General features: G+C 36.6%; 1 protein-coding gene across 1 annotated transcript; it reads right to left on the bottom strand.

Annotated features, from left to right (window-relative positions):
- Nucleotides 1–33,881: 33,881 nt before the first annotated feature.
- On the bottom strand, nucleotides 33,882–43,120 carry SUCNR1 (succinate receptor 1). Its single transcript, XM_025914030.2, has 2 exons — nucleotides 42,901–43,120; nucleotides 33,882–37,929 (listed from the first exon to the last, which is right to left on the bottom strand). The coding sequence occupies exons 1-2, from the start codon at nucleotides 43,006–43,008 to the stop codon at nucleotides 36,976–36,978; spliced, it is 1,062 nt and encodes a 353-aa protein (XP_025769815.1). The 5' UTR covers nucleotides 43,009–43,120; the 3' UTR covers nucleotides 33,882–36,975.
- Nucleotides 43,121–72,089: the final 28,969 nt, after the last annotated feature.

Below are 72,089 nucleotides of genomic sequence, written 5' to 3'. Positions count from 1 at the left end.
GAGTGGATGAAGGCCGGAAACAAAGGAGGGGTGCTTGATTGCTGGTCAGTGAGAGCACAGAGTTCTAATACCAGAGACTGGTAGCTGGGTGATGCCATTTTCACCTCTCCCATGCATGTGCATACACTTGTACTTGGGCCACAATGATCCACCCCAGAAAGATAAGCAGCTCCATCTCGTGGAGAATGGAGCCATTACACCAAGCCCTAACCATGCTCTAGAGGAACACTACAAGTTTCTCCAACTGCTTAGTTCACAGACTATAAAGTGCTTCATGGTTTGACTTCTAGGGGAAACTGGATGTAATTTCAATCGTATTTCATTCTTTTTGCCGGTCCATCTGCTCAATTTTCTTTTCTTTTCTTATTCTTGAATGCAAAAAGAGAAAACATTTATGTTTCCCCCTTTAAAAAAAAAACATTTTTCTTTAATTTTTTCTACTCTATTCTTCCTTTTTTCATAATTTTTTTATTCTGTTTTACTTTCATCATTTCATTTTATTCTATTTTATTGTATTCATTTTTTAAAATTTTCAAACGTTTTCCCTTTTTTCTTTTCTTTTCTTTCCCTTTTTCTTCTATTCTATCAAGCTATTTCAACAACCAGACCAAAACAAACTAAAGATCTAGCATCCTTTGCTTGATTTTTTTGTGTTGTTTTTAATTTTAATTTTTTATTTTATTGTTTTTCTTCCTCCAAAATGATGAAATGAAGGAATTCACTCCAGAAGAAAGAACAGGAAGAAATGACAGCCAGGAACTTAGCCAACACAGATACAAGCAAGATGTCTGAACCAGAATTTAGAGTCATGATAATAACAATACTAGCTGGGGTTGAGAAAAGCATAGAATCCTATTCTGCCAAGATAAAAGAAGTAAAATCTAGTCAGGACAAAATTAAAAATGCTAAAGCTGAGATGCAATCTTGAATGGATGAAGCAGAGCAGTAAATCAGTGATATAGAGGACAAACTTATGCAGAATAATGAAGCAGAAAAAAGAGGGAAACTAAGGCAAAAGAGCATGATATAAGAATGTGAAAATTCATTAGAAATTTTATTAAAAAGGAATAACATCTGAATCATGGGATCCCAGAAGATGAAGAGAGAGAAAAAGGGGTAGAAGGTTAAGTGAGCAAATTATAGCAGAAAAGTTTCCTAACTTGGGGAAAGACACAGACATCAAAATCCAGGAAGCACAGAGAACTCCCACTAGATTCAACAAAAATCGCCCATCAACAAGGTATATCATAGTCAAATTCACAAAATACTCACGCAAGGAAAGAATTATGAAAGCAGCAAGGGAAAAAAGTCCTTAACCTACAAGGGCAGACAGATCAGGTTTGCAGCAAACCTATCCATAGAAACTCGGCAGGCCAGAAAGGAGTGGCAGGTTATATTCAATGTGCTGAATTGGAAAAACATGCAGCCAAGAATTCTTTATCAAGCAAGGCTGTCATTCAAAATAGAAGGAGAGATAAAAAGTTTCCCAGACAAACAAAAATTAAAGGAGTTTGTGACCACTAAACCAGCCCTGAAATAAATTTTAAGGGGGACTCTCTGAGGGGAGAAAAGATGAAATGAAACAAAAAACACCAAAAGCAACAAAGACTAGAAAGGACCAGAGACCATCACCAGAAACTCCAACTCTACAAGCATCATAATGGCAATAAATTCATATCTTTCAGTACTCACTCTGAATGTCAATGGACTAAATGTTCCAATCAAAAGACATAGAGTAACAGAATGGAAAAGAAAATAAGATCCATCTATATGCTGTTCACAAGAGACACATTTAAGATCTAAAGACACCTTCAGACTGAAAGTAAGGGGATTGGGAACCAGGTATGATGCTAATGGTCACCAGAAGAAAGCCAGAGTAGCCATACTTATATCAGAAAATCTAGATTTTAAAATAAAGATTGTAACAAGAGATGAAGAAAGGCATTATATCATAATTAAGGGGTCTATCCACCAAGAAGATCTAACAATTATAAACATCTATGCCCCCAATATGAAAGTACCCAAATATATAAATCAATTAATCACATACATAAAGAAACTCACTGATAATAATACCATAATAGTAGAGGACTTCAAGACCCCACTTACAGCAATGGACAGACCATCTAAGCAGAAAATAAACAAGGAAATAATAGCTTTGAATGACACACTGGAACAGATGGACTCAACAGATATATTCAGAACATGTCATATTAAAGCAGTGGAATATACATTCTTCTCCAGTGCACATGGAACATTCTCCAGAATAGACCACATACTGGGACACAAATCAGCCCACAGCAAGTACAAAAAGATCAAGATCATACAATGCATATTTTGAGACCACAATGCTGTGAAGCTTGAAACTAACCACAAGAAAAAATTTGGAAAGGTAACAAATACTTGGATATTAAAGAACATCTTACTAAAGAATGAATGGGCTAACCAAGAAGTTAAAGAGGAAATTAAAAAGCATATGGAAGCCAATGAAAATGATAACACCACAACCCAAAACCTCTGGGATGCAGCAAAGGTGGTCATAAGAGGAAAGTATATAGCAATCCAGAATCCAGGCCGCCTAAAGAAGGAAGAAAGGTCTCAGATACACAACCTAAACTTACACCTTAAAGAGCTGGAAAAATAACAGCAAATAAAACCCAAAACCAGCAGAAGACAGGAAATAATAAAGATTAGAGCAGAAATTAATGCTATTGAAACAACAACAACAACAACAAAAACAGTAGAACAGATCAATGAAACCAGAAGCTAGTTCTTCGAAAGAATTAACAAAATTGATACACCCCTAGCCGGTTTGATCAAAAGGAAAAAGGAAAGGGCCCAAATAAATAAAATCACAAATGAAAGAGAAGAGATCATAACCAACACTGCAGAAATGCAAATAATAATAGAGAATATTATGAGCAATTATACACCAATAAAATGGGAAATCTGGAAGAAATGGACAAATTCCTAGAAACATATAAACTACCAAAACTGAAAGAAGAAGAAATAGAAAATCTGAACAGACCCATAACCAGTAAAGAAATCAAATCAGTAATCAAAAATCTCCCGAAAAATAAGAGTCCAGGGCTGCTTGGCTTCCCTGGGGAAGTCTACCAAACAATTAAAGAAGAGTTAACATCTATTCTTTTGAAGATGTTCCAAAAAATAGAAATGAAAGGAAAACTTCCAAACTCATTCTATGAAGCCCACAATACCTTGATTCTAAAACCAAAGACCTCACTAAAAAGGGGAACTACAGACCAATTTCCCTGATGAAAATGGATGCAAAAATCCTCAACAAGATACTAGCCAACTGGATATAACAGTAGATTAAAAGAATTATTCACCACAACCAAGTGGGATTTATACCTGGGATACAGGACTGGTTCAATATCCACAAAACAATCAATGTGATACATTACATCAATAAAAGAAAGGATAAGAATTGCATGATCCTCTCAATAGTTGCTGAGAAAGCATTTAACAAAATACAGCATCATTTATTGATAAAAACCCTCAAGAAAATAGGGTTAGAAGGATCATATCTCAAGATCATAAAAGCCTTATATGAAAGACCCACCACTAATATCATCCTCAATGAGGAAAAACTGAGAGCTTTCCCCCTAAGGTCAGGAACACAGCAGCGTTGTCCATTCTTGCCATTGTTATTCAACATAGTATTGGAAGTCCTAGCCTCAGCAATTAGACAACACAAAGGAACAAAAGGCCTCCAAATCAGCAAGAGGAAGTCAAACTTCCACTCTTCCCAGACGACATGATACTCTATATGGAAAACCCAAAAGATACCACAAAAAAACTGCTAGAACTGACCCATGAATTCAGCAAAGTCGCAGGATATAAAATCAATGCACAGAAATCGGTTGCATTTCTATACACCACTAAAGAAGCAACAGAAAGAGAAATCAAGGAATCGATCCCATTTACAATTGAACCAAAAACCATAAAATTCCTAGAAATAACCCGAAAGAGATGAAAAGCTATACACTTAAAACTATAGACAATATATCAAAGAAATTGAAGAAGACACAAAAAAGTGGAAAAATATTCCATGCTCCTGTATTGAAAGAACAAATACTGTTAAAATGTCAGTACTACCCACAGCAATCTACTTATTCAATGCAATCCCTATCAAAATAACACCAGCATTCTTCATGGAGCTAGAACAAATAATCCCAAAATTTTTATGGAATCAGAAAAGACCCCGAATAGCAAAAGCAATCTTGAACAAGAAAACCAAAGCAGGAGGCATCACAATCCCAGACTTCAAGCTATACTACAAAGCAGTAGTCATTAAGACAGTATGGTACTGGCACAAGAAGAGACACTCAGATCAATGGAACACAATAGAGACCCCAAAATGGACCCACAAACGTATGGCCAACTAATGTTTGACAAAGCAGGAAAGAATATCCAATGGAATAAAGACAGCCTCTTCAACAAGTGGTACTGGGAAAACTGGACAGTGACATACAGAAGAATGAACCTGGACCACTTTTTTTACACCATACACAAAAATGTACTCACAACGGATGAAAGACCTAAACACAAAACAGGAAGGCATCAAAATCCTAGAGGAGAAAGAAGGCAAAAAAACTTCTTTGACCTTGGCTGCAGCAACTTCATGTCTCTGGAAACCAAAGGAAAAATGAACTATGGGGACCTCATCAAGATAAAAAGCTTCTGCACAGCAAAGGAAACAGTCAGCAAAACTAAAAGTCAACCAACATAATGGGAGTAGATATTTGCAAATGACATATAAGATAAAGGGTTAGTATTCAAAATCTATAAAGAACTCAGAACTCAAAAAACAAATAATGCATTGAAGAAATGGGCAAAAGATGTGAATAGATAATTTTCCAAAGAAGACATCCAGATGGCTAACAGACACATGAAAAAATGCTCAACACCACTCATCATTATGGAAATGCAAATCAAAACCAAAATGATATACCACCTCACACCAGTAAGAATGGCTATCGCTAACAACTCAGGCAACAACAGATGTTGGCAAAGATGTGGAGAAAGGGGAACCCTCTTACACTGCTGGTGGGAATGCAAACTGGTGGAGCTACTCTGGAAAACAGTATGGAGGTTCCTCAAAAAATTAAAAATAGAACTACCCTACTACCCAGCAATTGTACTACTAGGTATGTATCCAAGGGATACAGATGTGCTGTTTTGAAGGGGCACATGCACCCCAATGTTTATAGCAGCACTGTCAACAATAGCCAAAGTATGGAAAGGGCCCAAATGTCCACTGACAGATGAATTGATAAAGATATGGTATGTGTATGTGTATATATATATATATATATATATACACACACTCCATCAATCCAAAAGAATGTTGCCATTGGCAACAATGTGGATAGATCTAGAGGGAATTATGCTAAGCAAAATAAGTCAGTCAGAGAAAGACGAATATCTTATGATTTCACTCATATGTGGAATTTAAGATAAAAAGCAGATGAACATAAGGGAAGGGAAGCAAAAATAATATAAAAACAGTGAGGGGAACAAAAAGATAAAAGCCTCTTAAGAGGCAGAGAACAAACTGAGGGTTGCTGGAGGGGCTGGGTTGGTGGCATGGGCTAAATGGGCAAGGGGCATTAAGTAAGACACTTGATGGGATGAGCACTGGGTGCTATACATAGGGGATAAATCACTGGAATCTATTTGTGAAATCATTATTGCACTATATGCTAACTAACTTGGATGTAAATTATAAATAAATAATAAATGGAGAGGGAAGATGGCGGCGTAGGAGGACGCTGGGCTCACCGCGCGTCCTGCTGATCACTTAGATTCCACCTACACCTGCCTAAATAACCCAGAAAACCGCCAGAGGATTAGCAGAACGGAGTCGCCGGAGCCAAGCGCAGACGAGAGGCCCATGGAAGAGGGTAGGAAGGGCGGCCAGGCGGTGCACCCTCCACGGACTGGCGGGAGGGAGCCGGGGCGGAGGGGCGGCTCGCCGGCCAAGCAGAGCCCCCGAGTCTGGCTTGCAAAAAGCGGAGGGGCCTAACGGACTGTGTTCCGACAGCAAGCGCGACTTAGCAGCTGGGAGGTCGTAAGTTAACAGCTCTGCTCAGAAAGCGGGAAGGCTGGAGGACAAAGGGAAGGAGAGCTGCTGAGCCCCCTGACGACAGAGCTCAGTTTGGTGGGGAACAAAGGCGCTCGCCAGCGCCATCTCCCCCGCCCATCCCCCAGCCAAAATCCCAAAGAGAACCAGTTCCTGCCAGGGAACTTGCTCGCTCGGCGCAAACACCCAACTCTGCGCTTCTGCGGAGCCAAACCTCCGGCAGCGGATCTGACTCCCTCCTGCTGCCACAGGGCCCCTCCTGAAGTGGATCACCTAAGGAGAAGCAAGCTAAGCCTGCCCCTCCTGCCCCTGTGCACCTTGCCTACCCACCCCAGCTAAGACGCAGATCCCCAGCATCACAAGCCTGGCAGTGTGCAAGTAGCCCAGACAGGCCACCCCACCCCACAGTGAATCCCGCCCCTAAGAGAGGGGAAGAGAAGGCACACACCAATCTGACTGTGGACACAGCGGTGGGCTGGGGGCAGACATCAGGTCTGACTGCGGCTCCGCCCACCAACTCCAGTTATACACTACAGCACAGGGGAAGTGCCCTGCAGGTCCTCACCACGCCAGGGACTATCCAAAATGACCAAGCGGAAGAATTCCCCTCAGAAGAATCTCCAGGAAATAACAACAGCTAATGAGCTGATCAAAAAGGATTTAAATAATATAACAGAAAGTGAATTTAGAATAATAGTCATAAAATTAATCGCTGGGCTTGAAAACAGTATAGCGGACAGCAGAGAATCTCTTGCTACAGAGATCAAGGGACTAAGGAACAGTCACGAGGAGCTGAAAAACGCTTTAAATGAAATGCATAACAAAATGGAAACCACCACGGCTTGGATTGGAGAGGCAGAGGAGAGAATAGGTGAACTAGAAGATAAAGTTATGGAAAAAGAGGAAGCTGAGAAAAAGAGAGATAAAAAAATCCAGGAGTATGAGGGGAAAATTAGAGAACTAAGTGATACACTAAAAAGAAATAATCTACACATAATTGGTATCCCAGAGGAGGAAGAGAGAGGGAAAGGTGCTGAAGGGGTACTTGAAGAAATAATAGCTGAGAACTTCCCCAAAGTGGGGAAGGAAAAAGGCATTGAAATCCAAGAGGCACAGAGAACTCCCTTCAGACGTAACTTGAATCGATCTTCTGCACGACATATCATAGTGAAACTGGCAAAATACAAGGATAAAGAGAAAATTCTGAAAGCAGCAAGGGCTAAACGTGCCCTCACATATAAAGGGAGACCTATAAGACTCGTGACTGATCTCTCTTTTGAAACTTGGCAGGCCAGAAAGAATTGGCACGAGATTTTCAGTGTGCTAGACAGAAAAAATATGCAGCCGAGAATCCTTTCTCCAGCAAGTCTGTCATTTAGAATAGAAGGAGAGATAAAGGTCTTCCCAAACAAACAAAAACTGAAGGAATTTGTCACCACTAAACCAGCCCTCCAAGAGATCCTAAGGGGGACCCTGTGAGACAAAGTACCAGAGACATCACTACAAGCATAAAACATACAGACATCACAATGACTCTAAACCCATATCTTTCTATAATAACACTGAATGTAAATGGATTAAATGCGCCCACCAAAAGACATAGGGTATCAGAATGGATAAAAAAACAAGACCCATCTATTTGCTGTCTACAAGAGACTCATTTTAGACCTGAGGACACCTTTAGATTGAGAGTGAGGGGATGGAGAACTATTTATCATGCTACTGGAAGCCAAAAGAAAGCTGGAGTAGCCATACTTATATCAGACAAAGTAGACTTTAAATTAAAGGCTGTAACAAGAGATGAAGAAGGACATTATATAATAGTGACAGGGTCTATCCATCAGGAAGAGCTAACAATTATAAATGTCTATGCGCCGAATACCGGAGCGCCCAAATATATAAAACAATTACTCATAAACATAAGCAACCTTATTGAGAAGAATGTGGTAATTGCAGGGGACTTTAACACCCCACTTACAGAAATGGATAGATCATCTAGACACACGGTCAATAAAGAAACAAGGGCCCTGAATGACACATTGGATCAGATGGACTTGACAGATATATTTAGAACTCTGCATCCCAAAGCAACAGAATATACTTTCTTCTCGAGTGCACGTGGAACATTCTCCAAGATAGATCATATACTGGGTCACAAAACAGCCCTTCATAAGTTTACAAGAATTGAAATCATACCATGCATACTTTCAGACCACAATGCTATGAAGCTTGAAATCAACCACAGGAAAAAGTCTGGAAAACCTCCAAAAGCATGGAGGTTAAAGAACACCCTACTAACGAATGAGTGGGTCAACCAGGCAATTAGAGAAGAAATTAAAAAATATATGGAAACAAACGAAAATGAAAATACAACAATCCAAACGCTTTGGGATGCAGCGAAGGCAGTCCTGAGAGGAAAATACATTGCAATCCAGGCCTATCTCAAGAAACAAGAAAAATCCCAAATACAAAATCTAACAGCACACCTAAAGGAACTAGAAGCAGAACAGCAAAGGCAGCCTAAACCCAGCAGAAGAAGAGAAATAATAAAGATCAGAGCAGAAATAAACAATATAGAATCTAAAAAAACTGTAGAGCAGATCAACGAAACCAAGAGTTGGTTTTTTGAAAAAATAAACAAAATTGACAAACCTCTAGCCAGGCTTCTCAAAAAGAAAAGGGACATGACCCAAATAGATAAAATCATGAATGAAAATGGAATTATTACAACCAATCCCTCAGAGATACAAACAATTATCAGGGAATACTATGAAAAATTATATGCCAACAAATTGGACAGCCTGGAAGAAATGGACAAATTCCTGAACACCCACACTGTTCCAAAACTCAATCAGGAGGAAATAGAAAGCTTGAACAGACCCATCACCAGCGAAGAAATTGAATCGGTTATCAAAAATCTCCCAACAAATAAGAGTCCAGGACAGATGGCTTCCCAGGGGAGTTCTACCAGACATTTAAAGCAGAGATAATACCTATCCTTCTCAAGCTATTCCAAGAAATAGAAAGGGAAGGAAAACTTCCAGACTCATTCTATGAAGCCAGTATTACTTTGATTCCTAAACCAGACAGAGACCCAGTAAAAAAAGAGAACTACAGGCCAATATCCCTGATGAATATGGATGCAAAAATTCTCAATAAGATACTAGCAAATCGAATTCAACGGCATATAAAAAGAATTATTCACCATGATCAAGTGGGATTCATTCCTGGGATGCAGGGCTGGTTCAACATTCGCAAATCAATCAATGTGATACATCACATTAACAAAAAAAAAAGAGAAGAACCATATGATCCTGTCAATCGATGCAGAAAAGGCCTTTGACAAAATCCAGCACCCTTTCTTAATAAAAACCCTTGAGAAAGTCGGGATAGAAGGAACATACTTAAAGATCATAAAAGCCATTTATGAAAAGCCCACAGCTAACATCATCCTCAACGGGGAAAAACTGAGAGCTTTTTCCCTGAGATCAGGAACACGACAGGGATGCCCACTCTCACCTCTGTTGTTTAACATAGTGCTGGAAGTTCTAGCATCAGCAATCAGACAACAAAAGGAAATCAAAGGCATCAAAATTGGCAAAGATGAAGTCAAGCTTTCGCTTTTTGCAGATGACATGATATTATACGTGGAAAATCCGATAGACTCGACCAAATGTCTGCTAGAACTGATACATGAATTCAGCAAAGTTGCAGGGTACAAAATCAATGTACAGAAATCAGTTGCATTCTTATACACTAACAATGAAGCAACAGAAAGACAAATAAAGAAACTGATCCCATTCACAATGGCACCAAGAAGCATAAAATACCTAGGAATAAATCTAACCAAAGATGTAAAGGATCTGTATGCTGAAAACTATAGAAAGCTTATGAAGGTAATTGAAGAAGATTTAAAGAAATGGAAAGACATTCCCTGCTCATGGATTGGAAGAATAAATATTGTCAAAATGTCAATACTACCCAAAGCTATCTACACATTCAATGCAATCCCAATCAAAATTGCACCAGCATTCTTCTCGAAACTAGAACAAGCAATCCTAAAATTCATATGGAACCACAAAAGGCCCCGAATAGCCAAAGTAATTTTGAAGAAGAAGACCAAAGCAGGAGGCATCACAATCCCAGACTTTAGCCTCTACTACAAAGCTGTCATCATCAAGACAGCATGGTATTGGCAGAAAAACAGACACATAGACCAATGGAATAGAATAGAAACCCCAGAACTAGACCCACAAACGTATGGCCAACTCATCTTTGACAAAGCAGGAAAGAACATCCAATGGAAAAAAGACAGTCTCTTTAACAAATGGTGCTGGGAGAACTGGACAGCAACATGCAGAAGGTTGAAACTAGACCACTTTCTCACACCATTCACAAAAATAAACTCAAAATGGATAAAGGACCTGAATGTGAGACAGGAAACCATCAAAACCTTAGAGGAGAAAGCAGGAAAAGACCTCTCTGACCTCAGCCGTAGCAATCTCTTACTCGACACATCCCCAAAGGCAAGGGAATTAAAAGCAAAAGTGAATTGCTGGGACCTTATGAAGATAAAAAGCTTCTGCACAGCAAAGGAAACAACCAACAAAACTAAAAGGCAACCAACGGAATGGGAAAAGATATTTGCAAATGACATATCGGACAAAGGGCTAGTATCCAAAATCTATAAAGAGCTCACCAAACTCCACACCCGAAAAGCAAATAACCCAGTGAAGAAATGGGCAGAAAACATGAATAGACACTTCTCTAAAGAAGACATCCGGATGGCCAACAGGCACATGAAAAGATGTTCAGCGTCGCTCCTTATCAGGGAAATACAAATCAAAACCACACTCAGGTATCACCTCACGCCAGTAAGAGTGGCCAAAATGAACAAATCAGGAGACTATAGATGCTGGAGAGGATGTGGAGAAACGGGAACCCTCTTGCACTGTTGGTGGGAATGCAAATTGGTGCAGCCGCTCTGGAAAGCAGTGTGGAGGTTCCTCAGAAAATTAAAAATAGACCTACCCTATGACCCAGCAATAGCACTGCTAGGAATTTATCCAAGGGACACAGGAGTACTGATGCATAGGGGCACTTGTACCCCAATGTTCATAGCAGCACTCTCAACAATAGCCAAATTATGGAAAGAGCCTAAATGTCCATCAACTGATGAATGGATAAAGAAATTGTGGTTTATATACACAATGGAATACTACGTGGCAATGAGAAAGAATGAAATATGGCCTTTTGTAGCAATGTGGATGGAACTGGAGAGTGTGATGCTAAGTGAAATAAGCCATACAGAGAAAGACAGATACCATATGGTTTCACTCTTATGTGGATCCTGAGAAACTTAACAGGAACCCATGGGGGAGGGGAAGGAAAAAAAAAAAAAAGAGGTTAGAGTGGGAGAGAGCCAAAGCATAAGAGACTGTTGAGAACTGAGAACAAACTAAGGGTTGATGGGGGGTGGGAGGGAGGAGAGGGTGGGTGATGGGTATTGAGGAGGGCACCTTTTGGGATGAGCACTGGGTGTTGTATGGAAACCAATTTGACAATAAATTTCATATATAAAAAAATAAATAAATAAATAATAAATAAATAAATAAATAAATAAATAAATAAAATAGAAATATACTGGGTGGAAGCTAGCAGATAGGACAAAATTTCCCTTGATAAGAAATCATGTCTGTTATATAATTAACAGAGGCCAAGGCATAGCAGAACTAACACTATTTAGGGCCTTCTAATAGCCATTCTTTAACAATGGAACCACTGTCTCTGCCAGAAAGCTTATGGCGTACTAACATAAAGATACATTGATCAGATTTAGTTCATTAGTATATTACAGTCAATATCTATTTTTAATCTTTCTAGAGATCTCAAGACTTATTTGGATTCCCAAAGTTAGTTCTGTGATGGTTACAGGGTCTTTAGTATGGTCTGATGGCTTTTCAACCATACTTAAAAGGTGAAGTGTCTCATAATTATGTTCTATACTGTACCCCTCTCCAACAACCAATTCCCACTCTAGAGAGTAACACATTCCTATCAGATGGCTTTCCTATTATTCTCTCCTTCTATTGCATGCATTCTAAGGAGTAACTGAAATCAAAATTGTCTACACTTCAGGATTCTATCATTTGGAAACACAAGCTAAGCTATGTTGAAAATGACTTCTTGGATCTTCAGACATCTGTCAGTCTTATGATCATGTGGGTAAGTATAGCTGTGTTCTGTAATTAGAACATATTATCACAATAATTAATATTCACTTTTTAGTATTAAAATTTTAGACCAATTTAGGTTGGTCAGGGAGATGGAGTTTTGTGGGTTTTGCCTATTTAGAAGTTTCTCTGGAAGCAGATTCTCTAGTCACAGTAATTTAGCAGATGTATTAAGGGTGAGTGGGGCAGAGTGGAAAAAGACAATTTCATGCCTACTATAACTTCAAAATAGAATTCTCTAATGTGTAAACATCAAGAAAAGAAGGGAAGCACTCAGAAACTAGGATATCTAAAAGAGAGTAGATCTTCAATAAATTATATTTTGGTGTAAATTCTTTGGTTAATTTTTTGGCATAAGTCTTCTTCAGTGTGAATTCTGTACTAGTCTCTCTTGTTCATTTCACAAGTTAAGTAAAATTAATAGAAGCATACTAATTAGATTAGATAAAAAGCAAAATGGAAATGAAAGTTTTTTACAGTAGTTAACATTTGCATAACCAGTTACAAGAGTGACCCTACTAAGTGAAAGGATTTTATTTTATATTTTAAAGATCAATACATCCTAGTTAAAGAAACAGACTAGTAAGGAAAACATACTTTAGGGCAATTTTCATGTTTTCCCAAATTGCAGCTCAAGTTTCAGGGCTCAGGCCAGTAGATACATATTGTCTCCATATTCTGAAGATAAATACTAGATTTATCCATGCTGAATTTGATGAAAGCTGGTAAAACCAGTCCTCTACCAGCTTTTATCGTTAGAACACTAGAATGGTTTCTCATAAAATCTGAATGTACTTTCTTCCTCTGGGAAAATGGAAGAAATAAGATAGAAATAACTCTATAACCTCTTAATAAGTTTCTCCATTTTGCCTAAGGTACTTTTATAAGCCTCTGTTACTTGCAACAGAAGGATCCCAGACTAAAATATGAAGTACCATAGTCTTAAATGGATCTTCAGGCAACCACATCATTTTCTTTTTTCTAAGTCAGTTTCTAATGGAAGTAAGGAGGGAACACCTGAGGTAATGAGAACAGCGAACAGCTTCTGGAAGTTTATAAAAGGACATTTTAAGGTCAAAACGTGGGGAAAACACAAGGTTCAGATGATAACTCAGTAACCCTGACAGCAAACAAAATAAAAACTGCCATCTCAGCCATACTGACAGCAGGAACATTCTAAAAAAGTTGGTAAAATGAGGGCATGTCTCACTTTTTATCATGTATCATTGCTTTATTTATCTTTATTTATCTGTATAAATATTTATAAATAAATAAAAATTTATAAATAAATAAAATATAAATAAATATTTATCATGTATTATTGCTTTATTTATCTGTATACTAGTTTACATATATTATCTTCCTTATGAGACAATGCGGCTCTGAGGACCTGGTTCCTAATTCATCTCTGTATTTGCCCATCAATCAGCATGAGGTCTGTTATTTAGTATTTAGTATGTGTTTAACAGATATGTGTTAATTGAGTAAATATGATGGGGGAATAAGACTAACTTGACTCCTTTTTAAAATTCTGATATTCAGGGATAGCTTATTTGAAAACAAAGGAAATATGCCTTAAAAGAAGAGGCTCTCCTAGGTGGCACCTTACAGCTAGCATAGTGCTTCTCAGTCACAACTAATTTGTCTCCCAGGGCATATGTGGCAATACCTGGAGACATTTGTGTTTGTCACAAATGACGGCGGGGATGCTACTACTATCTAGTGGGTAGAGGCCAATGATTCTGCTAAATATGCCAGAACAGTCCCACTCCCCCAACCTTTTGTAATTCTACAAAAAGGAATTATCTGGTCCAAACTATCAATAGTGCCAAGGTTGAGAAATACTGCACTGAAGTTTTCTCTGATCAAAGACTCCTTCTTGCTGACTGGAGCAGAAAGAACGCCTTCGGGTTTCAGTTGCTAATACTAACAGCTGGTGCCAGAGATATTATTTGTCCTACTACAGCAATTCTTCCCTTATCTTTTTTAGTAATAAAACATCATGAGTTTTAGCTGGGCCCTTGGCTACCAAGAAAAAACTATATTTCTCATCTTATAGCCAAGATTGAGGATGAGATTAAGTTCTAGACAATGGAAAGGAGTGGAAGCAATGTGTGCTTCCTTCTTTAAAAGGAAAGCTTTTGTACTCTCCATTCTTTCCTTCCTGCAAGGTATAACATAGACGGGGAAGATGTGAATGATATTTGTCCACATAGATGTGGGTAAAATCACAAGAAATGCAGAGCAATGGGGTAATAGAAACCTGTGTCTCTGAATGACCTCATGGAGCAGTCACCTACCTGTCTTGTCCTGTTTCTGCCAGACTGTCACCTGAGCAAAAAAAGTTAATTTCTTTGGACCGCAGGGTTGTTTGGGTCCTTTGTGATAGCAACTGAGGTTTTACCCTAATGCAAAATAGATATAGTTTTATTGTTCTGGTTGATGGCTTGGAGTAGCACTATAGGAGACAGAAAGCTACACTCACATGGTTCAGAATACCGTCGACAAGAGTAGTAAAAACTGATAAATACATGATATTGGCAGACAGTGGGAAGAAGACCACATCTCAAAAGAGACCATATTTTCTGTGTGCAGTGACTTTTGTAGCAGTCTGCTAACCCATAGATGATACAAACTGTAGGACATGGTTGGACATGGTGATTTTTTAATTGTAGAATTTAGAATGTATACTGATTTTGTTTTCTTTTCCTGTATTGATGTTGCTTTTATTTTTTTTATTTTTTTTTTTAATTTTTTTTTTTCAACGTTTATTTTTTTTTTTATTTTTGGGACAGAGAGAGACAGAGCATGAACGGGGGAGGGGCAGAGAGAGAGGGAGACACAGAATCGGAAACAGGCTCCAGGCTCTGAGCCATCAGCCCAGAGCCCGACGCGGGGCTCGGACTCACGGACCGCGAGATCGTGACCTGGCTGAAGTCGGACGCTTAACCGACTGCGCCACCCAGGCGCCCCTTGATGTTGCTTTTAATTTCTTTGTTTATTAGCTTAGGAATTTTGATAGGATATATGGCCATCTAGTAGAAAAAAAATTTCCCAGTTTTCTATTTATAGGAAAGAGATGGCCATTTGACTCACTGAAAGGAATAGAGATCTTAGGAATAATGCAGATGTTGTATTTAGTGATTTGAGGAATGGTGAAAATGATAACGTTTTAAGCAGCTACCAAGTACCTGGTGGTCTGCTTTCTTCTCATTGTTATGGGATACAATTTGGAGAAAAATAACCATTTTTTTCTCCTACACTTTCTGGCTGCTGCCTCAATTTCTACCCACCAAGTAAGTGGCTTTCAGTCTCTCAGAGAAGGTCATATGCAGCTGAGAAAGAGGAAATCAATTGAGTTCCTCAAGAGATATGTTAAAACTCCTATGAGTCAGGCATTTTGAAAGCCAACACCTTATAAAAGCCAAGTTTTTTGAGATCACAGAGGACTTTTTAGGCAACAAAAGGCTAAGCCCCTGGAGATTGCTGACCATGAAATCTTGAGAATAAAGTTGGGGAGAAATGCATGTTGAGATAAGAGTGTTTTCCCACACAAAAGAAGATGAAATTTAACCTGTAAGTGGGATAAGTATTGTTGGAGAGGAAGAGGCTAGAGTTTGGAAGCTGAAGGTGACTGAGATGGTATATTGTGCCCCACCCTCAGCTTAGCCAAGCTCTGGGTGGGGTAAATGAAGACCATAGATGGATTTGGTAGGGGTTTGCAATCAGAGGAGGCAAGTTTTCTATGAAGGCTGAGGGAGTGCAACTCTCAAAGTTAAGTCCCCTGAATGTACATGTTTCCAGACAACATCATTGTTGCCTAGTGATAGAAGAGTAGAATCAGAGATGTGTCATTAGAGATGGTCACAGATATCCTATCCTAAGTTTCTCACAGTTTGGACTAGTGCAGAAGAGTGTTAAAATTTTTCTGTATCCTTGAAAAGGGGACAAGAGAGCTGATTGGGACTTTGTACAGACCTTATAGGTAGGATAAGATGGATAGGAAGTGACCTTTGACATGGCAGAGGAAAAGTAGAGGGGGGTGAAGATGCTATGATTGTGGGTATAAGTGGGCTAGAGTTTGATGAACAATATAGCAGTAGACCCAGCATAGGACTGAGGAAAAGAAGTAGACACATTAGTCCTGTATACGTCAATGTGTATTGAATCCCTTCAAAAAAAAAAAAAAATTATGTCATCCCCTCAAGAAAAGAGAAGAGCATGAAAACAATCTGGAATTGACTATTTACCCAAAGAAATGGAGAAAACTCTCATAGGCCTTCTACATAAATACACAGTAACCTCCACTGGATGGAGGTGAGAAATCTTTCAAAGATCCACACATCATGGAGATGTTTTCAAGAAATGGATTCTGAGCAAAGACAATAGTTTCCAAATTCTAGAAAAGTATAGGAAAGTCTTAAGAATGAACTAAAGTAAATAGTATTTGAAGAGAGCATAGAGGAATAAATGTGGTAGAGTGAATATGTGATAGAATGATTGATATCTGAAACTTTCTACCACCTTTTCAAACGGTCTCAATGTCCCAATAATGGAATCTAGGCATTTATTGCTATAGAAGGGGAATAGATAGAGTTGAAAACAAATTGTCAGTTGGTTCCTACACATGGCTTAAAAAATCCTTATTGCATAAATAAGAATATTGAAAGCCAAGGCTTACTATTGTAAGTGCCAGGGTTATGAGAAATAAAGTTTAATTAAGGAGCAAATTTTGAAAATGCAAAGACTACCAAGCTTTCAGATTAGCAACCCCAAGAGGAAGAAGGCATGATGATTTACGGGCAGTTTTCTCAGTCAAAAGAGACAGAGATTCAATCTGTCAATAGGAGAAGGAGATTCATAGGACACAGGACTAGACTTTAGAGGTTTGTGTGTGTCTGGGAATGGGAGGTTTCAGCGCCCCTCCCCACCTCCATTGATCCTAGAGCTCTATGCAGTAAAGCCAAGCAGAATCAGTGCCACTAGCTTGACATGAACCACGTACTCTCGGTGGCCAGGCTCACAAAACTAACCACAGTTTAGGTAGAGAGTCAGGTAGCACACTCAGTAAAAATATTAAGACACCTATAAGGAAGGTTTAACCATGAAGTTTTCAAATGTAAAGCAAAAACCAAAACAGAAACAAAATAACAAAAAGATACCAGTGTACCTTCTTACAGAATTTACAAAAAATGAAAAATTGGCCTGATTTTCTTTGGATTTAAAAAAATAAATAAATATGTTCAAATATTCTCTATCTGCATACCATTCAATGATCTTAAAAACAGACAATGCTTGTCTTAGCATAGATGTGAATCCTTAGGCAATAGGGCAAAGAAAAGAGATTAGATCTCAAGAGCCAGGCTGTGAAGCCCATGTCAGGGTCTGGGCTTCTGGCTGGGCTTCTGGCTAAATCATTTGCCAGGCCTTGTCTGGGTCTATGGTGGGCCTGTGAGTAGGTCTTGGGCTAGGCCTGGGTCTGGGCCTGGGTCTAGGTCCAGATCTTAGGCTAGACTTGAAGTCTGAAGCCATGGCTGAGACAAAGCCTAATCCTAAATCTGGGTTTGAGATTATGCCTAGTTCTGGATTAGCTCTGGGCCTACATGTAAGACTGAGCCTAGGGCTGGGGCGGGAGTATGGTCTGTTCCTGAGAGGGTTCTGGGTGGGAGGCTGGACCTGAGGCTGGGGCTGACGCTGCAAATTTTTATCTATAAGAGGAAGTTTCTGTTACAGCTGCAGAGGCCTTGTTTGTGATTAAGTCAGTAGATATCAGGAGTCATATCTAGACTTCTCTGATCAGGTCACTGAATTTATCTCAGTGACTGAGAATTTCTCATGGAAAAGCAAAGTCTTTCAGACTCAGTCTTCCATTTAAATCCTGAAATCTTGATAACTGAATTAGAATAACACTTCATCAAGAGGAGAATACAAGTGAAGGCATAGCTAGCTTTAGTTATGGCAAAGAGCCTTTTTATTTTTTTATTTTTTTAATTTATTTAAATTCAAGTTAATTAACATACAGTATAGTATTGGTTTCAGGAGTAGAACCCAGTGATTCATCACTTACATATAATACTTAGTGTTCATCCCAACAAGTGCCCTCCTTAATGCCCATCACCAATTTAGCCCATCTCCCCCACCTCCCCTCCAGCAACCCTCAGTTTTTTTTTCTGTATTTAAGAGTTTCTTATGGTTTGCCTCCCTCTCTGTTTTATCTCAGTTTTTCTTCCGTTCCCCTCTGTTCATCTGATTTTTTTTAATTCCACATATGAGTGAAATCTTATGATATTCATCTTTCTCTTATTTCCCTTAGCATAATACCTTCTGGTTCCATCCATGTTGTTGCAAATGGCCAGATTTCACTTTTTTGATCATTGAGTAATATTCCACTGTATATATATATATATATATATATATATGCACCACATCTTTTTTTATCCATTCATCAGTCAATGTGCATTTGGGCTCTTTCCATAATTTGGCTATTGCTGATAGTGCTATGATAAACATTGAGGTGCATGTGCCCCTTAGAATCAGCATTTTTGATTCCTTCGGATAAATACCCAGTAGTGCAATTACTGGGTCATAGGGTAGTTCTATTTTTAATATTCTGAGGAACCTCCATATTGTTTTCCACAGTGTCTATGCCAGTTTGCATTCCATCAGCAATGCAAGAGGGTTCCTCTTTCTCCACATCCTCGCCAACATCTGTTATTTCCTGAGTTGTTAATTTCAGCCATTCTGGCAGGTGTGAGGTGGTATCTCATTGTGGTTGCAATTTATATTATTCTGGTGAGTGATGTTGAGCATTTTTTTCACTTGTCTGTTAGCCATCTGGATGTCTTCTTTGGAAAAGCATCTATTCGTTTTTGCGGTGTTTAGTTTGATAAGTTCTTTACACATTTTGGATATTAACCCTTTATCTGATATGTCATTTGCAAATATCTTCTCTGTTATGACGAAGAGTCTTAACAATTGTTTGGCAGTGAGAAGGCACTCAGGTTCATTAGTTCTTTTAAATCCTAAACTATTTTCAGTTATTCATAGTTTATGTTTTAAAGTGATCATTTATATCTTAATCAAACATGTTGCTTTTGGTTGTTATTGATATTGGTTTTGGAACTAAATGATTATTACAGTAACTGTCATTTCTAACATTATGTGGGTCTGTGATTCTATAAAAATGTCAGAGATACGTTAAGAACCACTCATTCAATTCCAGCTCTGCCTTTAACTTGATTTTGAACATGTTGGTTTCTCTTAAAACCTCCCTCGTAGCATCACAGCATTGCTTCCTGGAGTTGTGAGAAGTCTGTCAGCTGATACAAAGTACAAAATCAACAAGCCATACTCTTTGAGTATCCATTCCCTTCATTCATAGGTGTCATCCATCCGCTACCAGGACTCACTATTGAAATTCTTCTCCTAGGGAACACAAGCTACTTTAAGCAACTCAGTGGTTTGAGTTGAACAAAACTGGTTGTGAATAATCTAGAGACTGTAGAACACCCCATGATAAATTGCTGAAGTACAAGCTACTGTCTCAACTTGTACTTCTTTTCCTTCTTCTGCTTTGATCTTGGTTAGAGAAAATAACCATTATTGAGTTTCTATGATTTGTCTGACACTTGAAACTCATTTACTCACTTAATTTTCAGAATGGCCTGCAAAGAAGTGTTGTGATTCCTACTTAGCATGAGGAATATGAGCCTGAGAGAGATTAAATCACTTGCCTTTGGCTACGTAGGCTGGGAATTAAAGTTAACACCCTTAGACCCTATATATATAGGACTTCCTATTCTCTGATTCCTGGGGTGCTTATTATAGAAATGACAGTGCTCCCTGACTCATAATTAAGTTCTTGCCTTTGGTTTCTGATCCGTATTAGGTTTCCTGACCCTCATTTCCCCTTCAATATTGTGACCTAACCTTTATCTGGAATCTGAGCCTCAGTCTGTGATTCACCATTAACTATTCTCTTGTGCGGTTCCTACAAGTGGAATTTTTAAGGTATGTAAGCATTGAATTAGTTTTGTTAAACTGAATAAAGGAAAACTCATTTAAAATGGAGTTGGAAGGCCGGAAACGAAACCTCTACCTCTCTTGCTCTTCAACTGCTGACTCCAACAGGATAAGACTATCCTTTGCATTTCCAAAGAGAACAAGCCTATCTTACTATTCCAGCAAGAAGAAGGAAGAATTTTTCCTTGCTGGACAAAAGCACAGCCAATAAGAAAATGCCACAACTTAGCGAATGAAACACAATTACTATTCTGAACTCTTGCTTTCCTTTAGTGGACTTTTTTTTTTTCAAAGCAGCCCCTCCCAACTTCCTCCTTTTCTCTATAAAATAATGTTCTTCTCCTTAGATCTCCTGACTTGCCTATGGTTAGTCATAGCTTGCATGTCCCCAATTACAAGTCCTTTGCTGTGCCTAAACAAACCCATCTTGCTGGTAAAATAACTAGCTGTTTTAAGGTTGATAGTTTGGACTTACATAATGATGTAGAAATTAAGATATATGATATATAAACTAACAAAAAGAAATATAACAATTCTTGATTTTCACAAGACAGTGTGTGTGTGTGTCTGTGTGGTGTGTGTGTGTGTGTGTGTGTTATTCAAGACAAATTACAAATCCCAAGGCAATTTCTTATCCTCATCCAGGATAATATGCTGTTGCCTATGCCAGTCTGTTTGCTTTTAAAGAATGCAAATTAATTTTAATATTGGACTATAGCATTTCCAAGGATGGAAAACCTGTTGCAAAAATGTCATATGATTCAAATTTCATTTGAATTCCACTTTGAATAGCATTGCCTGTGGCATCCCTTCATGTAGTAGCACAGATGGTAGAAAGGTATTTATACATTCACATTTTTTATATTCCTTATCAATTTCATTCATAATCTTTGGTAATGTCCATTGAGACAGTTGACATTATTGCGACACTAAGATATGTGTAGAAATATCCAACCTTTTCAGTTACCCAGAATAAACAAACCCAGGAAACTCAGGGTCATGAGAAAGTCATTAGTCATGACCTTGAGGAGTTAATGCAGCAAAGAAAATCAGGGAGAAAGATTTTGCCAACAGATTATTACTCAACATCATTTTTTTTGGTAAAAGAAAAATATTAAAAGGTAAAACAGAACGTCTTATTAGCACTACTCACTATTAATGTGCTTAGCATGACTAACATAGTGGTAAGATTGTCCTGGCCACCAGAGTCTCTAAGGGACTGTGCACATTCTGCAAGCAGTTAGTACTCAGTACCTCAGCCTCTGAAATTACACCAGGAAAGAAATGAGAGCTTTATTTTCTTTCACTATTTTTCATGAAATGCAACATCTGGACAGTGAACCTTTAAATTAACTTGACTAAGTGTTGGCTATTAAAAACAGAGTGCTAATGATGTAAAGGAAAAAATGATTGAAGATAAATATCACCAAGTCGTATTAAGGTAGCAGTGAAAGGGATTTTCCAGTCAGAGCTAGATTTACATATAATAAATTATCTAAATGTTAGCGTCTTATGAATTCTGTGGTGTTGGCAAAATAAAATAAGAAATTGATTCATAGTAAAATTTCACAAGTCTTTGTCTTTCCTTCACGTAAGCGTCTTGAACTCTAATAAATGCAAATAACCTTGCCTGAAAGATGATGCCATCCAGTAACGGGCACAGAGCTTAAAGGACAACCAGAACAGGACCATATGAGTGAGCCCATGAGGCAGAGTCACCTCTTAAGTGCATATGTGCTGATTTGCTTTGGGGCTGCCTGTTTGTCACATTGGCATGGATGGGTATCTGAAGGAAGGTTTTTCTAGGGTAGGGAGAGAGAGAGAGAGAGTTGGATCACCCAAAAGGAAATAATTCAGTGGGGCAGGTAGACCATAGCTGCACAAAATTATATGGAAAGCACTGATTTAAGCACAGAGACTTTAAAATTACACACTCTGGGAGCACCTAGGTGGCTAAGTCAGTTAAGCATCTGACTTTGGCTCAGGTTATGATCTTATGGTTCATGGGTTTGAGCCCTGCATTGGGCTTTGTGCTGACAGCTCAGAGCCTGGAGCCTGCTTTGAATTCTGTGTGTGTGTCTCTCTCTCCGTCCTTCCCCCACTTGTGCTGTATCCCTCTCTCTCTCAAAAATAAATAAACATTAAAATAAATAAATAAATAAATAAATAAATAAATAAATAAAATTACACCCTCCTGGCCTCAAATCCTTCATCCATTTACCATTTGTGGAGACAAAATACATGACTGTGCTATGGCTTACTTTCTTCAGCTAAATTTCCTAGACGTATGGATAAGAGTAAAATGAGAACGAGTATCAGAAGAATGGTATAAAATTTAGCTATACAAAATTAGAAAATATTTAGCTCTTGGTAGCTAGTATTAATTCTATTATTATCATCATCACCTCCATTGTATAGTTGGAGTGTGGATTCTGGAGTTAGGCTAGTTAGGTTCAAATCCTTTCTCCTTCATTTACTAACTTTGTAACACTTGACAGGTTATTTATCCTTGATATGCCTTGATGTCCTCATCTGTAAAATGATAATTATTTCTACCTTGTGAAGTTGTTAGGAGAATTAAATAATTTAATTCAGGTGAAGCTCTTAGAATCATTAGATCTTGCAAATAGTAAACACTCCAAATGTTAGCTGATATTACATCTATATAATTTCAGAGTTTAAAAAAACTCTGAAGAGTGGCAATTTGAACATAAGAGAGGATACTTTCAGTATAGACTACTGGTTGCTGTTTAGACTATCTAAACTAACCTCAAGTGCCTCAAAGTTGGAACTACTTTTTTCTGGGGTTCTGTTATGCTTGCAGCAGTACTTACAGTGACAGCCTTTCTAAGTAGGAGGGAACCAAGGGGTCATCCAGGCCCACTTGACACATGCACACTTTTTACAGCATCTCCAACAACACAAGGCATAGCCAATGATGGGTAACATCACTTCTCAAGGCAGCCCGTCCAATTTTCAGATACTCATAGGATAGAAAATTTGCTCTTGTCTAATCATCACCTCAGTTCCCTCCTAACCACTGGACAAGTTATGTCCTAAAAAGCACCTCAGACTAAATCTAATTCCTCCTTCTTATGAAAAGTTTTGAATATTTGCAAATAGCATCCAAATCTACTCTTCTCCCCAATAGGCTAAGTTCCTCTTTCCTTGAAGCTAAGCTCCTTCCATTGTTGCTGGTGTAAGAGCAGCAGGGAGTCCTTTGGAAGTCAAGTGAGAGGACGTCAAATTTCCATGTGCTTAACTTGGGGAGGTTATCAGATTCCTCTAATGGAGGAATCTGCCCATGAAGGTGGGAATGCTAATACCCTGCTTTAGAGGCCACATTAGGGATTAAATGTATGAATATATGCATAACACTAGACACAACATAGGTGCTCAATAACAGCAGTAACTACCCTGATAGTTACTGTTTTATATAGCATGTTTCTCCTGCTCTTCTAGGCCTTTTTTTAAGTTTATTTATTTATTTTGAGAGAGAGAGAGAGAGAGAGAGAGGGAGAGAGAGAATCCCAAGCAGGCCTGGACTGTCAGCACAGAGACCCAAGTGTGGCTCCAACTCAGGAACCGTGAGATCATGACCTGAGTTGAAACTAACAGTGGGACGTTTAACTGACTGAGCCACCAAGTTGCCCTTATTCTGGGCCTTTTTTGATGAAAGTGTTCAATGTACCAGCAGGTGGAAGAGAGTAAAATAATTATTCACCTTTTCTGTACTATTCCTAGATGTGAGCTACTGTTTTTTTGTTTGTTTGTTTGTTTAAGTTTATTCATTTATTATTTCAGAGAGAGAGAGAGAGAGAGAGAGAACAAGCAGGGGAGGGACAGAGAGAGAGGGAGACACAGAATCTAAAGCAGGCTCCAGGCTCTGAGCTGTCAGCACATATCCTGATGTGGGGCTCAAACTCACTAACCACAAGATCATGACCTGAGCTGAAGTCGGACAGTTAACCTACTGAGCCACCCAGGCGCTCCAATGTGATCTATCCTTAAATTTAGGACTCTCATAGATACATTTGAAACTACTTATAAGTAATAAATGTGGGGAAAGTTACAGAATGCTTATCATGTGTTGTTCACTGTGTTAAGTGGGTATCAGGTACATCCTGTACTGTCTCCATTACAATAATACTATGAGGCAAAGTCCATTATTATCCCCATTTGTAAAAGAGAAAATTAGGCTTTAGTGATACTAAGAAATTTCTACAAGTTCACATAGCTAGGAAGTGGCAAAAGTAAAATTATAATTCAAGTCTTTCTCATTTCCTTTTAAATCCTCTTTTATGTTACCTGTTCTTCACAATCAACGAGTTGATTGAACACACAATAGCAAGAATGATGTCACCTCCCCCCAAATCCCAAAATACAACTGGGAAAATGATGACAATACTAAAGTTAGGGGAAGTAGATGGAAGCAACGAGGTGTCCTCTGAATCTTAAAACAGAAGAACCCCCAAACTGCCAGTAATTACTCACTGAAAGTGTGAGGGGCCGATCTGAGAATCAGCAATTGCAAACTGGGGAGGGCGGAAGATTTTTACATTTTACATCTTGGCACAAGGGGTCCACGGTCAGGTGTGAGGTTGATTTAGAGTCTTACAAATTTTCAAAATTAATCAACTGATGCTATCTTCTAGGATAAAGTCAAACGTTGATGGAAAACTAACTTCTGGACATAGAATCCAAACTGAAAAAACAGTGTCAACTGAAGTAAAGAAAAGAGAAGTTCCAAGTATTGTAACTTCAGGAAACATATGACAATTTTTTAAATTTACTTTAGGAAAATACAGAATAGTAGGGTCTGGCTCGGGGATACTGGAAGACCTTCAGGGTCCAAAATGGTTCCATTCATGCTGTTACCTGCCATCTGCAGGGAGCTTAGCTGGGACTCTTACCAGAGGTCTTGATTCTTCTCCTTGAGGGGACTATCATCATGACTTCTTGTACTTTCTCAAGCCTGAGAAGAAGTCCAAGAAGACTTAAGAAGAAGAAAGCAGAAAGCAAAAGCTGTTAGTTCTCATAAATCCTGGGCTCCGAAATCCCAAGAAATCACTTCTGCTACATTCTACTGATTAAAGCAGTCATAAGACCAACCCAGATTCAAGGTGTGGGAAAATAAACTCCACCTCTCAAAAGAAGAGTGGCACCTATGTCCAGTAAGAAAAGAATCTATGGAGGCCATTTTGGGGGACTATCTAGCATGCAGGTTTATACCACAAACAAAGAATGAAAGTGTATCCAGTTGTTGATATAACTACACTGAAACAAACTATTCCAACTAACTTTAAATATACTCATAGATTATACATCTTTAGTAGGTATATTCTAAGGACAAAAATAACTGAAAAATGAAATTTGTATCTTAAAATTATTTTAGAAATCATATCATCTGTGGTAATGTTAATATTGACATTCTGAGATTATTATGTAACTTAGAAAAAGTAAATGAGGAAATTACATGGTTATTGTAAATTTATCATTCCTCATTATTGAGAATCGGGATTCTCAGCATGGGAAAAAGAAGACAGAATAAACTCATGATGTATTTTATCTTATTTTTTCTTTATAATGTATTTTATCTAAAAAAAATGCTATCCACTAAAATTCCTAGACAAATAATCAATCTAGAAGAAACACACAATTACCACTCAAATTGAAATATTATGTCTCACTAAAAAGAATGAGAGTTCCTTAATAAATGGCTGATTTTACTAATAAGAAATGTTCAAGATGGCGTACCAAATGGTAAGGAAACTATCAAAAACACCAAAACAGTCATACCAAAATACTTAGAAGCCTACTTGAAGAATTTCTCAGTGGCCAAATAGGAAACAATTTAACCATTAGCCAAGATATAACTACAATAAGTTTAAACATATCACAAAGTTTAAATACATGAGTTTAATACTGTTGGTGTGTATATATATATATATATATGTATATATATGTATATGTATATATGTATATAGATGTGTGTATATATATATATATATATATATATATATATATATATATATATAAGCTACATCAGGGAGACATTAGGAGTTCATTTTACTATTGTTTAATTATTAGGATTTACTTTTTGGTCCAAAATAAAAAGTTAAAAATTTCAGGATAATTTAAAAACCAATACTCAATGTCCTTTCATCATTATTTATAGATCATAGAATTGTGAACAAAATTTCCTAAACATTCTTAGGTATACAAATAGTTTTAAATATCATCACAAGGAAGAAAAATTTCTTAAAAATGAAGTGATTTTGAATCGTGTAAGACCAGATAACAAACCACATATGTTCATTCTTTCTGAAAAATTTTGAGTAATACTTGCTAAAAATATAAATGACTGTTTCCCAATAAAACCATTTCAATTGTATAAACAAGATACATCCACAGTCACCAATTTGGTGATTATTCAGGAATCTGGTCAAATAAATGATCATTTCTCTTTTAAGCATATCACAATTACTGAATGAAACAAAAATAAAATTATGATCCCCTTTTCTACCCATACTCTACATAATCAATAGCTGCCTAAATTACAAACTCTTTTCATTCCGTTTCCAACGTATTCAATCACTTCACATTTTTGTTTGATGATATGACATTATAGAAATTATTTCGCCCTTTGTTTTATTTATCTAAATTTTAAGACATGTTATTTATGACTTCTATCCTTAAGCTCACATAAACCCTGTAGGTATCATTTTATGGCCTTCAACCTCATTGCTGTACGAAAGCTTGGTGTGCTGTCCAAAAATGCAAAAAAGCAGTGATGAAATAAATTAGAGGTTTTATGAATAATGCTCTTCCTAGTTATTAGACATTTAGAATGGATATTTCTTTCCACCTCATTGAATTTGTATCATAATTCTCTAAATAACAAGAGATATTATAAATATAATACAATATTCTAACAAAATAAAATACTTGAAGTCAGGAGTATTTCAAAATACTTGAGTTCAGTCTAGTAGAAATAATGCTGATTTGAAAATAAATTATGCTTTTGACTCTTATTTGAATCTATATGTGACGTGGATATGAAAATTTTATATTTATTGATAACTGAGCACAGTTTTGTAACTGTGTACAATAGTAACTGACTAAACTGGAGTGCACTGGAACTGAGTTTGATAATAACAGTCAGGGATCTCCACAATTCCAAGTCACCTTGTAGGGATTGAGAAGGAAAGATTTCAAGCAGCTGCCTGTGATCCACTTCCTTCCTGTTTGGGGGAGTAGAGAGGCACCTCAGAAGGAATAAAGCTGATCTAAATTTGTAAACATGGTCTAAATTTGGACCTCCTCAAAAACAGATTAATGATATTCACTAGAGAGTCCTTATCTATGAAATAATGAAATTTTTAGCAGAATATCCATGGTTTATGATTGATATATTGATGAATAAAGCTAGAATTTGGCTTTATGAAGCACGGCTTCCTATGTCACATAAACTGTATCTGACATAAAACATCGATCAAAATCTAAACACTAGAGTGTTCTGCAAGCTTTCTTAGATACATTGTCTATTATTTTGGATCAGAGAGCTTGTCCAATGAGAGAAAGATGGACCTGGGAAAGTGTTCATGAAGTTCAAGAGCTCTCCTTGATATGCCTATGCCTCTTGATGGCCCATAACCTTGAAAATGTTAGTAAACCTTGAAACTGGATATATTTTATTTATTTATTTATTTATTTATTTATTTACTACTTACTTATTTACTTATTTGAGTTGAGCTGTTTATTCGTGTCAGACTATTTTAACATTATCTTGAAGTATTTAAACACTGTCTAAATTAAATCATGGGATTTCCTAATGACTATTCTGTGCTGTGATTGAGAAAGAGTAATGGATACTAAAGCTCTGAGTAGTTATAAGACCAAAAAAGAAATCTTTATTTTTGTAAGTGATTATAAACAATAATTAGTAAAAGATTAGAAACCGTTTCTAAGAAATATGAATGTTACTGATATTTGCACCTACATGGATAAATAAAAAAAAATTATAAGTATATTTTACGCTGGATATTTTGTCTGTGACCTCTGCAAAGGAAACCAGTTACAAAATAAGATTGCTTGCTATAATTGATAATGGAGTAGATATTTCTATATATTGGCACTTAACATTTGGAGGCTGCATCCTGGACATCATTTGAAAAGGAACAGACATTCAAAGTGATTTCCTCACTTCAAAAGGGACATAAAATTTGCAGGAATTTGGAAAGAACAGCTTGAGAGATCTGCAGATTATGCTGATCTCAAGCCTCTTTTTATGTACCTTGAGAAACGACGTTGTACACAGCCGAAGTATGACATTCTCTCTTACTGGATGCCATCATGAAGATGATACCAATATTTCTAAAATATGTTTCTTTACTAACAGGATATCTTTAAAATCTCAAAAGGAGGTTTGAAGATAATATCAACTTTCCCTGTATTGGTAACATCGGACTCAATTTAAGCTCAGAGACTAGACCTAAAGCAATAGATAAGAATGAAATTTTCTGGGGGGGGAAAGAATGAAAAAGAAAAGGGAGCCAAGAACACCAATATTTAAAAGGTGGCTAAAATACAAGGGCCAGAGCTTGCAGAGCAGTAAAAGATAGTAGGACAAAGTGCGTCAAATTAACGATTTAATTATTGAGTAAATTTTGCTTCCTGTCTTTGTTTAATTCTCCCTAAAGTAACCCTTTGGGGAAAAGTCCTCATTGAGAAACCTTAAATGGTTCCATGTATCCTGCACTGCAAGCCGAACAGCACTGTGCATGTGTATAGTGTCTCCACTACCAGAGGGTTGTTACTGATCACCTTCCTTGTAATTGCACACTTCCACAGTAATTGCTCCCTCACTGGGTTGGCCTGCAAATGTCTACCTTCTGGGCCTCTGCCTTTGCACCTCAACTTCTTGCTCTGTGGCGCTGCTCACTCCCATGCCAGCCCTCAGCAGGATGAACATCACCTGCACAAAATTTCCTAACCTACCAAGACAAAATTCAGACCTCTCTTCTATGCACTTTTAGTAATTTGGGCACATCTCCGTTTTTGCCCTGACCATGTTATGCATATCTGTTTATACGTCTGTTTTTCCTATTAAGATCACGAGCTAACTGAAGGAAGGGGTGAGCTAATTTAATGAGGGGAACATTTGCTGTTCAGAGCTTAACCAATGACATAATTTCTGGCTTATGCTGGGCATTCGATAAATATTTGTTGAATATTTATTGAATTTGTAGAGTAAGTATATTTGTTATAGAAGGGGTAAGCTGTCACATAACTCTGTTTACGTGATATGATTTTGATTTTGATTTTGAATGTGTTTAGAACTCATGACACATCTTAGTTTATTTTGTCTCATCAATCTCTGAGTATAGACAAAAATTTAATGGAAAAACATGACAGGAACAAAACAATTGAATTATTGATGTAATGAGCTTTACTTTTTGATTAAATGTATTATAAATGTATATATTTATCTCTGTATATAACAAATTTATATGTGTATGTCCAGACTTTCTCCAGGTCCACTAATTTGGGAGCACAAATAGAATCACAGAAGCCGGTGCTTTGTCTTGTTTATGCTCCACTTACTCAGCATGTCTGAACTCCCACCCAGGTGTGTATTTATGTAAGGCCCCTGGGATATGTCTCATTTAGGTTCATAAGTATGCTCATGTTCCCTTCTCCTCTCCTGACAGATTCTTTCTCATGGCATCTTCCTGGCATTACTGAACACAGATCTAACTAACCACTTTGCTCCTGATGGGTACTTCCATGTAGATCTGTCATCATTAGTTCTAATGGAAACCACCATCATTGCTGATGGATGTTATTTTATAACTCAAGTTTCAAAATAGTTTGATGTTCCAAGTTTACACGTGAGAGAATCTTTATTTTTACCTTCTATTATATGGAGGTTTTGGGTAATGTGGGTGGGTGTTGGGGGTGTGTGGCTCACAAAGCTGTGCTGCTTGGGCCCCTATGTTTTACAAAGATTCTAATGAAACAACTTTTTTTTCAATTAACTTATATCTACTTTTCTCCCCAGAATTCAAACATGACTATGTGGGACTTAAGCCAAAAAAAATAATCCTAAGTGACCCACATTGTGTTGTACCCAGAATCACCCATGTCCCATGACAAAGGCCTTGTCCTGAAAACAATTGGCTGAATGCACCTGTTTTGCACCGATGATGAATTCTTCCCCTGTGGACCTGTTCATACACACATATGTGCACACAGTGCATGCTGCCCTGCCCCATGATTCACCAAGCACTAGTCTTTATCCAAGTTGTGGACAAATTAAAGCTAAAATTGAAGTAATAGTTTCTAATACACACATTATAGCTCTTGTAGGATGCATCGATTTTATAACACACCAAAATATTTAGTACTTAGTTTTTGTTCCGTTGGAAACCACAGGAAGTGGGTAAAATGTAATACATGCAAGGCGGAAACAGCCCTGTTTCAGCAACTACTATTAAGTTTAAGAATGAATGCCCTCATCCTTTCCCCCATGATAATAACTTTAAAGTCTGTCACAAGTTAACTTGGGTGGAGACTTTTAAAACATGCCCTTCGTTATATTTTAACTTAGTACACTACACTTTGAATGGAAAGCTATGAAATTAGCTCTCATTAAATTAATTTCAAACTCGTTGTATTCTTAGAAGTTAAATCTCAAATGAAGAAAACTACATTTTTAGGAAGAAAAAATTTTAAATCTCCCTTCCCATTATCAGTGTTTTCTTATTGAAAATAATGTTTCATAATAGGTTATAAACAACTTTTCCAAAATACCTTAGTGGATTGAAATTTGGGGTAATCACTTAGACTTCTTAACAGAGATTGTCATGAAGAGTTTGTGTTTCTTTGGAACCAGATCTAAGTTTCGAAGCTGATTCTGACCCCTGCCTTGCTCAATTTCTCAAAGCATGTTTCCCCAACAGTACATTGGAGATAATAATACAACCTAAATGGCGAGACTCTTGAGGAATCTAATGAGTTACTAAGACACAGCCAATAATTTATTTACATGGCATTCCTTGTTCTTTTTCTTTATGTGACATATATACACACATTAGTATAACATTATGTATTTCAAGTATTCATTTGCACATATATAATGTGACATGACAAACTAATTTACTCTCTTTAGGGATCAAATCAAATCAACATATTCACAGCTAGAGGTTATAAATCTAATTATATGTTACATAGAATAAGAGAAAATTTGGTATTTGAATTTTTTTTTCAACGTTTTTTATTTATTTTTGGGACAGAGAGAGACAGAGCATGAACGGGGGAGGGGCAGAGAGAGAGGGAGACACAGAATCGGAAACAGGCTCCAGGCTCCGAGCCATCAGCCCAGAGCCTGACGCGGGGCTCGAACTCACGGACCGCGAGATCGTGACCTGGCTGAAGTCCGACGCTTTAACCGACTGCGCCACCCAGGCGCCCCAGAAAATTTGGTATTTGAATACATTATTACTTTCACATAAAGTTATCAAAAAGTAAATTTTCTAATAAAATATTGTCCATATTATTAAAATTTAGAGAAAATATGGATATGACTTATTGATTCTGTCTGAGAATCTCACTAAAACATAATCACAGGGTTCTAGGTCATAGGACTTCACATTGCATTGCTAAAGAAGCCAGCTACCTATAAATGTTGTACACCTGATCATTATGTACAGAAATTTCTATTCTGACATGTTACACATTCTTAAGTTTATTGTATCATCTGAAAATATTATCTGTGAATTCCATACCATATGGTTAAATTCAAGATTTTATATGCGTCCAATATTCTGCATGGGTAAATAAAATGTCTGACTCCAGAGCCTATTCTAGAACTCATTCTCACATCATCCTGGAGTTGTCTTCCTTAGAGCTATGTTATAAGATGACTCTGGGACTAAACCATGTGATAAATTATAACTTAAACATCCTTAGAGAGAATCTAAAGATGGTTTCTGAAGTGCAACCCTACCACTTACTAGCTATGTGACCATTAAACTCTCTGTGCCTTGGTTTCTTCATCTGTAACTTTCATAGGGTTTGGCAACAGTTGAATGAATTAAATGTATAAAGTGCTAGAGCAACTGTGCCTGGTACATTTTAAGTGCTACCTGTGTTTGTTATTACTATTATTGTGTTGATGGTTTACGATGGGATTTGATGACTCAGTCATGAACAATCTCATTTTTTTTCCACCCAGGGTTGAATAATAGATTACTCTCACAGGAATCCATAGCAAATAGAGATCAAAGCACCTGATTTGTTACTGGTAAGCCTGGGCTGCAAAATGAGCTTGAGTTGAAAACTAAAAATTATAAATAACTTAAATGTCAGCAATGAAGTATTGACTAAAGCAATACAGCTATATCCATACAATAGATTACCATATAGTGACCAAGAGCTATACACTAGAAGTAGGTTTATTAGCATAAAAGACTTACTGTCTTTTGGCAATTGAATTTTTCAATTCTATTTGAACTTGAGACAATAATTTCTTTTAGGAACAATTTTACATTTGTTTTAAAGAGTTCTTTGCTAAGACCACTGGTCTACTCAAATATTTTTGGTACCAAAATCTCTAAGTGGGGCAAAATTACCATTCATAAAGTATGGAGTGGGACCCAGAATGAGGAAAGTATGGAGACTAGCAAAAGGCAGGACAATGGGCAGGGGATGCTATTTGCTTTCAGAAAAATTATTGGTTTTGCTGGTTTTTTTTAAATTACTTTTTGTTGAAAATTATTGCAGAGGTTAGGTTTAAAACCAAAACTGGTGCAAGGGAAAATAGAGAAAGCATGAATAAACGCACAGGCTGGAGTCAAATGATGGTCAATATGAAATAAGCCCTTAAGAATATTTAGAAGCTATGAGTGGGAATTTAAACCACTTATGATATATAGTTATATTATCCTGTGAAGCTTATTAATTCTAATGGAAAAAAGTTTCTGCTTTAGTAACGGCCTAGTAATTCCTATTGATCCACACTTCCTGCAAGGGGCATCTCTAAACTCTGGGAATATATAAACAACCAACTACATAAAGATACTACAGACTGAACAAAACAAAGCAAGGAGGGGGATCCATACCTGGCAGAGGTAAAAAGCACTGAGTGACATTCACAGTCACATTTTTAAGTAATCAGGCCAGGCTGGTTTGCTAAAATATAGAAATGAACCTACAGTCTATCTGGCATGAGAAAGCAAAGAATGAGTCCAGAGTAAACTCAGCAACTGGAAAGTGAAGGGGGAAGAGCCCTGGAGAAGAAAGAGTTACAGACAGGGAACTGCACATCTGGTATATAAATTCTATTCAAGTCTCTAGCTGACCTCTGAACTATGGATGTGCTGGAAAGACTCTAAACAGCTCAGTTAAGGCTAAAATAAGTGAAATGAGATTGCAGGGCTTGGAGTTTGAGTTCAGCCATGAAACAAAATATTTGTACTTTTCCATGGAACATAATAGAATCCAGAGACTCCACAATATATTATTCAAAATGTCCAGAACATAATCCAAATTTATTAGATCTGAAAAAGCAGGAATTTGTGGCCCATACTTAAGATAAAATGCAATCAATGAGCATAAATGTTGATATGACCCACCTTGTGAACTAGCAGACACAGATTTTAAGCATCAATTAGAACTATGTTCAAAGGTATGGAGGAAAATATAAGGGATGTGGCAATGGCATCTGGCACATGTGTTTGTATATATACACTCTATTCTTTATATAAGACAGCAGTACTTATAAAAGCAGTGATGACAGAAAGTAGTCCAATCATGTACACTAAAAACGAGCATTGAATTCAATTTTAAGGACATTGATTCATAATAAACAACCATATAAAATATACCTTGCTAAGTTCTAGAAGGGCAATAAAAAATTAGATGTGGTTCTTCTAGTCACAGACCTTAGAGTTCACTTGAATCTAAACAACTATGTTATAAGTGCAAAAATAATTCATTTATTTCCAGATCTGCGGAGGAGACGACCTAAAGGAAGGCTTTCAGAAGGAGTGACAGATGACATGGGCCTTAAAAAATGCATAAAATTTTTTGTACTTGGGCATGATGGGACAGGGGTGAGCATCCAGCTGTGCACAGTGAAGAAAGTTCTGCATATAGAAGTGAGGTAACCATCTTTGGCTGGAGAGTATAGTTTGTGAAACTGGCAGTGGGAGATAACATATGATAATATTGGTGGGCCCAGATAGTGAAATGCTGGACCAAATAGCTTAGACAGGATTCTAAAAACAATAAGGAACCAATCAAAAGACAAGATACCAAAGCCCAACATCATTTCCTTTGAAAACTACAAACCCAGAAAGAATTTCCATTATTCTTCGTTTATAATTCTTACAATCACCTAGTACAAAAAGTAAATGGAATAGCTCTTATAGTTTTAGTGCAGGTCTCTTGTCTGCTGAGGATAAAGCTACCAGGTGACAGACTTGGCAAGAAAAGAATTAAGAATTATGCTATGAAATTACTTAACATTTTGGTTACAAGATATACCTAAGAGTTTGTGGTTCTATAAAATATTTCACTGCCCTAATTAAAAGAGTCCCTATCTCTTGGGTAAGGGTAGGGAAAATTTATTTCCAATTTTGCAAATTAAAACCCATGCATAAAAAGCAAATTAAAATTACGTTAGATGTTTCTAAGTTTGCAGAAATAAGTAAACACTTCTTTCCTAAGGCTCTTTTGTGGCCTTTTCTGATGAGGATATTCAGGAGATTATGTTTTCAGTTTATTATCAGGCAGGTATAAAATCACACTAAAATTTCAAAAATATTGACCACAAAGGCAAGGCATGAAAAAAATATCTTAAAGCCTAATAATAAGTAAGAAAATAAATCCTTTGTGAGTAATGCATTTTTATAATATCTCATTTGTTTGAATTATGTAAGCACTAACTGGGGATATTTTGGGTTTTTGTACTGTCAGAATATATCACCAGAGTATAGGACAGAAAGGGCAATAGAATTTTGTCTTTGTACTCATAACACCTATTTTATCCTTCATGTTACAACTAATCGTTTTTTTAATATAACTTATTGTCAAGTTAGCTAACATACAGTGTATACAGTGTGCTCTTGGCTTCAGGAGTAGAGTCCTATGATTCATTGCTTACATACAACAACACCCAGTGCTCATCCCAACAAGTGTCCTTCTCAATGCCCATCACCCATTTCTGCCCCCCTTCCCATCAACCCTCAGTTTGTTCTCTGTATTTAAGAGTCTCTCATGGTTTACCTCTCTCTCTATTTGAAACTATTTTTTCCCCTTCTCTTCCCCCAGGGTCTACTGTTAAGTTTCTCAAATTCCACACATGAGTGAAAACATATGATATCTGTCTTTGTCTGACTGACTTATTTTACTTAGCATAAATACAGCTAATGGCTTTAAGGAAATGAGCATAGACATGTGGCCATGGACACATTTTGTTACATGTAAGTGAATTGTTATGTGATACTTATTTGATTTTAAAAAGCTAATGTAGCATCCATTTAGTTTTTCCTATAATTGTTTTGTGGCATAGAGGGATGCCTGGATAATCTATATGAATATGCACATAAATATTTCTTCCATTTTACAATTTCATAAAGTGCACTTTGTTTAGAACACTTCCTTCAGTGGTCTTATGTGATGTTCTATGAACATGAAAACAAGGCTCATCCCATATATAAGTCACTGTCTTTAAGATACAGTCGTCCAAAAGTATTTACCTTTGTTTTGTTTTGCTTTGTTTGCTTTGTTTTGTCATGCTTTGGGTTTTCTGATAGACACTTTGTGTTCCATAGCTCTGAGATTTTTGCAAATCTTCTTCTCCTCTCTCTTTGTGTACTTTGGTAAAATCATTCATACCTAAATTCCCTGAGAGACAAGCTCAAACATGTCTCTCTTTTTGTTGAACCATATCTTTAGGCTCCATTTAATTCGATTCTTTGCACTAAAAACCATGAAACAAAATAGGACTTATAATTACAACTTGACTCCAACTCATGATCAATACAAAGAAATACATAGAGACATCCTTGAACTCATTACATTGCTTTCTTGCTTGTTGCTATGGTTGACTTTAAATTTTGTTCAAGACCACAATTTCTAACAATAATCTCTAATAGTGTCTGCTTAATCTGTTATTCAGGTTTCACATTAAGGTATAAGATCAAATGAATAAGAATAACGTAGAGAATGTTGCCAACATATTTTTTTTTCACAATCTGGTGATGATTAAATGCAGACTACTTGCTGCTTTATCTACCTTCTATTTCTTTTACACTGGTTGAGAAAGTCTTATAACATCTAGGGTTTTGGATTTATATGCTCAAGCACTAGACAATGCCAGTCCAGTTCCTTTCAATTCTTAGGTGAAGAAACCAATAAATACTTCCCATCCTCTTCTTTTCACAGACTCCGGGCACAGCATGTCTTTAAAAGAGTGTCAAGTCTTTGCTTCTCTGATTTACGTCTATGAGTTAAATCAAATTCTAATTGGCCTACATCTGCACATGCAAAACAGTGTGTTACACAAGCATCTCACTTTTCCCTGAATGGAAACATCAGTCCATGACTTCATCTTCTAAAGGATGTCAGGGATTTGAATTGGTGCCTCAGCTTGCTCATCAACATCTCCCTGAAGTGATCTCCCATGAGGAAGTAGAAGACAGGGTTGACGGTGCTGTTCAGAAAGGCCAAAGGCCGAGTCACAATGTATAAGGAGTTGATGGTGGCCTGAGCACAGCGGGACTGCTTCCACTTCCCCAGGCGTGAAGCAATCCTCACATTCCGCATGATGTGGTAGGGAGTAAAAAGCACGGAGAAGATCACAACTGCCATGATGACTAACGTGAGGGGCTTTTCAAGGGGCAAAGCAGTAGCAAGCTGTATGCTCCTCTGCTTTAAGAACAGAGCAATCTTGAAATAAAAGAAGCACATCACCAAAAGAGGAATGAGGAATCCCAAGAAGGTTAGACACATGCTATAAATGAGGTTGTATTTGGGGTCCCCAGAGCTTGCATAATCAATACAGTTGGTGCCATTGACAGCTATATTTGGATGTATAAGAGAAAGTATGGGCAGGAGCTCTAGGGTTACTAAAACCCAAATACCCAAAGAGATTAAAACAGCGAACTCTTTCTTTTGCAGAAAGTGTTCTCGGAAAGGATGCTTCATGAGCAGGTATCGATCAACGCTGATAAAAGTCAGAAAAAGGATGCTCGTGTAGAGGTTGGCATGAAGCACATATCGGTTGCTTATGCAGAGCACATCCCCATACGTCCACTTTCCTTGAGAATAACTTCTTATCAGCATGGGGAGGGTGCACAAAAAAGCCAAGTCTGAGATAGAGAGGTTAAAGAGATAAATGTTACTGCTATTCCAGTTCTTCAGACAAAAGAGGTAGCCAAACACAACAGTTGTATTTGCCAGGACTCCCACAAGAAACTCGATCCCATAAAAAATGGAAAGGTAGTACTTTTCCAGGGAAATCTCTGCTGCCAGCCAATTTTGGCAAGTTTCATTCCATGCCTAAGGAAGAGAGAGAAAAGAGAAGGTTGAAACACCAGCTTATGCCTAATGACAAAACTGCACATAAGTAGTAATAATTTAAAAAAACACTTAAAACTTGAACTATGAAAGGTTAGTAAGGAGTGCACATACATACACATTCATATACAGATATATCATTAATATATTATTTTAACAAATATTTATTAAGTGCCTTTGAACTATGCGCTAGGCACAGGGGATAACAGCAGTGAGTCAAACAAAGTTCCTAATCTCAAACAATTTATACTCTCTTGGGAAGAACCAGGATGCAAATAAATGCATGTCTTATAATGGTAAAAAATATCCCAGACATAAGGGGAAGCATGTGCAAATGCCCAGTGGTGAAAACACACGTAGAGGACTTGACACATAGCAAAGAGGCCAAGAAATGGTGCAGTGAAATAAGTGGAGCATCTAGTTCATTTTTCTGCTTCCAGCACCTCCCATGGTCCCCAGCATATCACAGTTGTTCACCCAATTCTGCTAAGTTAAATACAATTGAACCACAACCTAGGAGAGGAAACAGGGATTCTTATAACTCCGGTCCTACTATTTTAATAGATTTTACTGTGTTTCCATATTGTCAAAGAATTGTGGTTATTTCACTCAGTTTGTAAAATATAATTCCAGTTTTAAAACATGATTTAAAAAAATTAAAATATGGTGCTTCCATTCTTAGTAATAATAGTAACGGTGGCCACTACTTGCTGAGAGCCTGTAGGATATCTAAGCAACATCCTTGAAGTCGTCTGTAGCTTGTCTCCAATAACAAGTAAGCTACCAAGTCTTGCCTATAGTGTTTGGATATTTCTTGACTCCATTACCATTGCTCCATCTCCTTCATCACCATTCTAGTCCAGGTCACCATCATCTTTATTTTGGCCTGTACTGTATCTTCTAGGGTCTCCTCACATCCTCTCTGGCTCCCTTTCAACCTACCTTTGGCTTGAAAGCATGACAATCTTGAAAACTACAACCATAATTCTGATTCTCCTCAGCCAAAAGACTTAAGTGACTTTCCTCTTTCTAGGAAATAAATTCCAAATCTGTAACGACACGCATGACCTGGCTCCTGTAGGCCACTTCAGCCTCACCTCGCCTGACCCCCCTCCTTACTTATCTTCTTCCTGTTCTTTGATTGCACAGAGAACTTCCCAATGCTCAGTTCACTGAAACCCATCTCACTGACCTTTTCCCCCTGTGACCTTGCCCCATCACAAACACTGCCTTCTATCTGCACGTCCTTTCAGACTTCAGTTCAAGTGTGGATTTCCCAAGAGAGGCTGTCTGACCCACCCATCTTAACTTCAGCCCCCCATTCTATGTTCTCATTATAAATGAAGTTTCTTCAAATTTCTCACAACTTGATCACACTCAGAGTTTATCTTCTACCTCTGGCATAGTGACTGCCAGATAGGGAGATGGTATGTAAATGCTTGCTGCGTGGAAATGAAGATAAACATTTGATAGTTTAAAAAAAAACATTTTTTACAAATATTTCCTCTAAGGTCAGAGAAGCAGTAAATCCAGCAAATTAAGCCCATTGCTCTATTTCACTCTAAAAGTTGACACTACACGTGGGGTGCCTGGGTGGCTCAGTCGGTTAAGCATCCGACATTAGCTCAGGTCATGATCTCACAGTTCCTGAGTTCGAGCCCCGTGTCGGACTCTGTGCTGACAGCTCAGAGCCTGGAGCCTGCTTCAGATTCTGTGTCTCCCTCTCTCTCTGCCCCTCCCCCGCTTGTGCTCTGTTTCTGAAAAATAAACAAATGTTAAAAATTTTTTTAAGTTGACACTACACGTAAAATGACTAATATTTAAACAGGCAACTACACGTAAAATGACTAATATTTAAAACAGGTAGTTAGGTTGCTTTGTTTAGACACACATTTGTGGAAGGTAAGATTTCATATATATCTTCCAGAATCAATTTTTTAAATTAAGGTCAATTTAAAAATTATGAATTTACCTCTGACATTAATAAACATCAGAAAGTCTAGGAAATGTACCAAAGTATTAAGAGTTCTATCCCTAGGGATGAGATACCAGATAACTTTTTAATGTTGATTAAATATACATTAATAAACATCAGAAAGTCTAGGAAATGTACCAAAGTATTAACAGTTCTATCCCTAGGGATGAGATACCAGATAACTTTTTAATGTTGATTTATTTTTGAGAGAGAGAGAGAGAAGGGGAGGGGCAGAGAGAGGGAGACAGAATCCAAAGCAAGCCCCATGTTGACAGCAGAGTCCAATTTGGGGCTCAGACACATGAACCATGAGATCATGACCTGAGCCAAAGTCTGGTGCTTAACTGACTGAGCCACTCAGGTGTCCCAATACCAGATAATTATTAATGTAATATATAGAGTATATATAATTAATTATACTATATATATTAATATATATAATTATACTATATATATTATTAATGTAATATTTAGTATATATAGTATATATATAATGTAATATATATAGTGTATATATATATATATATAGTATATATATAGTATATAATAGAGTCAGTTTATCTGGACTTTCTATTTGTTTCCCCAAATCAACATGTATTTGATATTATTAGGATTTCTAGAAATACAGCAACAAAATTAATGGTCTTTTAAAGATATATATAGGCTTTATTTTATAGGTCAGTGGCAATTTGCCACTATTATTTTTAACTCTATTCCCTGATGCTTTCAGCTCCATGACTTCTGGAAGTACATTCTTCCCTGCTTTCTATGACATGGCAGTCTTCTCACTATCCTCCTTTCTCTCTTTGTGGACTATTTGCCCAAGCTTCAAATGTTGGAGCTCCTCAGAGCTCAGATCTGGGCAACTTCGTTATTGGGGAGTGCTCAAAAAAGCAGGTGCACACACTCAAAGGTATAGTAAGACAATAGAAAGTTTCCTTAAGACTCAGTTGTTCCGCTTTGAATTTCCACTTTTTCTAGTTCTTTTTCTAGTCCTCTCTCTTATTTTTCTGACTACTCAGTTCTTAAAATGCATGGGCTGACGTCAGTAGCTTCTGTGCCGCAGGAAGGTTTCACTGCTATTGCAGAAAAAGACAGCTATGAAGACGTGCATTACTGCATGTGCCCGATTCCCAATAACTAGCACTGGGGCAAGTCAGGGGCCGTGCTGACGCCATGGAGAAGGCTTCTTCTGCTTCAAGCTGTCCCATGGCAATGGAGATTCAGGGAAGTAGCAGGGATACAGCACATCAGAACTGGAATAAGGAAACTGAGTGACTAGTCACCTTTGTCTTGCTTCTCAGAGCAGGTGCTTTATATTTTTAGTTTTATTTTAAAAATAACTTTGAAAAATGAATGTTATTCTGTAACACTAAGAAGGTACAGGTAGGCAAAAAGAAGGAATGAAAATTAATTGTCTGTAAACCAACTAGTCCTCATATCTGGATACCTGTTTACAGTTTAATATTTATTTGAATTTATTTTTTATAGAAATGAGATTATCCTCTTTATGATATTTTATAATCTGCTTTTTGGTACTTTATTTCATTCTTAAAGTAATTTTCTTAAGTCCTTAATAAATGGTGGTTCATGAAGGTCAGGCTGTCTTTTATTTGCAGGCCAGTTTAAGTCTCATTGAGACCCATAATTTTCTGGGTGCTAGAGTCCAAATTAGATGATGTTTATAGTCTAATGTGTTTTAGTGTGGCCATTATAATTCTACAAATTGATGAAGTAAGCTGATCCTTTAAGGAAAATTCTCAGTTGAAGGGATATTCCTTCATGAAAAATTAATATTCTCTGTTCCACTTTCTCGTGGTTGTGTTTTTAATTTTTAGGAAATAGAAATCATGATAAATAGGTTTTAACTGTTTTGGGTGAATTATTTATTTATTTTAGCTATTGGTGATTGAAGTGAAATCTTTAATTATGTATCCAAACATATATCTAAACCTGTTAGAATTATTAAATTACAAGCAATAGTCAATACACACATAAGCAGATAAGTAGTACTCATTTTTAATTTGGATTAATGTTTCTTTCACCTTAATTGTATTCAGTCTTTTAAAAATGTACACTATTGAAGCTTAAATTTAAAAATATATTTGACAGCTTATTAGCATTTAAATTGTTTTTTACAATCATTATAAGTAAACAAAGATTACTTATGCATTTTAAACCTTAACTGCTTCTTTAAGGCAAATTTACATGGCAGTATGAGTCTTTTTTAACAAATTGCTGTTTTCAGTAATAAACAACTTGAATGAAAAAATATATATTCACACTGAAAAGATACAATCACTTAATATTGATAACTTCTTTTTTTGTATATTCCAGAATTTATACTATAAGTCAAGGTATTAAAAAGTAAAGTACCAAATTATGTTTATGAATTAAAAAACTCACCAATTATAAAAAGTTCTGGAAGGTAAAATAGCAATGGCTTCTGCAATTTGTCATTTTTCCTTAGTGAATTACTTTCTTGAAAAATTGTAACTTTTGCAACCGTAATTGTAATTTTAACATAAATGCTAAATTTAATCTTTAGAATAACTTAAGATTCCCTCTAACATATTCTTTTCTAAACGTGAAATATTACATGTGGTTGATTTTGTCATACAATTTAGAAACTTTACATTTTTTCTGTAAGTAGTTACATTTAAGCAAATCTGATTACTCTTTTTTGTTGAAATACGTTACCAAGACATTAGCAAATGTAATAAACCTCTTTAAATAAATTTAGTATTTGGCAATTAAAAAAAGACATTCAATTTAGTGAAAAATAAATGTAGGAGAAAAAATTATGACTTCCTTTTAGTTTCCTTTATTGTTCTTCATGTTATGAATGACAGTTCAGACAGTTCATTTAAACATTATTTAAAACCTTAACTGCTTATAGGCCATTTAAAAAGAAACCCCTGAGGGAAGTCTGGCATTACTTTGTACACCTGGGTGACATGAGTTGCATTATAACTTACCATTCTGTTGGAAGGCCCTGATCCCTTGACGGAAAGTCTTTGCCTGCAACCTGATACAGCTTCTAACCCAAGACTGTGCCACTGGACATAGTGAAGCCTAATTTGCATACCATGCAGACAAGATTAATAATTCAAAAGCCCAGAAATAATTTATTCAGTTGAACTCCCAAGTCCAGTTCAAGGGGAAATTCCTGTGAAGTTGAAACACAAAACGAATTACTCATGTCACAAACAGATTTTGAAAAGACTACTGTTGAAATCATCTTATTCACTGTCAAAACAACAGAGAAGCATTGGTCATTTTCACGTTTACTTGCATATTGAAAGTTAGTATAGTTTATATTGGATATACAATTGCTTCTGCTTTTTTTATGCTTTTTCTTTATTTTTCAAATTGACAATTTTTGATGAATTCTATATTGGGCATATAACTAAACAGCTATTATCAACAATTTTGAGGGAGGTATAAAACTGAAGTTTTGAAAGCAAATTTGGGTATATGCTTTGTTAGTGTTCCGGCAAAAGGGACACTAGAGTTTCAGGGATTTCCCATTTTATTTTCTGTGATTAAAATCAAGAGACACATTAAACATACACACACACACACACACACATCAGATGGCTAGGTATTAGGGAGAGAGGTGGTGTCTACCTAAGATAACCTCAATACATGGCATTTCATATATTCTAATCAATGCTTAGCATAGCACCTGAAAGCACACTTCCACAACTTCGGACAGGAAGCACACCTGGCTTTTTCTGAGGATTGTATTAGATTTATATTCAAATAAACACTCATTCTGCTTGATCTGAAGCATAAGGTTTATGCTGAGAAAGTCCCTATTTTACAAGCAGTAGTAATTTCATTTGACCGTGATAAAGTTGAATGTTGAGTTAGCAGTGACAGGCAGAAGCTCCAAAAGAAATTCTATTAGAGTCAGTTCTTCTAGCCAAGAATTTCCCCTTCTCCAATATATGAGAGCCCAAAACTTAGAAACTTAAAATATATATATGTATATATAAAATATGTGTACATATATACATATATAACATACTTAAGAGTATATATATATGCATGAAATATAAGTATATTTATATGTCAAATGCATGTGTATTTATTTCAAATAATGTCTCCATAATTTGCTGGGTTCTTATGATATTCCTGGTATTGCACTAAGTACCTTTATGTAATGGATGTTTACAAAAACTCTGAGGTTTTTCTCTCTTGTTTTTAAAAATTTTCCATATTATGGATGAAAAAACAGAAGCTCAGAGAGGTCAATCAACTTTCCCAAGATCACAGAATCTGTATGTAAAGCAACCTGAGTCTAAACCTATGTATTTTGATTTTAAAATCACCAGCTCTGATTCTTGATTGCCTACAAGATTGAATGACAATAACTTTAATGTACACCACAGATTGACTCAAAGTTCAAGAATTAATGAGAGCTATTTTTCAAAAATGCAGCTCTTTTCTACATATAAAAGGAAAAAAAGACTGAAAACATCATTTTTGTCTATAATTTTAAAAGGGCAAAAACCAAAGCGTTTGGATGACCAGGTCCAGGCTTATTAATTTTAAACATAAACTAACATGACTTCCCTCCAAACAACCATGGACACATGGATATATCTCACAGGCTTCTGCACCATTCTGGTGAGAGACAAGTGCTATTCCTTCCTTGTGGGGTGGTATAAATTCACCAGAACTTCCTCTTTCTTCTCCCCACATCCTGACTCTGGACTGCTAACATGAAAAACGGTCTATACTTCTGCTTTCTTGTAGAAGGAGTGATCAGATCTGTGGCCTGGTAGTCTTACTTCCCTTCCATGTCCTTCTTCATCAAAGGTCCCATTGCCTCAGGATGCTTATAATGGAGAAGCTGGAGTCATTATGGGGCGGATTTAATAAAAGGTCTCCATTACTTCCATTCTTTTCATGTTATGAGTCTTTATTCAGATCTACAGGAGGTAATTGAACAGAATCAAGGCCAGAGTCAGAGTTATGTGCTCTGTGAACAGGGCTCATGTCATGGGTGTGCTACCTTTTAGCGACATAGGACCTTATGCTGTAAAGGACCACACACTTGTCATAATGTTCTACTGTTACATCCCAACTGAATTTTTACTTTTTAACAAGAGGCCCTATATTTTCATTCTGCACCCAGTTCTGCAAATTAATGTAGCAGTCTTGCCTGTGAGAGTACAAATCTAGAAAATCATTTCTATTGAGCGTATAAAATTTCAACGAGCAAAGCTTTGGGCTTGGGGGTTTTGTTTTGTTAGAAACAATGTGACATGTTTGAAATTTACTGCTTGAGCAGCAATGAAAATTTTAAAGGCAGTCATTTTGCAGTATAATTTATTGTCTAAAAGTTAATATGACATACTGGTTAGCCCTGGAGGCAAACTGCCCCCTTTCAAATCCTGGTTTCACTGCTTACTGGTGCTCAGTGTTCTTGTAAAGGAGGGATAATAAAAGTGCCAGTCTCACTGAGTTGTTATGTATATGGTAGAATTACATCGTTTATACATATATTATATAGTATGGGTACATATTATTGCTACATAAGTGCCTGCTATTCCAGACGTTTATAACAAATGAGATGGAGACCTCTTCAAAATGATCATGTCAACCAATGCCATCAGTGTTAAACTATCTGCTGCCCAGGAATGTCCATTTAAAATGACCTTATAAAAGCGAGTATGGTAAAAAAAAAAATAGAATTCTAATTCTGGATTTGCCTTTTACTTTCTGTGCAGTCTTTGAAAAGGTATCATAACACGGTTTCCTCATTTGGAAAAGGGGAATAACAATTCCTACCCCATAAACCTCATAATGCTCATAGTAACCGAATGAGATGTTATGTTAAAATGTTATGGCCAGGACTGCAAGAGCAGTTCATGTAAACCAGGAGCACTCACCAGGAAATTCAGGAGGAATAATAAAAGACTAGGAAAGATAATAAAACTATTTATTAAATTCAATGTTAATAATCAGTCTAATATTTTCTGAACACTCACTCTATAACAATATCTGTGTACCTTAGTTCCTTTAATATTCACTAGGATTCAATGCAGCGTAGACTGCTGATATCCCTAATGTTCGGATGAAGAAACTGAGGCAGAACAAAGATCAAATAATTATCCATAATCAAACAGCTCATAAATGCCTGGTTTATAATTTGAAGTCTTATCTGTTTTACTCTGACCAAGCCTTTGACTGTTATTTTGTGTCTTTCATGGTAAAGAAGGAAATGTTATGTTGAAATATAAAATGACTATTGTTAAACCTTTTTTACTCTAAATATAGCACTTTTGTGTGTTTTGGCCTAATAAAAGTAAGTTTAAAACTAACACACAGGCGCCTGGGTGGCTCAGTCGGTTAAGCGTCCAACTTAGGCTCAGGTCGTGGTCTTGTGGTCCGTTGAGTTCAAACCCCTCATCCGGCTCTGTGCTGACAGCTCAGAGCCTGGAGCCTGTTTCAGATTCTGTGTCTCCCTCTCTCTCTGACCCTCCCCCATTCATGCTCTGTCTCTGTCTCAAAAATAAATAAACGTTAAAAAAAACAAACCTAACACTGAGTTTAGTTATTGGTTATTATATTTACTGGTTATCAGATTCAATAATCTGCCATCTAAATAGAACATTTTAGATAAGAAACCAGAAATGTTGAAAATAAGTAAAGTACTCATAGGAAGTTTCTAAACATCCTTGAGCATGTTTGGAAGACACATTTCTTTCAACAGCATTAACAAGTCTGTGTGGAAAACAAGCTGGTCTAAGGTCACACAGATCTTCAAGAAATCAAGAGCAGGGAAAATAAAGGAAAATTAATTCAGCTCAAGGAATTTATCCTAAACCTGTAGGAGTGATAACAATATTATTGCCTTACTAATGATATTACAGTTCTAAAGAGCTTGAGATGGATCAAGAAGATTATTGAGCAGGAAATTTTGGTGTTGCTATACTGGATGGACATACCCAAGGCTACATAAGACATTAAGAGAACAGCAAGACAGTAAACATAATAGAGGGTATATGTGGTGTATGTATGAGGCATACATATGTGTATATATACATAAAAATATATGTATATGGGTATATGTAGTGTATGTATGAGGCATATATACATACATATGTATGCCTCATACATACACTACATATACCCATATGTGGGTACCATATATATGATATATGGTACCATACCATATACACGTATGTGTACACACACATACACACACACACACACACACACACACTCTTCCAGATTCTAGAAACCAAACTATCTATGGACCAAATTTGCTTTACCATGGAAAGCTGTCTGTTCGACATAGGCATACAAGATGAGACAAAGCAATCTGTTTCCTCTTACATAAAGACCTTTGTCGTTGCCACAACATCATTGCCAGCATTTTTCTTTCATCATGCGATTGAGAAAAATGTGACATGTTTATTATTTTTTGGCATAATTCAAAGAAATTGTTTTCTGCTGAGTTAAACCATATTACTTGTTAAAAGTATTTGGCTATGGCTGAAAAGATTCTAAATTCTTTGAACTATTAATAGGTAATCTAGGAACACAGCAAACTACCTTTTCATTTTCAGCTTATATTCATATTCCAACAGCTAAATGATTTTTAACAATATATGGTAAACTTAATCACAGGTGTTTCCCTACAAAAATAATGTTGTATTGTTTGTTTGATACGAAATTTAAACATTTGTGTGATATATGGAGACAATTTTCATTCCTGGCTGTCACTAAGGCATAGCCTTTTTGATTAAAATAAAAGAGTTTGCCTGAAATATTGAAATATTTTATTCATTTGTTAGTTGACTCTTCAACTACTCAGTCTTTTCCAGTCATATTTACTGTGTTTTTGCATAAATTTGCTTGATTCTTGGAATATTTTGCATTATTATGAAAACAAAACAAAAAACAGCTATTTCATTGCTTTGATGTACATATAAACACTTTCAATTGGGTACGAATTAATTATTCCCCATCTTGCATTTCTTGTTTGCTCTAATTCATCATTTTCCTTTGGAATAAGGAACAAGAAAGTTTGATTGAATATCACTAAGCACTTTAATAATTGAATTGAGAGGTTTTCAAAATTCCCTAGAGTATGGGAAATATGTTCATTAAGAGAGTTAAGTGCTTTGTGAGTGCATTATAGGTTAAATTAAGGAAATTGCCTGCCCCATTAATAAAACATTTAGTGGTATAAATCTCCTGTACTAGTATCTTTACCTCTGCAATATACTCATTGATGCAATTATTAATTTTGAAGTATGTTTTACACTGACTTACTATACTGCAAAACTAATAAAATATGATTTCACTAGTAGACCAGTAATGTAATGTATATGTAATATAATGAATTTTCAGGCTGCAGTATTTCTGACAATTACAGATAAACAATGTAAAAAGTTAAGAAAATAATTCAAACACTACCTTTTAAAAATATCCCCCACCTTGTATGTATTACTTATGTGTCTATAAGTAGTATGTTTTCATGTTAACCTAACTTTAAAACCCAACATCACTTGTATTATTTCAAAGAAGAGTACATTTACCTAGAGGAGTACTGAGTAATGTGTAGAATTGTTGAATCATTATGTTGTACATCTGAAACTAACATAACACTGTGTTAATTATACTTTAAAGTGTTACTAGTGCTGGTCAAAATGCCTAGCACAGACTATTGGATCAGGAGATGTGCTTAGAAACCATTGTGTAGAGCTGCCTCATCCTGAGCACAAGAACGTCAGTGTCAGTGGTTAGGAGGGACCTGGATGGATGGAGAAGGCTGAGTCTGGGAATACGGAGGGATGTTCTGTGTACAACAGAGATGCCAGGATTCCATGTTGGGGGAGGAAAGAGTGGTAGGGAGCCCACCCTGATATATATATATATATATATATATATACTGCCTCCTTTTGGAAGAGGAAAAAAACCACTCTCTGGTCCATCCCCAGATTAGCACCTACCATTGTCTCTTTTATTTAACAAAAAAGAAGGAAAGAAAGATAAGAGCAAACTTGAGGAAGAGGGTCCAACAGTTTGACCCTCCATGAGGACTCCATCTTCAGGAGAGGGGTATAACAAACCAGGAGCTTCTCACTGTCAAAGGAACTCAAAACACAAAAGCTTATGCCAAAAACAATTAACTCCAAACAAAACCCTGTTTTGTTTGTAACTGTGACCACAGTGAAATGCACCAGCTGCGTCAATTTGTTTTACCACTGATACAGCCTCTACCCTTCACAGTCCAAGGAAACCTTTTGAATAAAAATGGCCTATTCCCTTGGTACTATCATTTCTTCCTCCTTTACTCAACATCTTTTAAGAGCTATATGTGTATGAGGACCTGGAAATCATGAAATGCTCATTTGTAGCAGAGATCAGAATAAAGGGGAAATAAAAATGAACTAATTTTTTAAATGACAGTAAATTCTTGAATGTTAAATATCAACATCCGTGAGAGGGGAAAAAGCAGAGATTAGAAAAGACTTCCACAAGCAGTATCTGATATTTTTTTTCTCTCCTAACTTCAATTCCTTCCCCATTAGTGAGACACTAATATGTCATTGTGTAGCTCATTTCCTGCCTTCTTTTCAATAGTGAACTCAATAAACATGTGCTTATCACCCACTAGGTTCAAGGGGATATAGGGTAAAAAAGGATTAATAGGTGTAAAAACCTGACCTCAAGGAATTTATGATGTTTTTATACTTAAATCTTTTTAAAATTCTCAATAAAGTCTAATCCCACATGGAACTTCTCTTGCTTGCCCTCCATATCACTTCAGCTAGTCCATAATATGTGCTTGTTATTGTTGAATTCTTAGAAAAAACATTTTTTATAATACTGTATTAATGATCCAGCTTTTCCATAATCCCTGAAAATCTATTTTGCTTTGCTAAATAAAATATTGACCTTGAACAATTTACATCATTATCTGAGCCTTGATTTTCTGATAGGAGAAGCAAATTAGTGGGCTGAATTATGAATGACAAGCAAGAGCTGCCTCTCTCCATGCTTGAGTTCATAGTAAACATTATTTATCAATCACACTGTTTCTTCTGTACCCAAACTTAAGCTTAAAATATTTCTTAATAGAATCCTCCAGCAACTCCTAACAAATTAAAGATATCATTCTTAGTACATCTTGAATATAAGAGTTCTCATTTAATATAAATTACTTGGTTCTAACACATGATAACTTCTTGAAAATCTGGTACCAACTGAGAATTTGTTTCTTTTGTCTTTGGTATTTATTGTTTTTATTGAGGTAAAATTGGTATATAACATTATATAAGTTTCAGGTGTGCAATATTATAATTTGATATTTGTATACACTACAAAGTGGCCACTGTATTACCACCACATGTCTAGTTACCATTCATCGCCATACAACTGAGCCCCTTCACCCATTTTACCCATAACCACCACTCTCCCCTCTGGTAACCACCAATCTGTTCTCTGTATCTTTGAATTCATTTTTGTACTGTTTATTTTGTTGATTTTTTTCAGTTTTTTAGATTACACACATAAGTAAAATAATACATTTTGTCTTTCCCTGACTTATTTCACTTAGTATAATACTCTCAAAATCCATCCATGTTGCCACAAATGGTAAGATTTCCTTTTTTACGGCTGAGTAGTATTCCAGTATTCCATTTTGTATATATATGTGTGTGTATATATATATATATAGAGAGAGAGAGAGAGAGACCACACATATAGACCATTGTGTGTGTGTGTGTGTGTGTGTGTGTGTGTATCACATCTTAACAGTCCATCTTTTGATGGGCACTTGTTTCCATATCTTGTTATTATAAATAATGCTACAATGAGCACAGGGGTACTTATATCCTTTTGAATTAGTGTTTCCATATTTTTTGGATAAATACCTATCAATGGAACAGTTGGACCATGTGGTACTTTTTCCCAATCTTTTCCACCCTTTCATATTTCCTTATTTTCCAGGCTTCTAGAAAACTGGTTGCAAGTTTGACCACAGTTGTTACATTAGCTAGATTTGTTTATTCTGGTTTTAACGGCTTTATTATGTCTGAAAATTATTTGGACCTCTTCGGCTATTTTTTGCAAAATTTCAGCTTCTAAGTAACAAGTGAATTATTGTTTCAGTGATCATTCTTTGATCACATGACTTTTAAAATCTTATTCAAGGTTTATGGGGTATCAATTTCAACTTAAAGTAATCCAGAGTATTTGCCAACAAATAGTGCTTAAAATTTTCACAATTCATTTTTGTGAAAAGCGGATTTGTGACTAATGCAAGGTCCTTGTCTACCATTGGTTATTACATAAGCCTCCCTTTAAATAGCAGGAAGAGTTATATATATAGAACAAGGGACAAGAAATTGCCAAATATTGTTCCCCAGAGAAATGAAATTCTAGCCTCTTAGATAATCTGTGGGAGGAAGGAATGAAGGAAAAATAATTCTATTACATGGTATATGCTTGGTGAACTCAAGAAGAGAATGAAAAAGAAAATAAATCATAGAAATGGGGGAGATCATTTCAGAATCCAGGACTTCAAAGAGTGTGCTGACATAGGGGAATGTTTGGAAGCATAGACACATGCATGCCAAGGTCAAAGAACAAGAATTAATGGGAAGAACAAGAACTTCACCAAGAATAAGCAATAAATTCATTGCTGATGATAAAAATTAGCAAAATTTAAGGAATCTGATGTACCTTTCTCTTAACTGGGTCTGCTGCATTTTTACTTTAATTAATGCAGTCTGTTGTCTCCATGAACTTTATAACTATCCAGTTTTGTTTACACAGATGGGAAAGATTTTCCCAGAACTGATATGTTTTTGTTAATTTTGGTTTGTATTCAATGCTTTTCCAAAGTGGGAAATATTTTGCCAATCATAATTTTTAAAGCTTATTTGTAGCTATTCAGTAATACAAAGTTCTAAATGTGTGATGGCATTTTATTTATGTTTAGTTCTAGGGAAATTAAAAAATAATAAAATTGTACTACCCAGAAAGAAACCTGTACTGTTAAACTGAGAAATAAAGGAAAAGAACAAATATTTGATCGTGTGGCACGAAAGGGGGCAGGAGAATGTTATACTGTGCAGATGAAAAGTTAATGCGAGCCAATAAGAGCCTCCATCCATTACAGTTAGGGCGCTAAAGCAAGTAATATGAATACTGCCTACAAATTATCCTTGAACTTATGGAAGAGTGTTTGCATTTCACACTTTCTGGCTTGGTGACTGTGCAATATTTTTAAATTTTATTTGAGAGATTGTAGAGTCACATGCTATTGTAAGAAGTAATGCAGAGAGAGCTCATGTATCCTTTACCAAGTTTCCCCCAGTGGTAAAATCTTATAAAACTTATTAGAAAATCTCCAGGATATCAACATTGATACAGAGCATTTCCATCACCATAAGGATCCCCCATGTTGCCCTCTGATAACCATCCTCCTTTCTACTTCTACCTCCTTAAACCCCAGTAACCACTAATCTCTTCTCTTCTTCCATAATTCTGTCATTTCAAAAATGTTATGTACGTGGAATCATGCAGACTGTAACCTCCTAGGACTGATTTTTTTTTCACTTAATATAAGAATCATCCACGCTGTTGGGGTGTCTGGGTGGCTCAGTCGGTTAAGCATCTGACTTCGGCTGAGGTCATGATCTGACAGTTCGTGGGTTCAAGTCCTGCGTCAGGCTATATGCTGACAGCTCAGAGCCTGGAGCCTGCTTCAGATTCTGTGTCTCCCTCTCTCTCTGCCCCTCCCTGGCTCTCTCTCTCTCTCTCTCTCTCTCAAAAATAAATAAATATTAAAAAAAAAAAGAATCATCCACTTTGTTGTCTATTGTCAATAGTGTGTTCCTTCTGATTGAGGAGTAGTATTCTATTGTATTCATGCACCACGGTTTAACTACTCAACTGTTGAGAGATGTCTGCATTGTTTCCAGCTTTGAGCTACTAGGAATAAGCTTGCTAGCAACATCTTAAAGATTTTGGTGTTAATGGAAGTTTTCGTTTCTTTAGGGTGAATGCCCCGGGATAAAACTGCTGGGTTGTGTAGTAGTTGCATGTTTAGTTTTTTTTTTAGGAAACTGCTAAGCTGTTTGCCAGCATAGCTTTAACATTTTACACTTCGCTAGCAACATATGAGTGATTCAAGATTTTCCTGCATCCTCACCAGCATTTTGTGTTGCCATTTTCCAAGAGGCCTCTGCAGACATTGCCATGTGGGTGGCTCATTACCACCAGGCAGTGGGCACAGTCCTGACTCTCCACTAGACCTCGTCTGAGACCACCCCAGCTGGACTGGCTGTGAGGGAGGTGCCATGTCACTGCCCAGTGGGGATGAAATTCCTGGCTCCCTACAGGAGACTTTGCAGTGCCTTACCATGTGGCGAGGGGAGACTTCTAGCCTCCTTACTCAGCCTTCTCTGGAGTAGGTGGGAGCATGCCAGTGTTTTTCTCTGATGCTAAGTTTGATTAGAGTGTGTTTTTTTGTCCAAAAGGCTTTTGGGGGCTCTTTTTGTGTGTCTATGCCCACTGGCATTTTTAGATTGTGCTTCTTTAGCTCCAAATCTGGTATCTATGAAGCAAAAACAACAAAACAACAGAAGTCACCACTGTGTTATTCTCTGGATACCAAAGTTTCTAGCTATCTGTCTGCCTTATCTTCCTCTTTCAGAGCCTTATACTTTTGGTTGCACTAGACAAGAAGAATAGGAAAAACTATATCTGGTCCATTTTCCTGGAAGCAGAGGTCCCCTAACATAGTAATTTGAAATGAATAACATAAATTGATAATGTTTTCCTTAAGACAACAGAAATAAGTTACACTATTAATATATATGTTCTTATATTTCCATATTCCAGTTATGTGTAATGGCTGCTTCAGTACTAAAAGAATATTGCCTTGATTGGCCTCTGTAAATGTTCTTACATGAAAATTAGCTGGAATCTAAATGATAACTGAAATGCCTTCAATTACTTGGAAGAACTTCAATGCTCAGATTGAGTAATTTTTAGCCCCTCACATTATGTTTTAAATCTGTCTAAAAAGTACTTTAAAAAGTTTCAAAGATGTGCCAAGTATAATATGAGAATTATTCTGGACATTAGAAAATTCACATATAATAAACTGATTTTTCTTTTCACTTTTAATCACAAAGGCTATTCTTGGCAAAGGTTGTTTGAAACCTTCCCTGTTTGAAAGGAAAATAGAAATGTGAGTTAGAAAGTGAGTTTTTGAGGGGCGCCTGGGTGGCGCAGTCGGTTGGCGTCCGACTTCAGCCAGGTCACGATCTCGCGGTCCGTGAGTTCGAGCCCCGCTTCGGGCTCTGGGCTGATGGCTCAGAGCCTGGAGCCTGTTTCCGATTCTGTGTCTCCCTCTCTCTCTGCCCCTCCCCCGTTCATGCTCTGTCTCTCTCTGTCCCAAAAATAAATAAACGTTGAAAAAAAAAAATTAAAAAAAAAAAAAGTGAGTTTTTGAAGATAATGCTAAGAAGAAATGAGAATAGTAGTTATATTTTAAATAATAAAACTTCCTGTGTCACTACAATAGTAGTGAAATATTAAATTTCTCTCATGTAATGAAATATTAAATTTCTTCCACTGTCCATATATCAAGAAATTTCAGAACTAAATATATATGTCTACTATAGATGTATGCCAGTTAAAATTTTTATTTTATTTTCAGTTAAAATTAAAAAAAAAATAATTTATGCTCTCTTGCCTAAAGATTAATTGTGCCCAGTATACTCTATACAACTACTTAAGAACACTGATAATTGTCCGTGGTTGATACAATTATAATTTGATTTAACATACTGTGACATAGGTCACAGAAAGCCAATGCCAATTGAGAATGGGAATGTCTAGGGTAATGTGACACAAAAAAGTCACTTCCTCTGAGATTCAGAAGACTCGGTCACACAAATAGATACCTTTCATTCTCCTTACATATATACATCAATACATACCTACAGCCAATCGTGGATCCCACTCGTACCAGCTGCTAAGACCCTATTGTTAATTTTTCAGAAATTTTTTGAACTAGTTGAGGTCAGGGTAGTAGTTTGAACTTGGCATGGTGGGAATATTTACACTATGGAAATTGGCAAAGCCTTAAATCAACACATCCTCCCCTCAACACCCACTTTTCAAAGAGACAGCTGTTAAACATTTGTTAGCATACCACTCTATAAATCTTTCCATTTGCCATCACTACTAACTGGTACTTAAAATATATATATATATTTAATAAATATACATGGAAAATGTGTATAATGAATATTACAATATTATTTACTACACAATCTATATATATATATATATATATATATATATATATATATATACACACACACACACATATATGATTACATACAAGTACATTCACATACATAGTCCAAGATTACTTTTCTAACCAGTTAGTGTGTGTTTTAAACACCACCCTGTGACAGAACCTGTGCTGGGTGCATTAGGGAACACAAGCATGACTTCAAGGAGTCCTCAGCCTTGTTTTTAGGAGAAGACCTAATTTGAAACAATATTGTGACATTTTCTTCCTCACCTTTGCCTCCTATCCCCCATGCAGTCATGAAATAACTATTTCTTGGAAACAGCTGATACGTAAACAAATGTTTATAGAAATGACGACTTGAAAATTCCTCAGTTCTTTTGGGGAGCACACACAGATTCTCTCCCCACAGGAAGTTACAAATAATAGTGATTTAAAGCACTCTATGGTACATTCCAAGAGTGTCTAGAAATCCTCCCTTTCTTGGCAGGCATCCATTCACAAGCAATGGAAGATGTGTCTCCTGTTTGGATGCAGAGATAGGCAGGTGGAGCTGTGTGACTATGGCTGGGTGTGACAGGAGGAGTCACCACAAGGATTCAGGGTCTTTGAGAACTTTGCTTCCTTCTTTGCTCTGTGGTACCCCAGCTCAGCACTCTCAGTCTTCCTTCACAGCTTCACATTTAAGACAGAATAAAATCATATTCCTTAGCCCCATTGAGCTCATAAAATAAGAGGCCAGCCCTTCCTCTCACTCCCGACTACAATAAATTTGTTTTTAAATTCCTTAATACAGGGGTGCCTGGGTGGCTCGGTTAAGCGTCCAACTCGTGATTTCGGCTCAGGTCATGATCTCACAGTTCATGGGCTCAAGCCCCACGTCAGGCTCTGCACTGGCAGTGCAGATCCTGCTTGAGATTTTCTTTCTCTCTTTCTCCCTGCCCCTCCCCCCTCCATCTCTCTCTCTTAAAATCAATAAAGAAAAATTTAAAAATGTTTTTAAGATTCTTAATACAGAAACACTTAAACTGCCTGTTTAGGCCTAAAAGGAGAAAAAGCTATACAAAATAAATGTTAGGTGTCGATTTATTTTATTCCTGGTTTCCTTCAGGCACTTATCAGTTAAATATAGAATAATAAAACAGCTGTACAATGAGAAAACATGGTTCATGGTTAGGATCATTAAGTTTAAACTGATAATGATTCTGTTTCAATGTGTTTTTTTTTCATAATTTTTTTAATGTTTATTTATTTTTGAGAGAGAGAGAGAGAGAGAGAGCGAGCAGGGGTAGGGGAGAGAGAGGGAGACAGAATCCGAAGCAGGCTCCAGGCTCTGAGCTGTCAGCACAGAGCCTGAGGCAGGGCTCAAACTCACGAACCATGAGATCATGACCTGAGCCGAAGTCAGATGCTTAATCGACAGAGCCACCCAGGCGCCCATCAATGTCTTATTATTGCTTTTAAGGAGCTAAATGATAAATGGTTTGAGATTATGTGGCTTGTTTGAATTATGAAGTTTGAGTATTATTTCTGTCATCACATAAATAATTGCCACACAGTACCCCAAGGGAAAATTATTTGCATCTAGATTTGCACCTGTCTTAGTTTAATTTAAAGTTACATACTACATTAGATATAATCATAATAGCAGATGAAATATTCTCTTGATAGTATTTATTGTACTGACTATAGTTTTGTTCTTAAGTTTATATGGTTTATATGGTCATTTATATGATTTTGTTCTTAAGTTTCTGCCAATTTAATGTATCCCATTTCAAACTGTGCAAGTATCAAAAAGAGAAAAAGGACATATAAAATGAGTTGTCTGAACTTTGGCAACAAATGCTTTATAACTTCCATATAGAGTTGATTAAAATGAACTAGAAAAAAAGATGCTGCATTGTTGTCCTTACGAAAATTCTTATTTAAGAGAGAAAGAAATGTCCTTTGAAACTATTTCTCTGTCCCTGTGTATCCAGAAACCTAAATTGGCATGATTTAGGGAGTCAGATCAGTGGCCCTATCTGGGCCAAGAGATATGAGTATTCTGTTGTGAAGAATTGGCACTCTTCATCTTGAAGGGAGAAATTAAGCCCATGCTTAATTTCAGAAATGTTCCCAGAATAAAGCAGTTCCACCATCCTGTGTCCTCTGTTGCAGACAAAGGGGATAAATGCTTGGGATTTCCTAATCCCAGTCGATGAGTTCTCCCTACCTGCATGATGGCTTAGGACAGTCATGTGATGACAGATGGTGAGAACATGAATCGTGTCCATGCCACCTCTCAATGGTCTTTTTCTTTTTTTTCCTTTTTTTTTCTTAATTTCATGTTTATTTTGGAGAGACAGAGAGAGGACAGAGTGCAAGCAGGGGAGGGAAAGAGAGAGAGGGAGACATAGAATCTGAAGCAGGCTCCAGGCTCTGAGCTGTCAGCACAGAGCCCGACGCGGGACTCGAACTCATGAACCGTGAGATCATGACCTGAGCCTTAGGTGCTTAACTGACAGAGCCACCCAGGTGCCTCTCAATGGCCTTTTTCTTTACAAACACGACACTGGGTCGTATTTAGGTGTAAAACAGAGGAAATTTCAGATTTATAATAATTTGGCAAGATAATTCAAACTAGCTAATTAACATGTCTCTAAAACAATGTCTACGTCTATACCCAAAGGCCATAACAGAATTCCCACATACCAGAGGTCAAGCTTTACATGAGGGAGCTTTTCTAATTCTAGATTACAGTTAATTATACCAAACCAAATGCACTTAATTACAGTGTTTCTTTTTTGGGCTTGCATTTTTCCTCTGAGATTTAAAAGCCCTTGAGATACAATGTTTACAGGCTAAAAGCTACAACTCTTGATAATGTTCATGATAAAGACCCACTGATAACTATAATTTTGAATGGGCAACAATTTTTTTGGTGCAGGTAGACTACCCCAGTGAGATTTTCTCAGTACCGCACTCACGTAGTAATATTATTCATCAATAGTTAAAATTTTGCATGATGGTTTCAAAGATCTTTTAGTCACTTGCATTTTTATGTTCTACCTTTATTTTGTTTCACAAAGCTTATTTTCTTGTGTCTCATAGTTGTTGTGTCCCATGTCCTATGAGAGCCAGTTCCTTGACCTCTTATATTTTAAAATTTCCCATAGTTCACAATTCAGTGATACTCTCTTTCCAAGGCCATGAACTCTGGGTCTCCTATCTGCCTCTCAAACCTGAGTTCCGTGTAAGGCAAGCTATGAAGTGGCTTGCTTGAATGGGTGAACCAAGGATGTACATTGTAGACTATTTGTAGTTTGATTGGCAAAATCTTTAGGAGTAAGTGTAGCTTTAAAAAACAATAATTTTTCTATACTAAATTGCAGCATATTCCTCACACCCTTCCCTAAATAGAAAAGTGCCACCTTCTATATAAATTTGGTAATAAATAAATGAATGATACATTTAAATTATCCCTGTTATGGTTAAGTATTATGTCAGTTGTCTTGAGGTAAAGAGAAGTGAATCAAATAAAGCCCCTGCCTTTAAAAATGACTTAACGATGTATTTGGAACTATCAGTTACCAACCAGGAACTACAAAGGTAGGAGAGTAAGGATGTAGCTAGACTCTTAATGGAAGGCTTCATCTCTCCCGCCTTTCCTTGAAGACTCACTGACATGTGGAATACTAAATATGGGACTTAGAAAAATGTGATATCATGTGACTCTTGGTTTCTTAGCACACTGCATTTTATGCCCTTTAATGTGTTTCTTTATTAAACTTTATGTGACATTATGTTAGAAGGGCTTGCAGCAAAACTGTCTTGCTGAGTGATGCATTTTCTTGGGTTTCTGGGAAGAGTATTAGATTAAGTGGCATATAATTTTTGAAGTCCATGAAGTAAACATAGCCCTCCATGACAGGCCAACTCTAAAATGAGGAATATATATATTTGAGGTCAAAGTACATGAGCATGATATGAACTTCTCTGTAATATCATCATCTTAATCTGTTTTTAAAATAGAATCTATGATTTTCTATTGAGCATATGTGGAAATGATATTAGAGCCCTTTGGGATTACAGAAAACATCAACTAGATAGGTGGCTTTACCCAGAGTATTGTAGTCAGGGCATATCTGGTTGCAAAGCAGGCTTATTTTAAGGAGGCAATCACAGATAAGAAGACAAATGCAAGTACAGTCAAGCCTCACCAAGAACCTGGAATTTGAAAAGTCAGTGTTTTAATTAATCAAAGCTAGTCTCTTTTTCTACTTATCTATATCTGTCTTTCTATTATCTCTCGCTCTCTTTCTCTCTCTCTCTCTCTCTCTCTCTCTCTCTCTCAGTATTTGGCCCATCATCTTCTCTTTCTATATGGCTGCAGAAGGTCATGTTAGCCACCAAGACTGCATATTGTTTCAGCACAACTTCCTTAGCCTAATGACCTCATCCCCAATTTTTGAATGAGGGGTCTAACTTTCCAAGCCCACTTTTTTCAGCTAGGTCTATGGGTCGTGAGTAAGGAATAGGCAGATAGTACATGCTGAATATGGTTTTCCTTAGAAAGGGATAGAGATGGAAAGCAGTGAAAGGTACCTCTTACAAACCTTAATTGCAATATGCCTAAAATTAGAACCATCTTTCTCTTCTCCACGCCCTTCCTCAATGCATATCCACAGCATATTTTTCTTCTTTGTATCCCTGTCTTCATAAATGGCATCGCCAACCATCTAGTTATCTAATCAAAAAAGAGAGAAGATATTATTGACTTTTCCTCCTTATCTCCACATACCCAATCTGTTCTTAAAGGCTGTTTATTTGATAATAATAAGTACCATTCACTCACTGGATGGAACTTTATATATATTATTTTAGATCAATTTCAGAAAAAGTACAAGTTTAATATAGTACCCATATTTTATAGATGAAGAAACAGAGACTTAGAGCAGTTAAGTAATTTACTCAGAGTGACCTACATAGTAAAACACAGAAGAGGATTTTTAGCATAGGCACTCTGACACTGGAACTATCCCTTGCCTAGTCTCTTGTAACCAGGAGAGTCAGGGAACCTTGGACTTGCTGCAGTTATTTTACATCAAATTTTAATCTTTTAACAGGCAATTTACTTATTAATTCCTAATCAACAGCAAGGGAGCTAACTGGATAGTGATAAAATAATGACTATTCACTTTTTATGTCTGAATTATTTTCCAACTCCATTCCCTTTTCCAGTCAGGAGTCCTTACTATCCCTGGTACCCAGAATGCCTGGCTCCGTTCAGTGCTTGGGCCTCTGCATTATATGATCTTGAAAGGATAAGCTTAAATATATCTAGTCTTACTTAATCAAACTCATGAGTACCACTACCTAGAAATAAAATATAAAGAAAAGGCACAATTTATTACTTTTTCCCAAGTTAAAAAAAATGGGGGTGATATGAGCAGGGAATTGTATCTATTCTTTCCTTTTATAATTTTAGCTTTATTCTTATACTTTGGTTTTTTTTTTTTATCTATCACAGGCCCTATTTTAGATTTGATTAATCACTGCAATATTTTCCTCAATATTTAGAATAGAATGGTCTTTATTCTTTACAAATATTTGTTCATGATCATTGTGTTCCCCAGTGTCTTCAGGTATATGTTTGTGTATATGAGTGAGTGGGTAGGATGGAGTGTAAATTGCTAACTTAACTTGAATAATGGGCATATAATTATTGTGTATTTGCTCTTATGACATTAATGGCCAAAGCTGTAATTTATTTGATGTCGATTCTCGGTCAGATTCATATAGAAACCTATCAGCCATTTTATAGTGTCCCACTTTCTGATTCATTTTACAGCAATATATTTACAGAGAATTGGGAGTCAACGTACAATACATTTTGCATTCAACATTACAGAACCTTGTTTTATGATCTCTGTCACTTATTTTCTAGAAAAAAAGGTAATTTGCTTTATTGGCCACTATGTTGTACTGTGCCCTTTACCTTCCTTTCTTTTAATCAATTCAAATCTTAGCCTCCCATAGTCATTATTTTCGTTTTGTTTTGTTGTTCGTTTGTTTGTTTGTTTCATAATTTTGTTGGGGCACATAACACATTCTGATGTGTAAGTACACCCAGTTTATTGTTTCATTGTTAAGGTTCCAGAGCACTTCTCATAGGAAGCGCACCTGCTTAGAGTTCAATAAATGTCACATGAATTAAAGGGAAGCACTATTACATAGAGTGCATCATATGCTTATTTTCCTTTTTCATATTTTTAAAAATATTGCCCTTGTTTCTTCTAAGTTTTAGAATTAAACTCTTGGATACATTCATTAGGATTCTAAGGGATGTATGATACATGCCAGCAAATCTTGCTGATTTTAAAACATTCCACATTTTTATTTATTGATTCTTAAAAAAACAAAACAAAACAAAAAAAAAGAACAAAGAAACTTTGACCTAAACATTTCATAGCAACTATAACAGAATTCGAAGTAACTTTTGTGCTGGGCTTTCATCTCCCTGCTAAAGGAAAACAGCATATTTAAATTATTTGATAACTATCCTACTTAATTTTTAATTAAAAACAAATTTGGTTCTGTTGCTCTTGTTTTATAGCGGCTGATTGTACTAAATTACAAATTTTGTTTAAGAAAATAACAATTTTTAATTCACTCCTCAAAGTATAGCCGTTTATCAAAGATTTATTGCAGTGAGGATGATGATGGCTTCTACCAGATCAGTAGCGGTAGCAATTACCAGGAATATTTGGGGGATTATTGGGATAATTTCGAAAGTGGGGCCAATTGTATTTGCTGATGAAATAGACAATGAGATGTAAGGGAAAGAGGAAGAAAAGATTCATACAAGATTTTTTGCCTAAGGGAAGGAAGAATTCTACATAGTTTGGAAGACTACAGGAGCAGCTGTTTGCGATACTATTTTATTGCCTACTAGATATGTCAAATTACCAATTGTACATATGTCTGAGGTTCAGGAGAGAGAAATAGATGGGAAATATAGAAATAAGTGGGAGATATAAATCTGAAGCCACCGGGACATAGATGGTAAGTAAAGCCATCTTAAAAGATCAACTAAGTGAACTACCATGTGATCCAGCAATTCCACTTCTGGATATATATATCCAAAGGAAATGAAATGACTATCTTGAAGGGTTATCTGCACACCCTTGTTTATTGCAGCTTTATTTACAATAGTCAAGATATGGAAACAACCTAAGTGTCCAAAGACAGATAAATAAAGAATATGGGACATAGAAATATGTATTTACACATAGATAGATAATTCAGCCATAAAAGAATAGGGAAATCCTACCATTCACAAGAACATGGATGAACCCTGAGGGCATTATAAGTGAAATAAGTCAGGCAGAGAAAGACAAATACTGTATGACATCACTTATATGTGGAATCCGAAAAAACTGAACTCATAGAAATAAAGAACAGATTGATAGTTAACACGAAGTGTGGAGTGGGGGAAATGGGTGAAAGTGGCCAAAGAATTTGAACTTCCAGTTAGAAGATGAATCAGTTCCGGACATGTAATGCACAGCATGCTGACTCTAGTTGACAACACTGTACTGTATATTTGAAGTTGCTGAGAGTAGATTTAAAAGTCCTCATCACACACAAAAAATTGAAACTGTATGAGGTGATAGAAATGTCAACTAACCTTATGGTGGTAATCATTTTGCAGTATATACATATACCAAATCATCATGTTGTGCCCCTTAAACTTACACAATGTTGTATGTCAATTATGTCTCAAGAAAGTGAGGGAGAATAAAAGATCATCTAAGGAAAGATCATGGATTGAATGCTGAGGTGTGCCAACACTTGAAAGTTGAAGAGTGGAGAAATGATGAGCAAAGAAGATTGACAAATCAAGAACAGTAAGACTGAGTGTTAAGTTCCACATTCCAAAAGCAGGAGATCATTCAGTGCTACAGTTCCTACAGATAAGTAAGATAAGGTTGTCTGAGAATTCACTGATACATTTAGCAGTGTGGAGCCATTGGTGACACACTCAAGAGTATTTTGATGGACTTGTGGATTAAAACACAAATTGCAGTGGATATAACAGAGAACAAATGGAGAAGAATTGGAGCCTAGTATTAACACTTTTGAGAATTTCCTTTAAAGGAAAAGAGAGAATGTGGTGGTAGCTGGAGGACAATATGGTCTTCTGCAAGATTCCTTCCTTAGTTCATTCATTTGTTCGTTTGTTCGTTCCTTTTAATGGAAGAAGTAACAATGTTTGAATATGGAGGAGGAAAATTAATAAAGAGGTAAAGGTTTATCTTTCAATGTTTTGGAGCATTGGCTTTGTTAGGCAAGAGGGGATGGAATCTGTAGAAGGCTCAGTTTTATGTAAGAACACATAGTTACAAAGTAGAAGTCAGAGTGTTTGTAAATAATGTAGACGCAATGGTAGACAAGGTAGACTGGGAAGTCCTCTTTCATTTGCTTCAGTGAACTAGATAGTTGATTGATAGTGAGGAGACGTGTGTGTAAGAGGTCTGAGAAGAAAAGAGAAGGTGTGAATGTATAGGTAATGCCAACGCAATAGGAAAAAGTGTGGGATTTCTGGGTAGTTTTAAGGTCCGCTTGGTTTCAGTTGCTAGGGGTCCACAGAATTGTCAACTTTTCTCCAGGCTCATTTGGCTGTGAGTGTCCAGGCAAAGTTGAATTTAACTACAATTAAGGTTGTGCCAGGTAAGTGTGTGAGTTAGAGGGAGAGGCAAGCAATTTAGAGTACCTACAATGGAAGGACTAAATTGATACACCATGGTATCTAAGCTGGGAGAACAAACATGTATGGGTATTAATTCAGAAAGGGAGGAAAAATAAGCAATAATTATAATAGATTCTCATGGCTCAATACCCTTGTAAGTTTGGAAAACTGTTGAAGTTGGGATATCAACAGGGACTGAAACGAAAGACAGGAGAGAGTAGTCAGGGAGTAGAGTATCAGAAGTTGAGTTTATGAAGAAAAAGACTTAGTGGTAATGACAAAATCTAGGGTGTAGCCAATCACAAGAACAGGTGGCTGAGATCTGATACAGGAAATAACACTGTAAGAAAGGAGGATAAAAAAGCCTAAGTTGAAAGAGTATTGGAAGGATCTTCTAGGTGGATTTTGTAATCCCAATTCTGAATGGAGTGTATGGATAGAATTATCAGTAATCCACAAGGTGAACGCTACAAGGAAAAATGGGTAGTGGCTCAGAAGTCTACATAGGACAGCAATAAGGAGAGATAGTGGATAACTACAGTTTGGAGGCAAGGACTTCAATGGTGGGGGTTTTAAAGAAGATAGAGGGAGAATGGCCTGGAAAGAGTAGTGAAGAGCCACAGGATGCTTCCCCCATTTCTAGGCACATTAGTATAAGGGAGTCACTGACTTCAAGGGATATAGGAGAATCAGCTTATAATAAAAGATAGATTTTAGTTAGAGTGGGAAAATAAGACATTATAGAGAAGAGTTTGAGGTTTGAAGTATGGAGATTTTACTATTAATCAGCCATGATTTTTGGAGGGAACAGTAGAAAGGTTCAGGAAGGAGAAAGTAGGAGATAAGGTAAGATAAGACAATATTCAGAGTCCTTAGTAACTGAGAGTCTGAGATATGTATAGTATTGGGAGCCCTGGACATAAACAGGGTGAAGAATGCAATTTGTGTCAACCAGCGAAGTGGGGGTGAGGATTGCAGTGAATGTGGGCTGTACGTCTAGAGAGAACATAATGGTAGAGAGAGAAGGCCAGTGGAACTGGAACACAGGAAAAAAAGAAACACACATCACTGCTGAGTGCAACAAAGGCAGAGGGAATAATTGAAATGTTATAAATGACAGAATAATAATTATATTTACATTATGAAAGAGTCTCCCCCCCATGCATGTGAACATGCACACATACAGACATACTTGCTTTCTTTTTCCACTTTTCTAATTTTGATTTTTATTTTCTCACACTTGAATCATTGGAATAATTTCACAAGATTCTTAATTTCTAACTCAATTATTCCTAAAAATATCTGAGTGTCAAGTAACTCTTTTTATCAAAATAATTTCATACTCAAGGACGTTTCGCAGTACCTACTATATGGGATCAAGTCTAAACCCCTAATTTCCAACTCAGCAAGTCTAGCCAACACAGCCTATTCACCTTCTAGTCCACTGCATTACTCTTTTGCACACTACACGTTCGATGGCACACTCTTTTATTTTTCAATTCATGATATTCCTCCTCTTGGAATGCTCCCTCCAATACCACTTGTCAAAATTCTACTTATTTTTAAAGTTACAAATCAAATCTAACTTACTTTGTAATATCAGCTGGAGATAATATCTTCTGCCACTAAATTCCCACACATATTAGTACATTTAATTATATATAAATATTTATACATTAAGTGTGTGTATATATATAATATATATATAACAGTAATTTAATTATACATACATGTAAATATAACCATAAGATAGTATCTCCAAAAAGCTGAATTTGTGACAATTGATAATTATGTGGAAATAGAAACTTTTGATGCCTAAGATCATATTTTATACATTAGCTGCCCACTGCCCCTGGACATGGCCTGCAAAATGTTGGACAGAAATACTATTTCAAAATATGTTTTAAAAGGACTGCAAGTAAGTTTATACTATTTATAGTTGAGAAAACACTAGAATTTTAGTTCCTTAATTCTAAATTTGATGTTTATAAAGATATTTCTTGACTTCTCAATTTTAAGTATTACCTTTGACTTTCTTCTGAAAGGTAAGTACATACAGTCTTACCTATAATTAAATGCAATTACCTTTTTTCATCATCCCTACAAAATCAGATCATACTTTTTGTTAGGTTTCCATCAGTATCTACCATATTGTTGCAGTGTATTGTCTAAATACATAAATTTCATTTCAGAAAGGTAAAATTTAATATTAAAAAGAATATGTCAAAGCCAATTTTTCAGGATAACAAAGAATAATACAACTTTATGTAGTGTAAATTGATAAAACTATAAAATAGTTAAATAAAATTATTTTTAAAAGCCCTGAAGACACACACCAGAAACCGAAGGATACACAAGTTATTTTGCAGAAATGCTTAAAATTTTGTAATTATATATAATTATTCAGTATAGGAAGATGAGAACTAATAAGAAATACGTTGAGTGATATAATGGTTTTTTGTGTGGAGTTTATAAAAATAATGAAAATGGTAAAATTATAACTTCACAATTTGATGGATACCATATCAATTTCATTCATTTCAAATATTATAGGAATGAACTATACAACAAGATAACTAAATTAAAAGAAAAATAGAAATCTAATCATCAACTTGTTTAGCACTGTACTTCTAGAATACTGAAGCTTCTGTAAATAAGATTATAAATTTAATATGATCAATTAATAAATTGAATAGACTAACAGAGGAAAATAGCTTGACAGTAATAAGGCAAAATAGGTTTCTTTTCATTCATAAAAAACTAAAAATTGAAGCATTCTTACAACAACAAATACAAATCAATTGTGACAAAAAAAATCAGAACAAAGTTGCTTCTGTGGCAGTGGGGCTAAGATTTGCTAGAGAAGGAGTATGAGGGAACTTTTGGGGAGTGATGGTAATGTTTTCTATCTCCATAGGGATAAGATTCACCCAGGTACTTGTTTGTTGGTCCTCAATGGATGATATATTTAAGATTTGTGCATTTCAAATATATAAATTTTGCCTCAAAGAAAGCAAAAACAATAGCTAGTATTTGGGTTAGTGAAGTGCACACTAAAATGTTTAGGGATGAAAAGTACTAATGTCTGCAATTTTGAAAAGCATGAAAGAATAAGTTGGGGTGATGGATAGATAGAGAATGGGTAAATGAATAGAGAGCTAATGAATCAGGTATAATGAGACATTTATTGTTACATCTAGGTGGTAGGTACATGAGTATTCACTGTGAAATTCTTTCAGCTTTTTGGTATGTTTGAAAATGTTTATATTAAGGGTAGGAAAAGAAAGGACAAAAAGCTGAAAATAAAAACATAACCTTTCACACAAGGGGCGCCTTGTCACTAGATGTTCCTTAAGGGTAATGTATTGACCTAAATATCTATATTTGTAAAACAAACAAAATGCAACTACTGCCATTAACTCTCCACCTACAGAGCCAAAAAGGAACTCAGAAGGGGAAATACTGAAAAGAGCAGAAGTAAACAAAATTGAAAGCTAAATGAAATCGGTTATTTGAATTTCCAGAGTCAAAGTTATCAGCCTAATTAATGAAAGACGATAGAATGTGTCATTAAATAAGAACTAGAGAAAGATCATCCACTAGACAGTTGAAATATTTAAATAATACAAATTTTTATTTCCAACTGGAAATGGAAAACTACTTAAAAATACAAAATAGCAAACTAATAGTATCAAACAGACAACTTGTGAGGAACAATAAAAGCGGAATTAATGGTAAAAAGGAAACAACTTCAAAAATAAACTGCATGGAATTTTTCAAAATTTTTTAGTGATGAATGATTCTTATGGTACAAATACTTCTCTAAGATATAAATAGCATGTTTATTTCTGGTTTATTTTAGCAAGAATAAAAAATGTGGTTTTTCTCTCAGTCTTGACCAGAGCAAAACCAAAAGGCAAATATTAGCATTAGCGTATTATAAAGATAGATACAAAGAGCTGAAATAAAATCTTAGAAAATAGTTTTTAGTTTATTTCTTGTGAGAGGGGGGAGGGGCAGAGAGAGAGGAGGAGAGAATCCCAAGCAGGCTCCTCATTGTCAGTGCAGAGCCTGATGTGGGACTCAAGCTCATGAACCCATGAGCTCGTGACCTGAGCCAAAATCAAGAGTCAGATGCTTAACCAACCAGACGCTTAGCCACCCAGGTGTTTCAGAAAATAGTTTAAAATTTTTTTTAAATAGGGTGTTGAAAAAATATCTCAGAAAATAGAGTTTAGTCTGTAACATGCTAAGACTTTTACTTCAAAAGTGACATAGAAAAGTTTTATGATGTCAATATATTATTTAAAGAAACTAATGGATAAAATTAGGTTTTACCTTGGAATATGCAAAGAAGGCTTTGCATAATATGCTTATCTCCCTCAACAAAATCATAAAGTTTGGGAGGGAAATGTATGAGAAAGCCTACTCACACTTAGGAAACCCCTCTAACCCCCAGGCCCTGCTGAGCTTTTGGTTTGGTGGTGGCATCACGTGATTTGACCTGTGGCTCAAATGGCCTGGTTTGGGAAAATATACCCAACAATCAGATTTCTCTTTGAAAAGTTTGGGTAACTAAGAATATGAGCAGCAAGAGGGGCAGAAATCAGCATATATCAGGGTTTTCTATGGAGTGACGTGTGTGGTTGTATCATTTATTTAATTTAATTTTTTTGAGAGAGAGAGAGAGGGCACAAGTGAGTGAGGGGGAGAGAGAGAGAAAGAGAGAGAGAATCCCAGGAAGGGCAGAGAGAGAGAGAGAGAGGGAGAGAGAAAAGCAGGGCTCACCCAAAGTAGGGCTCATGCTCACCTGAACTGAGTCTCAAGAAACAGGCCTTGAGCTCACCCAATGTGCGACTCAAACTCACAAACTGTGAGATCATGACCTGGGCTGAAATCAGATGCTTAACAAGTGAGCCACCCAGGCGCCCCATTTATTCAATTTTAAATCAGAAGACTGAAGCAAAGAAAAAGAACCCCCCCCCGAGAGATCAAGAATCTGGGGTTCTAGGTGCTTGTTACCCTCTCTTTCCTTGAGATTTGTTCTGTGTGGTCCTGCCCTTGGCTCTCTAGGATCTGTTCTTTATGTTTTAATAATTTCACTCTCACATTTCTTCTCCACTAACTGCTCTATTATGTAGCTGGCTGTAATGTGTTTCTTTTACTCGAAACCAAGGAGCCTCAACTAAACAGAATGGACAAAAGTTGCTTAATCATTATATACTTTAAGTGCCTAACACATAAGAGAAGCTTAATTATTTGTTGAATAATTTACAAAATAGAACGTGTAATTGATTAAAATTCCAACGAGGAAATATTTCACCATTTTAGACATGTTTTTAAAATCATAAAAATATGGAGAGTGGTTAACTTTTTTTTTTTGTTTGTTTGTTTGTTTGTTTTTATATATGAAATTTATTGTCAAATTGGTTTCCATACAACACCCAGTGCTCATCCCAAAAGGTGCCCTCCTCAGTACCCATCACCCACCCTCTCCTCCCTCCCACCCCCCATCGACCCTTAGTTTGTTCTCAGTTCTCAACAGTCTCTTATGCTTTGGCTCTCTCCCACTCTAACCTCTTTTTTTTTTTCTTTTGTTCCCCTCCCCCATGGGTTTCTCTTAAGTTTCTCAGGATCCACATAAGAGTGAAACCATATGGTATCTGTCTTTCTCTGTATGGCTTATTTCACTTAGCATCACACTCTCCAGTTCCATCCACGTTGCTACAAAAGGCCATATTTCATTTTTTCTCATTGCCACGTAGTATTCCATTGTGTATATAAACCACAATTTCTTTATCCATTCATCAGTTGATGGACATTTCGGCTCTTTCCATAATTTGGCTATTGTTGAGAGTGCTGCTATGAACATTGGGGTACAAGTGCCCCTATGCATCAGTACTCCTGTGTCCCTTGGATAAATTCCTAGCAGTGCTATTGCTGGGTCATAGGGTAGGTCTATTTTTAATTTTCTGAGGAACCTCCACACTGCTTTCCAGAGCGGCTGCACCAATTTGCATTCCCACCAACAGTGCAAGAGGGTTCCCGTTTCTCCACATCCTCTCCAGCATCTATAGTCTCCTGATTTGTTCATTTTGGCCACTCTGACTGGCGTGAGGTGATATCTGAGTGTGGTTTTGATTTGTATTTCCCTGATAAGGAGCGACGCTGAACATCTTTTCACGTGCCTGTTGGCCATCCGGATGTCTTCTTTAGAGAAGTGTCTATTCATGTTTTCTGCCCATTTCTTCACTGGGTTATTTGCTTTTCAGGTGTGGAGTTTGGTGAGCTCTTTATAGATTTTGGATACTAGCCCTTTGTCCGATATGTCATTTGCAAATATCTTTTCCCATTCCGTTGGTTGCCTTTTAGTTTTGTTGGTTGTTTCCTTTGCTGTGCAGAAGCTTTTGATCTTCATAAGGTCCCAGTAATTCACTTTTGCTTTTAATTCCCTTGCCTTTGGGGATGTGTCGAGTAAGAGATTGCTACGGCTGAGGTCAGAGAGGTCTTTTCCTGCTTTCTCCTCTAAGGTTTTGATGGTTTCCTGTCTCACATTCAGGTCCTTTATCCATTTTGAGTTTATTTTGGTGAATGGTGTGAGAAAGTGGTCTAGTTTCAACCTTCTGCATGTTGCTGTCCAGTTCTCCCAGCACCATTTGTTAAACAGACTGTCTTTTTTCCATTGGATGTGCTTTCCTGCTTTGTCAAAGATGAGTTGGCCATACGTTTGTGGGTCTAGTTCTGGGGTTTCTATTCTATTCCATTGGTCTATGTGTCTGTTTTTGTGCCAATACCATGCTGTCCCGATGATTACAGCTTTGTAGTAGAGGCTAAAGTCTGGGATTGTGATGCCTCCTGCTTTGGTCTTCTTCTTCAAAATTCCTTTGGCTATTCGGGGCCTTTTGTGGTTCCATATGAATTTTAGGATTGCTTGTTCTAGTTTCGAGAAGAATGCTGGTGCAATTTTGATTGGGATTGCATTGAATGTGTAGATAGCTTTGGGTAGTATTGACATTTTGATAATATTTATTCTTCCAATCCATGAGCAGGGAATGTCTTTCCATTTCTTTAAATCTTCTTCAATTACCTTCATAAGCTTTCTATAGTTTTCAGCATACAGATCCTTTACATCTTTGGTTAGATTTATTCCTAGGTATTTTATGCTTCTTGGTGCCATTGTGAATGGGATCAGTTTCTTTATTTGTCTTTCTGTTGCTTCATTGTTAGTGTATAAGAATGCAACTGATTTCTGTACATTGATTTTGTATCCTGCAACTTTGCTGAATTCATGTATCAGTTCTAGCAGACTTTTGGTGGAGTCTATCGGATTTTCCATGTATAATATCATGTCATCTGCAAAGAGCGAAAGCTTGACTTCATCTTTGCCAATTTTGACGCCTTTGATTTCCTTTTGTTGTCTGATTGCTGATGCTAGAACTTCCAACACTATGTTAAACAACAGCGGTGAGAGTGGGCATCCCTGTCGTGTTCCTGATCTCAGGGAAAAAGCTCTCAGTTTTTCCCCGTTGAGGATGATGTTAGCTGTGGGCTTTTCATAAATGGCTTTTATGATCTTTAAGTATGTTCCTTCTATCCCGACTTTCTCAAGGGTTTTTATTAAGAAAGGGTGCTGGATTTTATCAAAGGCCTTTTCTGCATCGATTGACAGGATCATATGGTTCTTCTCTTTTTTTTTTGTTAATGTGATGTATCACGTTGATTGATTTGCGAATGTTGAACCAGCCCTGCATCCCAGGAATGAATCCCACTTGATCATGGTGAATAATTCTTTTTATATGCCGTTGAATTCGATTTGCTAGTATCTTATTGAGAATTTTTGCATCCATATTCATCAGGGATATTGGCCTGTAGTTCTCTTTTTTTACTGGGTCTCTGTCTGGTTTAGGAATCAAAGTAATACTGGCTTCATAGAATGAGTCTGGAAGTTTTCCTTCCCTTTCTATTTCTTGGAATAGCTTGAGAAGGATAGGTATTATCTCTGCTTTAAACGTCTGGTAGAACTCCCCTGGGAAGCCATCTGGTCCTGGACTCTTATTTGTTGGGAGATTTTTGATAACCGATTCAATTTCTTCGCTGGTGATGGGTCTGTTCAAGCTTTCTATTTCCTC

Source organism: Puma concolor, chromosome C2 (assembly GCF_028749965.1).
Source record: "Puma concolor isolate L17-30 chromosome C2, mPumCon1.1.hap2, whole genome shotgun sequence".
Classification (NCBI taxonomy): domain Eukaryota; kingdom Metazoa; phylum Chordata; class Mammalia; order Carnivora; family Felidae; genus Puma; species Puma concolor.
This window is presented reverse-complemented; position numbering and strand designations above follow the sequence as displayed.

Coding starts and splice junctions, on each gene's coding strand:
- SUCNR1 (XM_025914030.2), bottom strand. CDS start 43,008: ATGCAAATTAGGCTTCACTATGTCCAGTGGCACAGTCTTGGGTTAGAA. Junction 37,930..42,900: donor CAGGGCCTTCCAACAGAATG/GTAAGTTATAAT, acceptor TCTCTTCCTTAG/GCATGGAATGAAACTTGCCA.